Below are 72,089 nucleotides of genomic sequence, written 5' to 3'. Positions count from 1 at the left end.
TTATTTTCCAGGCTAGGGGAGTACATTCAAAAAAACAAAAAGATGATGTATCCATTGATTGCACCTTCACCATGTAATTAAATGAATACAGACCAGGTGTCATTCACCCATGGGAGGTGTTGCTGCCGTAGCCCAGCACACTGAGCAAGAAAGAAGAGTGGGATGAACCAACAGTTGGGGACGTCCCAGGGGAGAAAAGGCTACAAAGGCAGCAAAAGGTACTGCTGTAATCTGAAATCAGTATACAAAAATATATTTATTAAATATACAGATAAAAATATGCTAAGTGAACTGGAAGTTAATCAACATGCACACTGGTTAAACGTTTGTTGAGTTCCACACAACGCAAAGAATTATGTAACTAACACAATGGACTAACAAACAAATGGGGAAAATACAAAACATGTAACAAGGTCCGGACGCCTAAAAATACCCACACACAGAGTCCGCCAGTGGAGAAGACCACATAAGGGATGGTGCAAAAAATGCACTCAGGAAAAATTCCTATTAAGGCGGTATGTATGGCCCCCAGGAGCTGTAGAGGAGCGAAACAATGTGGAAGGACCGCTAATAACTAAATGGAGACTGGCAATTATTGTAAATGGTGGTGGAGGAACTCAGGCAATGGTACAAAGCATGATATTGCAGGAAATGACACAGATAAATTCCTGTAGTTGTTGACATCAGGTGCTTAGGTCCCAAGAGGCTGTAAGTGTACTCTATGCTGATACGGGAATGTGGTTGGTGATGAACATCCTGCTGTGTGACTTAAGCCGACTGAGTTCATGAAAAACATACTGTGGTGTGTCACAGGCGGAGGGTATCTATATATGCATGCTGTATCCAGTAAAGGAATTGTCATGTGGCCACTGCAAGACTGAGGAATACCATACCTATGTGCAGTGACATGCATTCCCCAAGTCCAGACACAATGGGACAAAATCTCAATTAGGCAATGTGTAGCATATCAAATAAATGAAATGAACAGTGCAGTAATTGCAATAACTGCAGTGATCGCAAAGATTTTTACTCCGTGTGTAAAGTCACAAGCAGGGTCCTACATTACCGAGTCCTTTAGGCCGGTGGAGATAGATAAATACTGTTTCCTACAGCTACCGCTCATGGAATCCTCGTTGTAAGTCTCAGGCTGTTCCCGACCCCTAGAAGAGACAATGCTGGTACAGGCTGGGCACTGATGATATAAAGCACGCGGAATATACCGCAATGATCCCGAGTGGATTCCTGGCTGGTCCGTAGATGGAGCCGATCGTGAAGCAGCCCTACGCCCTTCGTATGCCTGGTGGATGGAAGATCACGTGAACGGCGTCACATGACTGAAATGACATCAGTGCATTTCGCAGCGGCAGGTGGCGTAGCTTCATCTTGGATGGGGAGGAAGCTAGTACACATCATATCCTTTTATGTGTTATTGTGTGGTGGACTAGCGCCGCCTCCTCTAATCATTAAATAGGGGGGGGGGGGGGGAGAAAGTTTCTTCAAAACAGTGCATCCATTGTGTATACATTTTTGTTCATTGGGGATATTAGATCACTTTGACAGAATTCATAGGTCATTGTAGGATTAAATCAAACAACGGCCATATATGGACAGATGCATTTTTTATCCACATATATTTGTATAGCAGGGGCGTGCATGCATGGGGTGGTAAATCCCCATGCATGCAGGTCCCTGATACCAAAGGCAGGGAGAGGAATTTACTGAAACAGAGGAGATCACAAACTCACAACATACAATGAACAGAGTGCAAGTGCAGATGTAAGGAAATTAAGAGTGAAAGTAAATAAAAATAAATATAAATATAAAGTAAAGGAAAAAATAATAAATAAATAGATGTGGATATAGAAGAAGGAAACTGGAGGGGAAACAGTGGTGGAGCCTATACAGAACTAGAGGAAAAACTGCAAATTCAATTAGGTAATTAATCCCTGGGGTGTAAGAGATTTTAAAGTGAATATCCACCACTTCTCTTTTTGTAGTGAGATACGACTGAAATCAACCCTTCTAGGTGGCAACTTGAGGATGTAGATCCCCTTCACCTTTAGGCCATTAGTTTTGCCCTCATGGAACTCGGCAAAATATTTTGCGACTGTTTTTTCTTGCCCATTTTCAGAATCTCTCTTTTTCTCCTTCTTAATGTCACGTAGATGTTCTCCTATCCTGATTTTTAAGGATCTCTTGGTTTTGCCAATATAGATCTTAGGGCAGGGACAGGTAATCATTAGGGATGAGCTTTCTGTTGGGGTCCAACATGAGTTCGACTCGAACATTGGCTGTTCGCCCGTTTGTCGAAAACCAAACATTATGGGCCGTTTGCGCCAAATTAGAGTGGCGCGTAACGGCCCATAATGCACTGCGGGAGCGCAGTGCATTGCTGTATGATGATTGGCCAAAGCATGCACCATGACCTGAATGCTTTGGCCAATCCCAGCGCCCTCAGCTTAGAGAGCCATAATTGGCCAAAGGCAGGGTGCTTTTTGCCAATCATGGCTCAGTGGGGCTAAGCCCACGCCCCACACTATATAAGACTGCCTGCACGTCGGCACCGTGTAGTGTGTTGTTGGCGTGGACGGAGAGAGAGCGTAATTTAGATTGAGCAGGCAGGCAGGTTATTCAGTTAGCTGCAGTGTATTTTATATATATATATACCGTGCACCCCTAGTGCAGTTGCTACTACTTTTCTGGTGGTGTACACAATACATACAGTGCACCCATAGTTGCTATTAGACTTCTGGTGGTGTACACAATACCGTTCACTCCTAGTGCAGTTGCTACTAATTTTCTGGTGGTGTACACAATACAGTAAACCCATAGTTGTTATTAGACTCCTGTTGGTATACACAGTATCGTGCACCCCTAGTGTAGTTGCTACTACTTTTCTGGTGGTGTACACTCTACCGTGCACCCCTAGTGCAGTTGCTACTACTTTTCTGTTGGTGTACACAGTACCGTGCACCCCTAGTGCAGTTGCTACTACTTTTCTGGTGGTGTACACAGTACAGTGTAGTGTGGTTTTGCTAAACAAAATTTACAGCATGTCTGGAAGGCCACCAAGGAGAGGCAGATGCTCACAGGCCACTAAAAGAGGGCAAGCAGGCTCTGTGTCTACAGTCGACAGTGCTGGTTGTGGACACGGTGCATCCTCAGCATGTGGCCATGGGGCACGCTTGTCCTTTTTTTCTGCAACAACATGCAGAAGAGTTGGTAGAACGGATAACAAAGCCCTCCTCATCCTTTGTCACCCAGGCTCAGAGTAGTTTGCCTGCCAATGCAGCTGCCAAAGCGGCCTATTCCATCGGCTCCATGTCAACAGTCACTCCTTCCCTAGCCCCACCATCATGCACGGAGGAGTCCCCTGAACTATTCGACCACAGTGTCGTATACATGCTGCAGGAGGATGCACAGCGATTTGAAGGCTCCGATGATGGTACCCAGGTTGAGGAAGGGAGTAACGTGAGCCTAGAGAGAGGGGGTGCCCAAGAAGATAAAAAAACTGGCAGTCATGTTCCCCGAGCTGCAGCATACTGCCAAATTTGCTCCAGTGATGAGGAGGGAGGGAATGATGAGGTCACTGACTACTTGGGAGCCTGATAGAAGAGAGGAGGAGGAGGCACATCTCCAACGAGGCAGGATGCCTCCCAGAGGGCAGCTTAAGGGCAGCCACCCTATTGCATCACACCGCAGAGCTAAAAAGGTGCAGGGCGCTGTTGACTCCCCACATATTTTGAAAAGTTCTTTGGTACGGGCCTTTTTTGAAACGTGTGCAGCAGATTGCACCGTTGCTGTTTGCAACATATGTCTGAAGCATATCAAGCGTGGCCAAAACAGCAGCCGCTTGGGCACTACATCTTGACCAGACATATGATAACCTCCCATACAGTCCGTTGGCAACAGCACTTAAAAGACCCACATTAAAGAACAAGGCAGACCTCTCCTTGTTCCTCATTAGTTGGGATCTCCAACCCCACTATACCTCCAGTCCTCTCAGAAACCTGCACTGAAAGGAATGAAGGTATAGAAATAGGTGTCCCAAGTACTTATGGCCAATCTGCTAGCGTTACACCAACATTGGATTTTAGCAGGCAAATTTCCCTACCCCAGTTGCTAAACTGTCAAAAGAAATTCGGTCCCAGCCATCCACATGCTCAGCATCTGAATGCTAGCTTGGCCAAATTGCTAGCACTGCAACTGCTGCCTTTTCAGCTGATAGACTCTGCCCCCTTTAGTGAATTTGTGGAATGTGCCTATAAGGGACTTCCTCAGCGGTAGTGACTACCGCTGAGGAAGTCCCTTATAGGACGATACGCGTGCGGGAGTACCCCGGGACGTCACTGCAGCCACCTTACATGCCTTATGATTTTTATCACACCATCCATCCCAGCACTAGGGTTATAGTGCTATATTTGTGAGTACCTGTCGTTTTCAATAAAAGTTATTTTTTAGCCACACAGTGTGCACTATATATACCTTTATATTATATGTTACCACTTCTGAAAATGGACAAACTACTGAGTGTGGTCTTATAAAAGGGTGTGATTATCTACCTTATCCATCTGCCTACCTAATCCTCCATCCATGACCACTGAGAGTGGTGAATGCCTGCTTTGACCTACCTGTTGGTTCAGGGGTCTAATAACTGAGACCCTTCTAAAAAGGCTTTGAGGACTCCAATCACCGTTGGCTTCCAAGGCCCCTCCTCCATTGCCGGGGGGAAATATAAGCTGGTTTGAGCCCTTGGAACATATGTTCTTTTGGGGTCAAACTTTCTGGTAAGCCTCCATTTCACTTTGGTGGTGGTACTATTATATTGGCATTTTCATCTTTTCATTTACCATATCGGCCATTCACACGGTGATCAGAACTGTCTTATTCCAAATTGAACTGCGATTAATCACCATACACGATTGATATTTGGAGATTATTAGAGACTTTATTTTCATCACTTTGCTATTTATTTTTCCACTGTATATGTTATATTTTATTTCACCATTTATTATGATTATTTCATTTGTCACCACAGCGCTACACTTTGTTACACTTGTTGTTTTGAGCAAAATTTCTGTTTGTTGTGTTAGCTGCTAAATCACAGAGCAAGCGCAGAGTTTTTGGGTTTATTCTATGCCATTGATAGGCCCTATACACACTATTAGATTTTCTGCAGATTTTTGTCTTCAGATTTACCAAAACCATGTAGTGCAAGGGCCTTCCTGATTGCATACAAATTGAAAATCTTAAGGTTTGACCTCATATTATATGGTTTTAGTAAATCTGAGGACAAAAATTTGCAGAAAATCTAATAGTGTGTATGAGGCTATACGGTCAATAAGCATTGGAATCAATAATATTTACATTTACACTTGAGGTCCTTAGAGACGCTTCTTATCACTTTAAACCAGGGATATGCAATTAGCGGACCTCCAGCTGTTGCAAAACTACAAGTCCCATCATGCCTCTGCCTCTGCGTGTCATGCTTGTGGCTGTGAGAGTCTTGCTATGCCTCATGGGACTTGTAGTTCTGCAACAGCTGGAGGTCCGCTAATTGCATATCCCTGCTTTAAACCCATCATCCAGCCAATCACAGATCGGTTGTATGTCTTACTTTACTTAAATAGACACTAATTACATTTTGCCACCTTGGCCACTAGGTGGCTTTAAGGTTTACTCCCTAGATATCCTTCAATATAGTTCTAATACCTTGTTCTGCCATTTCACCTTTAACCACTAGATGGCTCAAGATCTCTCATCCACATTAACATTGTACTAATTTCATTAACAGTTCTATATAGGTTTATATTTTTTTAAACATTTAATCTTTTAGTTTCTTTTTTAAATAATGTGTCTTGTATAATATTTGTAACATGCCTATGGCTGTTAAAACAACAGATTCTGAGCACCCCAGAGTAAATAGCAGGTAAAAATTACTATTAGACAGATCCGGTCATGTGATCTACGGTAAGGGTACAAATGCCCTTAACCAAGATGTCGAAACTAGAGCTTCCTGATGATGGCTCACTGATTGGCTGAAACACGTTGAGGCTTGATCGCATCATTGCGACACACTTCCGCCCACCATTTGCAATCGGAATTCGAGCCAGAACTGCGGTCCACCATTGTTTATGGCCAATTTCCCAAACAAATCACCTGCTATTCACACCGGGTGCCAGACCATAGGCATCCTAACATGTTTGTTCAATAACTTTTGCTTTTAAGATTTTTAAATAAACCTTTTTAAATGGTATTGGGCAATGAAGTCCCTTCTTTCATATCTACTTGCATGAGGCATATCCACTCCAGGAACCGTCAGCATAAGGAAATCTTCAGGGGTCTCCCCACACGCTTATCTGACCATAGTAGAGATAATTGATCCATATCGAGGGGTGAGTTTACATCCATGTGGGTGAACCTTGTCTGAGCACTAAGAAGAATGGATTCTATTACTTCTGAGCACGAGCACCAATTATCACTGGTTTGGAACTGTTACTAATGTGGCTTTGGAGCCCAGGATGGCCATCACCTCCTCATACTAGGCGACCCAGGGGCTCCTGGGGCTTGAAACGGCGGAGGGAGTGTGTTCTGTCTCTGGCTGAAGACCATCCATGCCGTCAGCTCCTTGCAGGTTGTCTTCGATGGCGGTGACCAGCTCATCTTTGGACAGACCCCTACAGCCAAGGCCTAGTTCCTTGGCCTTTTTTTTGCAAACTCGCCACTGTCCAATTCTTATATTCACTACCCCGGGCTAGTTCTAGCGCTAGGAGGTTATTGCTTTTCATTATCCTCTTCCGCAGTCTGATCCCACCGCTGCCAATCAGTTGTAACGGAGATGTAGGTGTAATAGACACACGCGGAGAGTAGGAGCACCCAGAAAGCTTTTTATTTAACAGTAGCGGGGTTAACACACAGCCAGGTAGCTGCTATCACAGCCAGGCAAAGCTAGAGTCCGGAATACAATATAAATGCACAACGCGGTAGCAGAGTCCATGTTGATAAAGGGTAATACGCGCCAGGCTGGCCAAACAATGGAAGTAACAAAGTTCTGGCAAGTAGGGGCAGTCCGTGCTCAGTCTTGGATACATAAGAATAAAGAGGAGTTCCCCCTCCCTCCACATTGACATCCATCCCATAATATACATTTCTTCCAAGGCAGACACAAACAATGATATACAACCACATCCCAAACGATCCCAGCAGGGGACAGCTCTCTGGGGTGTAAGGGACAAAGAGGTACAGAGACCGTGAAGCAGGTATGCCTGGAGGGAGCCCACCCCTCCTTAAAGGCACAGGGACGCACAAGACGCTTAGCAAAAGCACAATGGCCACGAAGGCATCAAGTGCGTCCCTGCACCCAATTCGACCAACTGTAAAAAGAAATGGCAACCACCTCAACCTATAACTAGCCTTTACAGCATGAACTGAATGTTCTTTAGCTATGTGCCCCTGTCCATCGCCACCTTCCCTATCCATGCGTCCGGCCCCTTTCAGGACAACGACGCATGGATTCCAATGTGGATGGGGCTGTTTTTTTGAAGCACTGATTAGAGCCAGAGGCTCTAATTTTCTTCAATATAGGGTGGGCTCGGGTTGCAGAGAGTGCGCTCCGAGCCCTCCCAGGCAGGGCCGGTGCTACCACTAGGCAAACTAGGCAGCCGCCTAGGGCACACTGGTGTTACAGCATGAACTGAATGTTCTTTAGCTATGTGCCCTGCAATTCGAACATGTGAATGCTGAGAATACGTGACTATATGGCGTTTGGGGGTGGGGAGCATTCTTATTTCCTATTATAGGAACCAGCACCATCTAGTGGCCAATATGCAGTATTTTCTCCATTCAAACATTAGATTTCCAGAGAATATAGCCAGAGAATATTCGATTTTCCTCCCATTCACGCAAAAATGTACCTGCAGTTTTGATGGACAAACAGCTATGCAATTTTTCTATAAAAACATTCCTATGCGTTATTGGGTGTTGCTGAATTCTATTTTTTTTTATTGTAGCATCAGAAATCTATCATTAGTGAAAAATGGGGGCTTCTGATCTGCTTCTCAAAATGTTAGTTACTTGGCTGCAGTGGCGGCCTGTCCATAAGGGGAGCATGGGTTCCGCCCCCCCATCCATGTGTCCTTCCACTAATCTACATGCAGGGCGCCGGACACATGGATTTCAATGGGGGGGGGGTTTAAGCATGTGAGTAGAGCCAGGGGCTCTAATAGGCCTCAAAATAGGGTGGGCTCAGGGTGCAGAGCATTGCACTCCGAGCCCACCCAGTTGTGTGACACTAGCGAATGAATTAACACACTGATCCTCTTCCTGGCCAATCAGGACCCGTTTCCTGATTGGCTGAAAGGAGAAGCTACGCTGGCCGCCGGGAGGAGGAGGGAGGAGATGTGAGGAGAGGAGACACAGGGGAAGCTAGCCGGGAGTAAGTGTTGTGGCCGGGTGAGTGACCAACCTGGCTGGCTGTGCACTGTTTGCCCCCCCCCCCCCACAGTGCAACAGTTCTTCATTATCTTTGATCAAAGCCAAATTTGTATCCAAGTAGCACCTATCTGAAGAAAGAGCGGCCCGTCTATTAAGGGCGCATAGGCGGCACCCCCCGTCCATCGCCACCTTCCCTATCCATACGTCCGGCCCCTTTCAGGACACCGACGCATGGATTCCAGTGCAGATGGGGCTGTTTTTTTGAAGCACTGATTAGAGCCAGAGGCTCTAATTTTCTTCAATATAGGGTGGGCTCGGGTTGCAGAGAGTGCGCTCCGAGCCCACCCAGGCAGGGCCGGTGCTACCACTAGGCAAACTAGGCGGTCGCCTAGGGCGCATGGCCACTGGTGTTCCTACTCTCTTCTCTCTGCAGCAAGCAACTAAGTCTCAGCAGGCAGCCGCCGCTCCGTTCGCACATAGTGTCAGAGGCACAGTGGCGGCGTAGGACTGTGTCTGTGTCCTGACTCCCGAATTAATGGAAGCAAGCAAACATTCATTGATGGGCGCTGGTGAGGCTGCATTTGATGGGTGCAGGTGGGCTGCATTTGATGGGCGCTGGTGGGGCTGCATTTGATGGGAACTGGTGAGGCTGCATTTAATGGGTGCTGGTGAGGCTGCATTTGATGGGCGCTGGTGAAGCTGCATTTGATGGGCGCTGGTGAGGCTGCATTTGATGGGCGCTTCATTAAAAGGGTGGGGTATACATGGGCGGGCAAAGAGGGAGGAGTCAGGGGTGGAGCCAAGGGGGCAGGGAAATGAGGTTTCGCCTAGGGTGTCAAAAATCCTTCCACCAGCCCTGCACCCAGGTGTGTTACAACAGCGAATCAATATTCGCTGTTGTAACACTGATCCTCCTCCCGGCCAATCAGAAAGCGGGCTTTGACACTGGTCACCCAGTTGGTTGAAAGGACAGACTATTCTATTGGATGTTTAGGAGGAGCTGGAAGCCACCATGGAGGAGAGGACTCTGAGCTGAGCCACTGCACCACGATGGGCAGGGCCGGACTTACCATTGGGCTTGACAGGGCTCAAGCCCATGGGCCCTGCCCAATAGGGGGCCCTGCCTGTTTACGTTTTAAATATCTTCATATATCTTCAGCTAGATCGGATGAAACAGCGGTGACACTGGTCCTCACTTGGCTGCAGCGCTGCTCTGCCCAAGTCTCTCTCTCTGTCTCATCAGCCGATCAGCGGCGCAGAGAGAGAGACTCTGATGTGTAATTATGCAGGATGAACCAGGAGGAGCCTGGAGATGGGTGGAGCTGCGCCATTGGCTTGGCAACCCTGCACTCGTTGCTAGCGCCTGGGCTGCACGACGTCTAGCAACGAGAGACGTCATTGAGTCGGTCACGTCGGATTTGGAGTCTCAGACTCAGAGCCGACGTAACCGTGACAGGAGCTGCCCGGAGCAGAGGAGCCTGCCTAAGTGTATCTGTCTTTCCCGAGCTGATAGGCAGTTGTTGCTGCAGTCTGGCACTGTGTGGCAGAGGCCAGCAATCTTCCTCCTCTGTGCCGCCCATGAGTGTATTGGCCCTCCCACCGGCAGCACCTCCTCCATCTTGTCCATACAGTCACTCACACTGACTGCAGGACTCCGCCCCTGGTGAGTGTTGGCTCCACCCACCTCCTCCCTCCATCTTGTCCACCTTGCAGTCTGCAGAGCGGCGTGGATACAAGAAGTAGAAGTCTGCGGACACTGACAGTGAAATTACTGGACCCAACCAACTGAACTCCATTGCTCCTGCATGGGAGCTTCTCCCCCCACCAGAGCACCAAATTAATTGACTAAAAGTGATAAAAAAAAAAAAAAAAAGAATGAATTCATGTGTCAAGTCAAAAAGCAAAATACATGTGTGCCATTATGTATGAAAAAAAAAAATGCCCCTTTAGTCTTGACTTGTTCAATCTTAACCCCTTCGGCTCCAGAACCTTTTACCCCCCTTATGACCAGGCCATTTTTTGCGATACTGCGCTGCGTTGCTTTAACTGACTGAAAATTGCGCGGTCATGCGACGCTGTAACTCAAGTAATATTGACGTCCCTTTTTTCCCACTCACGTACTACACACACACACAGTTTATCTTGCACTGTGTTCAATGAGTTATTTTGCTTTATTCTTGCAATTGATTTGTTATGCTTGCAACCTTACAAGGGATTTGTTTGTTTAATATGTTTTCCAGGTAAATAAATGTTTTATTCTCATTCTGACCAAGACGTGTTCATTGCAATAAACATATGATCACTTTGAACTTTTTTAACCATTATTTATTTATTGGAAAAAAAGTTTTTCAATCAGTGGTTATATAAATAGATTATTATGTTTTTTTAACATGTAACACTGTCTACGGTACCAGTCAACATTTTGTTCTATTTAAAGTAATGTATAGAAGGTAGGGCCCGAAAGTGACTCAAGCCCAGGGGCCCCCACCACATTAAGTCCTGCCCTGACCATGGGGTAAGTGCCAGAGCCGGACTGACCGGTATTTTACCGAGAAAGTTCCTCTCGGCGGAGAAGGACCCCCCTCTACTGCGCAGGTGCAGCGCCTGCGCAGTAGGAGCCGGCGGAAATAGCCAAAGCGAAATAGAGAATAAATCAGCTGTGCACGGCGCCTGTAAGAGGGCCCCGCTCGCCACGCTTCGGGCATGGCCTTGCTGCGCTCGGCACTTTTTTATTCCCCCTCTAGGTCCACTTGGATGGTGGGGCTTGAACCTGGACCTAGGGCGCAGGCGCCGTGTACAGCTGATTGAAGATTTTCATCTTTGGCGGCTCCTAGTAGTTTGTACTGCGCAAGCACTTCGCTTGCGCAGTACAGGGGGGTCCTTATCCACCGGGGGAACTTTCTCTGCAAGACACCAGCAAACAGCGGAGGGGATGGGTGGTTGTTTGATGCCCCGCCCCCCCCCCCCCCCAAAAAAAAACACCAGCCACCACCGATCTGAAGTTGCATCAAAGTTGCACTCCAAAGTCGTGCTACAAGTGTGAGTGTGAATTGAGCCTAAGGAAGAGAACTCGGGAATATTTCTCTCATAATGTGTTTCCTATTTTTCCTAGGAAGTTACATAAAGGCATTTTTAGGTTTCTGTTATTGACATGTCCCCTATTATATCTAAAAGTTGCTCTGAAGTCAGATGCGGCTGGAAATGATCGCTCTCTGCCGCCACCTGCTGGATTTCTGCACACGCGTCGCTCCATCCTCTAGTAGAGCCTGACTAGACCAGGCAGCCGCTTGCAGATCTGTAGAAGGACGGAATAGACAGCAGTATGGCGACGTCCAGTGTGCTTTTTCCGGGGCTGCATCCGATTGTGGTCCGGAGGGGATTACAGTGTTGTGCGACGGTGCTATGCCATGGCTCCCGTGTATTCGGTATCCCCGAACCAGCAACATCTGTCAGTCATTGCAGATACGTCCACTCATCGACCGGACTCTCCGCGAAGAGCTTTCTATACAAGTTCTCTTCTAAAAACAAGTGAGCACAGCGACACCTACAGGCCACTCAGGGGAAATGGCAGTGTGATGGGAAGAGTGCTGTGTGCAGGGCCATCAGCTAATACAGTACAAGTGTAGAGTTCTTGTATGACTTGGGACTCATGTACACAGGATTCGACTGGGTCCTATATATATACACATTCAGGGGCTTCTGAGTTGCTTCAAGATATTTTGATTTGCTTTTGCATTTACAGTGGCTTCTATGGAGTGGAAGATAATATTAGCTATACACAAAAGCCTGTGTACATGACCTTGCATACATGTTTATTCCTAATGTCTCCAGTCTGGCCTGTTTCATGCATTTTGAGTAATAAATGCTCACCTTCTAATACAAGAGCTGCTGCCCAACAAATCAGCAAAGCATCGTACCCTTTAGTTCTTATGTACACCGACACCTGGGGCTGTACAAAGTAAAAGTCTGTGTATTTCCCTACCAGGGATCCACAGGTGCTGCATTCATCCGCCCATAGAAATCAATATTCAGGTATACGCCTGTACTTGCACATACATGTGTACAGACAAACGACCCTGGATGAAGACTGTCTGCATCCAGGGGTGTACGTTTATGGCAAGCCATTGATTTATATGGGTGTCTGTACACCACACCTGTGGGTTCAGGGCAGAGAAATCTCAGACTCCTGCACCATCTTTCCGACACTAAGCTGGAGGGGGTTTGAATGGACTATGAACTTGTTGATCAGCACGCTCCTGGCCCATTCAAACTGCACATCCGTCTACTGCGGTGGAAGATGGGACTTGCCGTTTTCCCATTCACAGTTTCCTGTGAATGAATGATGAAGATGTGTGGGCGGAGCCCTGAACAACCATGCTGTTTTCAAAATATGCAATGGGTGGGGGGAGAGGATCCTCTTTGCTGACCTAACTCATCCAACCCTCCCTACATAACCCATTATGTGGCTGCCAGTGGAGCAACAAGGAATAGTATAGAGTGTCACTTAAGTGACCGCTCTGAGTCAGCTGTCAGCTTTTGTAGACACTATAACTTTTGGCAAGCCAATCAATATAGGCTTATTGCGATTTTATTTATTTTTTACCAACAATATGTAGAAGAATACATATCGGCTTAAACTGAGAAAAGATGTGCTTTTTAAAAAAAAAAAAAAAATGGTGATTTTTTTTTATAGCAAAAAGTACAAAATATTGTGTTTTTTTTTTTTTTTTTTTTTTTTTTTTTTTGTTTTTTTTTTGTTTTTTTCAAAAATGTCGCTCTTGTTTTGTTTATAGTGCAAACAATAAAAACCACAGAGGCGATCTAATACCAACAAATGAAAGCTCTGTTTGTGCGGAAAAAAGGACGTAAATTTTGTATGGGTGCAGCGTTGCACGACCGCGCAATTGTCAGTTAAAGCGACGCAGTGCTGAATCGCAAAAAATGGCCCAGTCATTCAGTAGCCAAATCTTCTGGGGCTGAAGTGGTTAATGCATTAGGGTAAAATACCCTCCATCTTTAAAGCCACTTTAAATCAATGGGGGTGAGGCTTGGGGTATCCAGCTCCTAGCTTTTCAAATTTGCCTGGGCGTGCCATGTGCCAGTAGATAAATCGTTCCAACTTAAGGGTCTTTCCCATCTGCTTCACACATTCAGAATTGGTGGGTGGGTCAGTTGATCTCCAGTGTATTAATATGAGCCTACATGCTTAAAACAGGGCCCCTGTAAAGGCCTTCCTTGTAATGGTTTGCAATTGTTAAAGTACCCAAGATGATTAAAATACATTAACCTCCCTGGCGGTTTTCCCGAGTGTGGCTCGGGGTTAAATTTCAGCACCATTAGTGGTAACCCCGAGCCACACTTGGGATTACATCTCAGGATCCTGGTGCGGTAAACTTACCTTGTCACCAGGATCCTGCGATGTCCCCCCGCTGTGTCTGCGGGCTCTGTCCTCCTCCCGAAGCCTCTCTGTGGGGGGGCTCCGTTCTCTGCGAGCGACGCACGGGGGGCGGAGCCTGGCGGCAAATTCAAAAAAGTGAAAATTCATAACACATACAGTACAATATATATAAACAGATGTATAAATAATCACTCTAAATGAGAAACATTAACACATCAAAGCGGCGCTATTCTCAATCACAAAACTATGACTGGTAAGTGAATGTCTCTGTTAGAAATGCTAAAAGCAGAATCTCAGCTAAGACACATAAAGTGAAACTTGGTGTGGAGTCTCCAGCTGGATATAACGAGTATGTGTAGCAGATCTGATGAGTGCACCATTCACCATCTGTTATGTCACCACGTGCTGCACACACCCCCGCAAGGGGTTCTAACTCACCAAAACCAAAAGGTTAATAAGCCTTGGATAGCATCCTCATTCCATCTCTCTCAAGGTCCACCAGGTAAGTAGTCAAAAGACATCAGCAGTATCCACATGTAGGAAAGAGACTCCACAAAGTCCAATACCGTTTTGATAATTTATTTAAAAGTCAAACAAACCAAATACAATAAAATAAACAAATCTATAGGCGCAGGGCCGTTCCAATATTATTCCTCCAGCTTTCGATCGGTTGGAGATACCTCTGGTAGCTTCTGCCAGGAACACAGGAGCAGGGTACGAGCTGGCCAGATGATACTAGCTAGACACAGCTAAAAGGTACTTCCTCCTTCCGGTTTCGGAAGCTTCGGGCTTGGAGCGCACTGCGTCGTGACGTAGTTCCGGTTGCCGTGGGGTCACGCCCTGACTAGTTTCGTCATCACGACTTTTTCGAAGACAGATTACAGTACTGTACGAAATCATTTCACATCCCTTTTGTCCCCAGTGCTTTGTCCAGTGCCTGCATGCAGTTTTATATGATATATACTATTCTTTCTGCCTGGAAACTGGAGATTGTCCATAGAAACCAAAAAGTGTACCTTTATGTCAAAAGTGGTTTTAGACCAGCTAGAAAACAGCAATAGTAAATTAGAACACTTGAAGAATTGAGCGATAGTGAATCCTGGGGAAATTTATTTTATTATTATATTATTATTTTTTATAATTATTTATATTTAATTATTATATTATAATTTATAATTTTGTGTTTTAAACTTCATCACGCCCAGGATATCTGCTAGACTCTTGGTGGACAGATTTATGTGTTATTGCTAAGAATTACAGGCCTACAATATAAAACGCCAAAATTTCTATGCAAAATAATTGTACCGATTTGAGACGCAAAAATCTGAAATAATCATACCGCCAGGGAGGTTAAGGTCCAATTGTAGTGATACTTGAAACAAGGGTGTTGTTATAATAAATACCTGTCCAGTAGATGTGTAATATTTTTGTTGAAATTATTGGTCTGGTGACAGGGTCTCTATAAAGTGATATTAATCCCCCATATTAAGCACATTCAGCAGCTAATTTAACCACTTCCGGACCGCAAACCATACATATACTGCAGCAGGGCAGCCCGACTGCGCAAGATCACGTACCCGTATGTGATTTTGTGCATGCGGTGTAGGGGGTGTGCGGAACTCCTGCTTTGATTGGACACAGCTGGAGCCAATCAGCTGTCATCGTGACCCGCTGATCTTTCTGTAAAGAGATGGATCAGCAGTGTGTAAACAAGGCAAACTGCTGATCTGTCAGGGAGGAAAGGAGAGATCGTTGTGTTTCAGCTAGGGTTGCCACCTTTTCTTCAAGCCAAACCCAAACACTTTAGCGCTGCACGCCAATTTATTTTAAGAGGGAACGCTGTGGACTCTGGTGTAAAGGAGAACTCTGATGTAAGGGGGTTTCTGCTCATCAAAGCTCCCACTTACTTTAAAGTTCCTAGCATTTCCCCTTAAATCGGGGATCCCAGAGTCCCCCTTATCTTAGTGTACACATTCGCTCAGAGGCAAGAGAGAAGGGAGGAAGGGGGATCAGACATTGGAAGGGAGGAAGGGGGATCAGACATTGGATGGTACGCCCAAGCACTGACACCTTTCATCCACAATATATCTGCCAGCTGCTGAGCTTTAAATCTCCAGCCCACGCATCCCTTTCCTGAGCACAGAATACCGGGGATTGGAGTGTGAGTGGGCAAACAGAGGGGTAAAGGCAGGAGGAGCAGAATGAGATCAAGCCCTCTTTCCTCTCCTGTCCATGTTTGGGGGTGGGCCTGTGCGCACACCTATGTACTTGGCGGTAATGGTACTCTGTTACTTGGGGAACCGCAGTCCATTCTCAAAAATGTGTCTGGGTTTCAGGAGGTCTGAAACCCGGACGGGTGGCAAGCCTAGTTTCAGCTAATATGAAACACAATCTCTCTTTTCCTCCACTCTGTCCCTCCCCCACGCAGTTAGAAAACACCTCCCAGGCACACACTTAACCCCTTGATCGTCCCTGGTGTTAACCCCCTCCCTGCCAGTGTCATTTATATAGTGACGGAGTATTTTTTTTTATCTTTTTTTATTTTATTTTTTTTAGCACTGATCACAGTGAACTAATTATGCTCGCAATCCAAGGAAATACTGTATTATGAAAATGAACTGTTCTCTTATGCTATAGACAGTTTTGCATTTTTTTTGTTCGATCAATTTCATTGATAAGGGGCAGCAACTTGCACAGTGTATGGAGAGACCCATAGACAAAAGGCTGTTTATAGAGGAATGAGATGACGTATGGGACATATTTATAAAGCAGCAATTGTGACTTTCACCAACCATTCTCTGGTGGAGAATCAATCACTGTCATTTAAATCACATGGAGCTGGAAGTTTCATCTGAGAATGTTTGTGGAATGTCAGGTGCTTTGCTTTTATACAGTAAGTATTTGCACAAGTATCGGTACTCGTGCAAATGCACCGATACCTGAAACAGATACTTTCAGGCTCGGTTCTTTAAGCTGTCAGTGGGTCTCCCCAGTGTTAAAGAAGTCCGGTAATTGGAGCTGTCAAAAAAAAAAAAAAGAGGCCAGCAATGTTTATTAACAACATTGCTCAGCCCTGAAACACTAAAATAAAAAGAAACATTGTTTCTTTTTGTATATTTCTGTTTCTTCATCTGCAGATCAAAGGGATGAACAAATGTTCCTCTGTTTAACCCCTTAAAAACCCCTAATTTACTCTAATCAGTCTTAATTAACTCCCTATTCTCCTCCATTTAATTATTATTCTCATGCTTTTTTTTCTTTTGTTCATGTCTATTTTATAAACGATAAACAATTAAAACTTTTTTTTGTTTGCTTTGTTAGTTAATATTTGTATACATATATATTAACATATATTTACAAATTTCACATTGAAAAAGCGCTACATTAAAAAAAAAAAAAAAAACAATTTATTTAATTTGTAAATAACTTTTAATTGCTTTGTACTATTGCTGACAGCTGAAGTTAAAACAAAACAGTTGCGGTAGGTATCGGTAATTGGTATCGGCGAGTACTAAAAAAAAAAAAAAAATATTGGTATTTGTATTTGTACTCATTATAAAAAAAAATGGTATCGGTGCATCCCTACACGAGTCAGACAGCAGCATCTTTTATGTCCTGATTATCTTTTTACACCTCAGGAGGAAATGATCCATGAAAGTACCATCGCATTTCACATTTATTGTAGAGGATGTAAAATTGTGGTCCTTTTGTGTGATTTTTTTTGCCTTTCGTGTGAGAACTAGGCCTGTGTGATGTTTGACAAACCTGAAATATGTGTGCATTTTTATTACGTGTTAAAGCATTTGTCTTTCTTAAACAGAAAAAGACTTTGGCATGAGGACACTTGGCATCTTCCCATGGTATGTACTGTGTTGATGCCTTATTTCAGTTTTATTTTTACAAGCTATTTATACCATTATGCATTTATGGTGTGTTACATGTAAAATAATGTACAGTTGTGTTACTTAGGTTGTATACACAACATATTTCTTATATTATTCATGCCTAATAACTTTGGGGGAATGTTAATGAGAGCTCTGCCTTTAAAAATTAACTCCTTTTGTTGAGAAAGCATCAAACCCTTTTGGGTGATCAATGTACAGTAATGAGTCCCCTACATACAAACGTTCAACTTGCAAACGTGTTTACACATTTTTTTTTTTCTTTTTGTTTAACTCAGCTGGCTGAACGAAAAAAAAAAAAACCTGACAGATCGCTGTACCAACACAAGCAATATTGGGGCAGCGATCTCCCCTGCTGTGCTATTGTGTTCTGACAGGGGGATGCCCCTCGCCAGAACACACTGATCAGCGCTCACAGCCTTTGTCTGCAGGCGCTGATCTTTGTTGGACTTATGAACGAGCTTTGGAACGGAACTTGTTCATAAGTAAGGGACTTTACTGTACATTGCCAGGATTTTAACGGCTTGCCGACCAGCTGCCGTCATACTGCAGCAGGTCGGCACTCCTGCACAAAACCGCCGTAAGTGTATGTCGGTGTTTGCACAGGAGATAGCGGGCGCGTGCCTGCCACAAGCGGCGGGAGCGTCCTGGCGTACTAGATGTCCGCCTGCGATCGCGGTGTACAGAGGCAGAAGGGGGAACTGCCTATGTAAACAAGTTACAATCCCTTCTTTTTCCAGTGATCGGGAACAGCAATCTCTGTCATGTCCCTGGTAGCCCATCCCCTCTACAGTTAGAACACACCCAGGGAACACACTTAACCTCTTGATCGCCCCCTAGTGTTAACCCCTTCCCTACCAGTGTCATTTTTACATTTATCAGTGCATTTTTATAGCACTGATCAATGTAATGTCACTGGTCCCCAAAAAGTGTCATTTGGGGTCAGATTTGTCCGCCGCAATGTTGTAGTCCCGCTTAAAATTGCAGATCGCCGCCATTACCAGTAAAAACAATTAAAAAAAAATAAAAGTCCCTAAAATCTATCCCACAATTTGTAGATGGGATAATTTTGTGCAAGCCAATCAATATACGCCTATTGCGATTATTTACCAGAAATATGTAGAAGAATATATATCTGCCTAAACTGATGAATAAATTTGTTTTTTTATACATTTTTTTGGGATATGTATTATAGCAGAAAGTTAAAAAATTTTTTTTTTCCAAAATTGTCGCTCTTTGTTTATCGCGCAAAAAAAAAAAAAAAAAAAAAAAACGCTAGAGGTGATCAAATACCACCAAAAGAAAGCTCTATTTGTGGGAAAAAATTTGTTTGGTTACAGCGTCGCACGACTGTGCAATTGTCAGTTAAACAATGCAGTGCTGTATTGCAAAAAATGGCCTGGTCTTTAAGGGGCAAATCCTTCCGGGGCTGAAGTTGTTAAAGCCCAACTCAGGGCAGCTAAAAAATTCTCTTGCAGTGGGGCTGTGCCCATACTGCAAAGGGTAATAACTGGTTTAGGTCAAGGTTAACAAAAAAGAAAATTTACTTACCCGATCCTCCATCCTTCCCTGCAGCTAGACTGGTCCCCTCAGCGCCTCCAGCCCCATGCTCTAGCGGTTTAGGATTCTGACATCATCAAGACCAAAGCATGGTCCATAGACCTGCACTGGATATGTTGACGCTGAGGTACAGTACACCGCTAGAGCATAGTGGAACGCCATCTGCCAGGGGAGTGAGGGATTAGGTAAGTTAGAATGTTTCTCCTCTACCCTAGACAAAGCCAACAACTAACCCTTGCAGTGGGGCTGCACCCGATAATTAAATATTTTCTCTGAGTTGGGCTTTAACCACTTCCCCTCTCACACCTGTTCACCCCCCTAAGGACCAGAGCAATTTTTACGATTCTGCTATGGACCGGTTTATTTCACAATACGTTTGTCGATACTTAAAGAGGAGTTCCGGCCTGTACAAAAAAAATACAAATACTGTAGCTGCTGACTTTTAATATAAGGACACGTCTCTGTCTAGGGAACCCACGATATTGGCATCCCAAGCTGATCCGTCCATCTGCTCTGGGTGCAGGCACCAGCATCTTCACTAAGGGAAGCAGGAAGTGAAGCCTTGAGGCTTCGCAGCCTGTTTCCTACTGCTCATGCGTGAGTCGCGCTGCGCTTTCTGAATGGTCCCGCTATTTTCTGGGACCTGTGGGTCTCCTAGAAGGCAGCGGGGGGGGGGGCTGGAAATTTCGTAGATTGCCGCACATCGATTGCGGTGACCTTACCTGGAAGTGGGAGCAGGTACCTGCTTCTGACAGGTATCCGCTCCCCCACTAAAGGTACCAAATGTGGCAGCAGAGGAAGCTAACAAGCGGAGCTTCCCCTTTTAAGATAACAAGGTATTACATATATTATTGTGTGGGTTTTTTTTTTTTTTTTTTTAAGGACAAACAAGACTTTCTTTCTCAGATATTGTTTTGCAAAAACTATTTATTTTTCACAATCCTTAGACAATAAAGCCTAATGAAACTAAACAAAACACACTTTCTTAGGGGTGAACCGAATGGAAATTTTGGTGCCGAAACCGAAAGTGAAGGAGGATGCACTAGGCCGAAAACCGATACCAAAAAAATTACAGTTTTTAAAAAATATTTATATTTTGATAAACAAGTGTATTTAACTTTTTAATTAATATCAATCATTTAAATTAATATAAATTTATTGTTGGCCATTATTGGCACCTTTAGTGCAAGAAAACCTCAAGAAAAATGCAGTCTGCAGTCTCTAACCATCTCTTGTATCATGTCCCCAGTCTCTCTAACCATCTCTTGTATCATGTCCCCAGTCTCTCTAACCATCTCTTGTATCATGTCCCCAGTCTCTCTAGCCATTTCTTGTATCATGTCCCCAGTCTCTCTATCCATTTCTTGTATCATGTTCCCAGTCTCTCTAGCCATCTCTTGTATCATGTCCCCAGTCTCTCTAACCATCTCTTGTATCATGTCCCCAGTCTCTCTAACCATCTCTTGTATCATGTCCCCAGTCTCTCTAACCATCTCTTGCATCATGTCCCCAGTCTCTCTAACCATCTCTTGTATCATGTCTGCTATAACTATAAGCAGCATTTCCATTCGGTGCACCTCCAGCAGATATGATACAGAAGACGGCCAGAGACTGCAGACATGGTACAAGAGATCAATGCAGCCTCATTAGTGTCCATCAAATGCAGCTTCACCAGTGCCTGTCAGATGCAGCAGCCTGCCTGTGCCTGTCAGATGCAGCAGCCTGCCTGTGCCCGTAATGCAGCCTCACCAGTGCCTATGCCCATCAGATGCCGTAGCCTGCCTGTGCCCGTCATGCAGCCTCACCAATGCCTGTGCTCATCGGATGCAGTAGCCTGCCTGTGCCCGTCATGCAGCCTCAACCAGTGCCTGTGCTCATCGGATGCAGTAGCCTGCCTGTGGCCATCATGCAGCCTCACCAGTGCCTGTGTCCATCAGATACAACAGCCTGCCTGTATCTGGAGCAGAGCGGCGATCTCCGTGTGTCACGGAGCTGGATTTGGATTGCCCGGGCCGCCGTAAAAATGTCCCGCCTCCTGTGATCACATCACACTTATTCAATGTCCTGCCATTCGATCAGTGTGCTGTCTATCACAGGAGGTGGGACATTGTTACTACGGCCAGGACAATTCAGCTCCTTAACACAGGGAGATCGCTGCTCTGCAATGAGGGGAGGAGGAAGGACGTGGACATGTGCGATTATCGGCTTTTTTTTTTTCTTTCGGCAACATGCCGAAAACACAATTTTCGACCGCTGAAATTTTGGTGCATCTCTACACCCTTCCTTTTTTTTTTTTTTTGTCCAGTGTTAGTTTAAGTCCTGGTTCACACTGTTTCGGTGCAGCAAACTGCTTGTGAGTCAGACAGGAATCGCACCGCATTCCTGTTCAAATCCCATGCAATTCTTTGCAGTGCGATTTAAGACATTCATTTTGTATAATTCTAATCGCACCACACCCATGCAGGCACTGGGATCTGTTCCGTACTGGGATTGGATCGCATCGGTGTTCACACCCATGCAATTTAACTGTTTTTGGGGTGTCATTACACCCGCAGCGGTTCTCATGAACGGAGTGCGATCGGAATGCAGTGTGGGAAACGCACAGGAATCACTGCGGCTCCCACACTGCATCAGTGAGAACTGGCACACCGATAAATAAAAGTTATTTACAAATGAAATTAAAGTGTGTGTGGTTTGTTTGTTTGTTTTTTTTATGTTTTGTTTTATTTATTTTTTTTTAGTTATTTTGTGCTTTAAAGTGATTTTAAAGGCTGTGTTTTTTTTTTTTTTTTTTTTTAAATAACAAACATGTTATACTTACCTCCTCTGTGCAGTTGGTTTTGCACAGAGCAGCCTGGATCCTCTTCTTCTCGGGTCCCTCTTTGCTGCTCCTGGCCCCTCCCTACTTTTGAGTGCCCCTCAGCCAGCAGTTTGCTACAGGGGGCACCCAAGCCGAGTCAGAGCTCCGTGTATTCATTTTTTACATTCCCATTAAGGTATCTTGTAAATAGCTTAGCATTATATAATATGCATCTTTTTCTCTTCACAGAAGCAGGGTTTACAGCATATTGTAAATATTTCAGTATAGTTTCACATCTCTGAGAGTGGGGAACATGTGCAAAATCACACGCGTTCCCCACTCAGAGAAAAGCGCTGCGCTTTTGCAGATGGGTGGAAGTGTTACAGTACCATGTGATTCAGTGCAGTTCTATTTAAAGAAAAAAGGGCCAGGGACGTCTTTCCCCACATTTCTCTCTTGTAAGGCAGCCCATTGAAATGTTTGGGCTGCTCTACCCACGATCACACCCACGATCACACACACGCATACATGTGAACAGAGTTTTAAGCAAGCAGTAGAATGCAGAATCAACATGTCCTGGCTGAGCTAAAATCTATGCATAACTTATATCCTCTGTTGGGTTTAAATTACTGATGATTTTGTCCTCATGCACACAGGAAGTTTATTTAAAGGAGTTGTAAACCCTCAAGGTTTTTCACCTTAAAACCTCCTGTGCTGCAGCTGCCCCCCCTTTTTCCTACCTGAACCCGATTGTTACAGCGACGAGCACAGCAGCTCCTGCTGCTGCCTTGGGTCCTCATTGGATAGATTGATAGCAGTGGGAGCCATTGGCTGCTGCAGCTGTCAATTAATTCCAGTGACACGGGGACGGGCCGAGTCCTGTCTGTGTCAATAGATGCAGCAGCAGGACTCAGGAGCACGTCCGCACGAGTGCCCCCATGGAAAGCTTCTCTCAATGAAGCAAAGGAGCGCCGCCGGGGGACCCTAGAAAAGGAGGATCAGGGCTGCTTTGTGCAAAACTCTTGCACAGTGCAGGTAAGTTTAACATGTTAGGTTTTTTTTTTTTTTTTTTTTTGTTATTTTAAATAACAAACCTTTACAGTCACTTGAACTCACCTAGAAGCCAGCAGCGTTTTTTTGCAGAATAAATGCCTGACGCCTGTAAAAGTGTCTAAAGCTTTTATGTATTTTATTGGGATTTTATGTGATAGACCAACACAAAATGGCACATAATTGTGAAGTGGAAGGAAAATAATAAATGGTTTTCAAGTTTTCAATTTTTTTTTTACAAATATGTGAAAAGTGTGGGGTACATTTGTATTCAGCCCCCTGAGTCGATACTTTGTAGAACCACCTTTCGCTGCAATTACAGCTGCAAGTCTCTTTGGGGATGTCTCTACCAGCTTTGTTTTCAAATTCCTCTTTATTGAATATTTTTTTTAAAAAAAGGAAAACAAGCACTATAGTTTATATATCATATCATGACATTTTCAGTAAATGCATATATAAATATCGTTTATGTCATAAATAGTCTTCATATCTTCCACTCTGCTTCACTATTTCTTATTATTCCTACCATTCAACTTCCATAATTACCCATACACCCAATCATAAAAAAAACCCTTCTTAGCCCATTTCCCCCCCCTTACACATATTTTATCATTTCTTTTGAGAACCAAAACTCATCCAATTTTTGCCATATTTCTGGCATTTTGCTTATTATGTACCCTTCTTCTCTTATCTGTTTTTCCATATATTGAATTTCGTTCATCTCACATATCCATTCCGCTATTGTTGGACCCTTTTCCTTTCTCCAATGTCATGCTATTAATGTCCTACCTGCAGATGTCATATGATGAAGAATATCTGATCTAATTATCTTTATTGAGTCTGATGTCAGAGAAAATAATGCAATTTCCATACTTGGGTTCATTTCTACACCTGACACTTTCTGATAGATCTCAAATATCCCAAAATTTTCTTACCCCCTGACAGCCGTACCATATATGATCCAATGTCCCTCTTCTCTACCAGCTTTGCACATCTAGAGTGACATTTTTGTGGGGTATTGGAGTAAAGGGGGCCGAATGCAAAAGCACGCCACACGTTTCACATATTTATTTGTAAAAAATTTTGAAAACCATTTATCATTTTTCTTCCACATCACAATTATGTGCCACTTTGTGTTGGTCTGTCACATAAAATCCCAATAAAATACGTTTGTTTTTGGTTGTAACATGATAAAATTTGGAAAATTTCAAGGGGTATGAATACTTTTTCAAGGCACTGTAAGTGCATGGACACGTAGGCTAACATGGAGGGGCGTTTAGAGGCAGGGAAAAAAATGCCTGACGCCCCTACGATCAGCATCCATTGGCCTTTCACTAACTGTAGAAGGCCATTATTTTAAGACTAAACACTCCTATCTTACAAGGGACAGTGAGGTACATTATTTACACTACTTCTTTGGAAGGTGCTTTGTAAGGATAGTCAAAAGTGGTTTTCTTCAAAGGGTTGTGGCATACCTGAAATATGTATGCATTTAGAAAACTAGAGTAAGTCGCATCCACACGATCATAAACCTTTTTTTACATACCTCAGCAACTCCTCAGACCTCTTGTTTGGTTAGGTCATTTCTGTCAACCTCCTCCTGGGGGTCCAGAGAAGAGGAACTGCATCAGCAGTCTGGGGCTCTTTACCATTAAAAAGAAGAACATCTGTCAAGAGTCTTATTACCTGAGAGCCAAGGTCCATTTTATCGAAGTTAGCTGGCTGAGAGTGCCATTATCATTAATTGGGGGCAGCATGGTCAAATATGATACCGCTGTTATCATACTAACCATTCTTCATTTAATTTAAAATGAAAAAATAAACAAGCTTTGGCTGGAGGTTTTATTATTTGGAAGAACTGCATATCATTTTTTATTATACAAACAGAAGAATATAATCTTTATTGACTAGGCATAGCAATTTTTTGATTTTCCATCAGATATATTTTCTTGTGTTCTGCATATATTTAGCTGGCTTCAGTGCCTATTTTGTGTTTGCTTGTAGGAAAACAAGCCACCTGGTTTACTGGCCTTGATGAAACAGCAGAAGGCAGAAAAGAAAGAAAATAATATTCGTATAAAGACTCTTAATGTGATCCTGTATGATGCATTAACCAGCTTGCTGGGTACATCAGAAGTTAGCGATGAGGTTCCTGAATTGTGTATTGAACTATCAAAGGTATTGTAAATGACTCTCATATTCCTGATTAGTGTGTGTCACTTTTCTTTTGATTTCTCACCCATTTGTAATCTTTGAATGACTTTGCTTTTGTATGTTTTATGTTGTAGGTATCTGTATCTGCAGACTTTTCAGTCTGTCGAGCTTACTGGTTAAGCAGTGGCAGCAAAGACACTGATGCTGAAATAGAGAAAGTACTTCAGAAGTATGCTCCACGGTTTAGGTATTTGCAATTTCCTTTAAGTAACCTGTTCACTTGATAAAAAAATCTAGTAATTCTACAATGTAATCTAGCCACACTTTCTATGGTTAGGGTGTAGTTCCTACTAGTAGCATGCTCTATATGTTAAGAAGATGTGTGGAAGAATGCTGAGGTATAGATATCCAAAACATTAAGGGTTTTTTTACTTTTAAAAATAAACTGATAAAGTCCCTTGAGTTTGTGGCTGCACATAAAATCACCTCTGGACCTCAAGGGTTAAGAATGTTTCTTGACCACTTCCATGACACTGAGAATGTTGGTAGAATGCTGAATTCTAGGTATGGGGTTTTTTTTTTTTTTTGTTTTTTTTTTTGCATAGCTACTTTGGTCCAGCTTGAACCATACGAATTTCCAAGCTGGAGAAACCCTGTAGAAGCACAGAACCACTGTAGTAGCCTTGCTGTCTTTCAGGTCCTGCGGAGGTTGTGATATCACCGCTCTGCCTCTCCACCTTGTCCAACCAGAGAATGCTTTGCGTTCATTGAGAAAAATGCAAGTCTTTCCTCTGAATGGCACCTGTGCCGAGCAAGAAACTCCTCTGGTTTCTAAGCTGTGGGGTAGCCGCTTGGCGCAAGATCCAGAAAACAGGGAGGACCATTGTGGTAGTGGCAGCTGCTGCATTGATTGTCCTCTTCCACAGGGATCTGCTAGGTGTGGAATATGTATATTTATGTTGGTCCAATCCGGACTAATGTAACTATACAAAAAAACATACCTGGAATTCAGCTTTAAGTAAGTTGGGAATACTTCCAATGCCCATAATAGGCAGACTGAGCTACAGTAATTAGAAACAGATGTTTTAAAGTATGGATCCCGGCAATGTGGCCATTACATCCATATCTTAAAGTTGAAGTTTAAAATGCTTATATTTTGCCTTCCCTTCTTCCCCCCCCCCCCCCTTTGTCCCTCCTTAACATGCCAATAACATTTTTTTGAATTAAAACCATTTAGTTTGCATTACACGCTTTATTTTAGACCCAGTGATGTCAACACTGGGTCTCTATGCTTCTTTATGCTTTGCAGTCAGGTTATGGCTATGGGAAGGGCAAGCAGTGGGCTGGCACTTAGGGAAGAGTACTGGAAATATCAAAATACCTTGATGGCTGGATGTAAGTCTAGAGGAGTGGGTGTTTTAGCAAGTAATACGAACCTGTGCTGCTGAGCTTCCGTTATTGAAATAACTAGAAACCAGTGAGTGAATGGGGGAGATGTTGCTGGATATCCTCCATCCAGAAAATGAGACCAGTTCTATCTAACATGAAGCTTACAGTGTGCATTGGAATTAGACTAAGCAATTTCAGTACAGTAATGGCGCCTATAGAACTGTGCCGTACTCGCTGGAGTTCAGCATTCATTTTAGTGAAGTTAGTGGATGGATTGATCTTTGTGATGTTCATGTGGACAAAGTGCCTTCCTACTCTCACGATTGTGTTCCTTTCAGACACCCATTTGCTAATGAAATATGATGTTTAATAAAAAAGTGCATCTACTATGCTGTAACAGCAAAAGAGTGTTCATAAAAAAAGGTGGAAGAGTAAGTGTACCAAAGTAACCAGACTAACCCACTCCCAGCACTTATGCTACAATTCTAAGATGTATAAAATTATAGCAGCTACTATACACAAGAAGATATAAAATACAATATGCTAATTAAAAACCAGCATTAGCAGCACTTCAGAATTCCAATAAACAAAGTCCATGAATCCAGTAAATCTGTATAATCAGAAACGATCAACACAGTTCATCAATATGTGGCCTAAACAGCATATATTCGTAATAGTCGACCGTCACCACACCTCGTGCGTTATGCCCCTATGGTAATGGACTCACCAGAAAAAAGATAAATAAATGCCCGTCTTAATCATTCCTGGGGCTCCAAGATCCGTGCTTCAATCTACATGTCACTCATGACAAAAGTTACATATGCATAGCGTAATTCCATAAATAAAGTTTAATAGTTAAATCCGCATGCCCTTTACAAGATTCAAAAGATTAGTTTAAAAGGCATTTAGAACATTTAAACAGTCCTTGTCGTGTTCAGTCAGAACTCTCGCTGCCAGATGAATTTCTCACAAAGTGGTGTACCCGGGTTGAGTTCAGCGCTGATGGACAGACTGGATGGCTGCTTGGTCACACTCTGACGCGTTTCGTCATCACTTCATCAGAGGGCATCAACTCGGGTACGCCGCTCTGTGAGCAATTCATCTGGCGGTGAGAGTTCAGACTGAACACGATAAGGACTGTTTAAATGTTCTAAATGCCTTTTAAACTAATCTTTTTTTGTAAGTGCATCTTGTAAGGGGGATGGGGATTTAACTATTAAACTTTATTTATGGAATTACGCTATGTATATATCTTTTGTCATGAGTGACATGTAGATGGAAGCACGCATCTTGGAGCCCCAGGAATGATTAAGACGGGCAATTATTTATCTTTTTTTCTGGTGAGTCCATTACCATAGGGGGATAACGCACGAGGTGTGGTGACGGTCGACTATTAAGAATATATGCCGTTTAGGTCACATATGGATGAACTGTGTCGATTGTTTCTGATTATACAGTTTTACTGGATTCATGGACTTTATGTTTATTGGAATTCTGAAGCGCTGCTAATGCTGATTTTTAATTAGCATATTGTATTTTATAACAAAAGAGTGTTGATAGTCTATGCTCTGTTCCGCATCATATGACTGCTCAATAGGGGAAGTGTACTCATAAGTCTGCATTACACCTTAAGCCATTCCGCATGCACGAGGCCATTCTCACTCCCCAATATACCAGAAGAAAATCCTGTTATTTTTATACTAGCCTTGCCTATAAAGCTGGTAGAGTTTTGTCCACGTCTAAGTGACCTCGCCCCTCGGTTCGAAGATCTTCCCGATCATGCTACACCAGGAGGAGGAGTCTGCAGAGCTAGAGACATAGACTAAACCTGCAGAACTTGCAGGGAAGTTTTGGGGAGGCAGGTCACTCAGACAGAGCCAGCCAGCTTGGGCAACCACTTTCCTCTACGAGAAATGTTCTTGCTACAACAGTTATCATGCAGTATTTTCGAAATAATTTACAGAACTGGGGACTACTTAAGATGTATAATAAAGTTGGAGCATTTGCTTCTATTTAAAAATCAAAACCTGGACAACATCTTTAAGCAAGCCCCAGCATTAGGGCAGTTCAAGTAGCTATGCCAATCCAGTATAGAGAAAACTGTTTTCCAGCAATATGTCTGCAGTGTACAATAGTGCCGCTGTATACTGTGGATATGCATCCTGAAAACTCACATTGGCTCTTTACTGTCAGCTTATGGAATCCAGGAGGCAATAACAAAACCAGAAATCTATACTCAATACAGTACTGTGTAAAAGTTTTAAGCAGGTGTGAAAACATGCTTTCAGAAATAGAACTTTTAATCATTTTGGAATGGAAAATGGAATGTAAATGAACAGAAATCAAATCAATAATTGGTGTGACCACCCTATTGCCTTCAAGACAGTATCAATTCTAGGTACACTCGCACATAGTTTTTGAAGGAATTCGGCAGCTAAGTTGTTCCGGACATCTTGGAGAACTAAGCATAGATCCTCTGGGGATGTAGGCTGCCTTAAATCCTTCTGTATCTTCATTTAATACCAGACTTGATGTTGAGATCAGGTCTCTGTGGGGGGGCCAAACCATCAATTCTAGGATTCCTTGTCCTTTACACTGACGATAGTTGTTAATGACTTTGGCTGTATGTTTGGGGTAATTTTCCTGCTGCAGAATAAATTTGGGGCCAATCGCATGCCTCCCTGATGGTATGGTATCTGTTTGAATTTCTCAGCATTGAGGACACAATTGATACTGACCAAATCTCCAACTCTTTTTGCAGAAATGCAGCCGCAAACTTGCAAGGTACCTCCACCATGTATCACTGTTGCCTGTAGACACTTATTGTACACAATATTGTACCGCTCTCCAGTCCTTCACTAAAAAAAACTGCCCCTTGCTACAGCCAAATATTTCAAATTTTGACTCATCAGTCCAGAGCACCTGCTGCTATTTCCTGCACCCCAGTTCCTATGTTTGAAGGCATAGGATGTGGAAACAAGGCTAAGTGACTCAATTATGCATTCCTAATTTACAGAGTTTTTTCACACCTGACTAAACCCTTTGCACAGTACTGTATATATTAAAAGAGAGTGTGTTTGTGGATTTACTAATTTGTTATAAACAAGTATATACTGAAATTATAGCCTTCTTTTGTAACTGTTATGACAAAAGGACATACGTATTGGGGTTGTTTTACTAAAACTGGAGAGTGCAGAATTTGGTGCAGCTGTGCATGGTAGCCAATCGGCTTATAAATTCAGCTTTTTTAACTAGGCTGGCCATACACGATGCAAATTTCTTTTCTGCAACTACGGGTTGTAGGAAAGAAATTTGCACGATTCCCCCATTAACACAGGCAGTCTTGACATGGGAATCAGCAATTGTGCTCTCACGGCAGGGAAAGCCGTCCCCCCCGGGAGAAGACAGTGATTATCGCTAGCCGTTATAGCAGCCACTAGCGATAATCCCAAGAGAATCTGGCAAGCTGGTTGTACCCAATTTGATCAATCGATAAACTTGGTACATTCAACCTGCCCAATAACAGTTCTAATCTCCGCCAGTTCCTGCTGAACTGGACGAGATTTAAATCATGCATGGCGGGCCTCAAACTTTTTATAAAAGAACCTGCAAGCTGATTGGTTTCTATGCAGAGCTGAACTAGATTTTGCACTCTCCAGTTTTAGTAAATCAGCCCCATTGTCTTTGGAGTTGTACTGTTCACTGTGGCTTTAAGTTTAGTTGTTTTGGTTTTTAATCCATTCTAATTACATATGTTTTTTTTTTTCAAGGCATCTTATGATAAGCCATCATGTTCTTGGCAATGTTCCACCAGTTGTGTTTGTGAGGGACAAGGAAGATGCCAAGAGGCAAGAGGTATGTGAAATAAACTGCATCAGTTAGAGCAGAACTATACTCAACTGCACTCCAGCCGAGATTATGTCACACCTGCAGATTCCGAAGTTCTACATTGAACTGTGCATACATGGCTCAGTGTACAGTGAAAACAGGCAGGTATGAATACTTTAACCCCTTCACGCCGGGGGTACACATATATGTGGCCTCTCGGTGGGTGGGCCCTACTACCGAGTGGCCTCATATGTGTACCAGAATGTAAACAAAGCTGCAAAGAGCACGCGCCCTGAACGCTCCTGGTACATTCACTGGCGACTAACGGAAAGATCCTGATCTCTACTTGCGATCGGGAGCTTTCTGATCATGTGACGGTCACATGATCAAAAACACCACTCCACTTCCTGGCATCAGAAACCTCTTAAAGGGCTGGGAGGCACCAGCATTAAGGGGTTAATGAAGAAGAGACATTGTATTTCTCTTCTGTATTAAAAAAAAACCTGCTCAATCACAAAATGTTAAGTACCACGCTAAGGCTGGCCATATAGTTATACAATTTTCTTGTGCAATTTTCCTTTTGATTTACCAAAACCATTTAATATGAGGTCAAACCTAAACACTTTTAATTTGTATGCAATCAGGCAGGCTACATAGTTGAAATTAAATCTAAACTAAATTGAATAAGAAAATTTGTATAATGTATGGCCAGTTTTAAGATGACTTCTAGGCAGATATAAGTTATAAATTAATGCAGCTGTATTAATACTTCAATAAATGATTTTAATGATGTCTACCTTTTTTAGTTTTGGTGTTTAGATGCTCTTGTTTTGCTGCAATATTGGATGTGGGAAATTCTGCTCTCTGAAAAACAATACTGAATTTTTTCTTTTTAATACAAGAGGTGAGGGTAAATCATCCAATAAGGACAAATGTTCTGGTGACTGCTAACATGTGAATTTCTTTCTTGTGTGATTTTTCTCTCATTTCCTGGTGTGTCTCAACGATAGGAAGTGAAGGTAAATCTCCCCACTGGGACAGAGACCACAAAAAAATAGCCTGATGGGTTCCAAACCTTATCGAAGACTAGATGAAAAACATATTTGGCTATGCATACACTATACAGTAAAAATTTCAAAAAAAAAATATTTTCACATGCTTGTCTACGGCCTGTGCTACTGTACAATGTGGTGTTAATGGACATTTAACTAATATATATACTTTTTGTAGGTTGAGGATCTATTCACACTTTTACAATCTGAAGAGGATAAAGTCTCATCAGTCAAAACGGATGTATCCAGGTACCTATTGCATAAGTTACTGTGATTTTGTCTTTTAGACCATTGGTTTGTTGAAAGATTTTCTTTTTTCCCCTACCTTACATGATAGCAGATGAAAGGGAGAGAGGATGTTAAATAAACTTAATTTGGTTCACGGCCAAAATGCTCTTTTGAAGTGGGGACCAGATTAAAATCATACAGCTCCTCTCTAAACTGACTGCTCAGAAACGTTTGGGCGGCCATGGCTGTGGCAGTGCAGTAGCATGTAGGTGAGCGGAGGGACCCCGAGGAGCTTCCTGAAAGTAGGTGATCCCTGCTATATGCATGTCTTTTCTCGGATTCAGCTATTTAGGGGAGGCTAGGAAATTGAGATGCTTGTCCTTGGGTAAAGTGCCTTGAAAAAGTATTCACACCCCTTAAAATTTTCCACATTTTGTCATGTTACAACCAAAAACGTAAATGTATTTTATGTGATAGACCAGCACAAAGTGGCACATAATTGTGAAGTGGAAGGAAAATGGTAAATGGTTTTCAATGTTTTTTACAAATAAATATCTGAAAAGTGTGGTGTGCATTTGTATTCGGCCCTCTTTACTCTGATACCCCTAACTGAAATCTAGTGGAACCAATTGCCTTCAGAAGTCACCTAATTAGTAAATAGACTCCACCTGTGTGCAGTTTCATCTCAATATAAATACAGCTGTTCTGTGAAGCCCTCAGAGGGTTGTTAGAGAACCTTAGTCAACAAACCAAATCATGAAGTCCAAGGAACACACCAGACAGGTCAGGCATAAAGTTGTGGAGAAGTCTAAAACAGGGTTAGGTTATAAAAAAAAATATCCCAAGCTTTGAACATCTCACAGAGCACTGCTCAATCCACCATCCGAAAATCGAAAGAGTATGGCACAACTGCAAACCTACCAAAACATGGCCGCCCACATAAACTGACAGGCAGGGCAAGGAGAGCATTAATCCGAGAAGCAGCCAAGAGGCCCATGGAGAGATCCACAGCACAGGTGGGAGAGTCCGTCCACAGGACAACTATTAGTCGTGCTATTCACAAATCTGGCATTTATGAAAGAGTGGCAAGAAGAAAGCCATTAGGAAGAAAAGAACGGCTGCACACCACAGGAACGTCCCAACGATTTTATTCCAAAAAATAGCAATAAACAGCCAACAAAGACAGAGTGTCCAAACCCAGGAGGTGACGTGTGCGTTTCACACTGACCTCCGTGCTTCTTCAAACCACTGAGGTTAGTGTGAAATGCACGCGTCACCTCCTGGGTTCGAACACTCTGTCTTTGTTGGCTGTTTATTGCTATTTTTTGGAATAAAATCGTTGGGACGTTCCTGTGGTGTGCAGCCGTTCTTTCCTTCCTATTGCTCATCGGTGGCAGGCCTTGGCTTGCACCCAGCGCATTCGGACTATAGTGACTGCTCGCCTGGAGCGGTGTCTTCCTTGTTTGAATAAGAAGAAAGCCATAAGAAGTCTCGTTTTCAGTTTGTGAGAAGCCGTGTGGGGGACACAGCAAACATGTGGAATTAAGGTGCTCTGGTCAGGTGAGACCAAAATTTAACTTTTTGGCCTAAAAGAAAAACTCTGTCTGCAGCAGAAAGCTAACCCTGCACATCACCCTGAACATACCATCCCCACCGTGAAACATGGTGGTGGCAGCATCATGTTGTGGGGATGCTTTTCTTCAGCAGGAATAGGGAAGCTGGTCAGAGTTGATGGGAAGATGGATAGAGCCAAATACAGGGCAATTTTAGAAGAAATCCTGTTATGCCCTGTACACACGACCGGTTTTGGCGTCGGAATAAACTCTGAAGGTTTTTCCGACAGAATTCCGCTCAAGCTGTCTTGCATACACACGGTCACACCGAATTCCGACCGTCAAGAACGCGGTGACGTACGATGGGACAACACGTACGACTCTCGTACTTGCTTCAGAGCATGCGTCATTTTTGGTACGTCGGAACAGCATACAGACGAGCAGTTTTCCCGATAGGAATTTGTTCCATCTGAAAAATATAGAACATGTTGCCTATCTAAGTCCGTCTGAATTTTTGACGTAAAAAGTCTGATGGGGCATACACACGGTTGGAATATACGATGAAAAGCTCCCATCTAACTTTTTCTGTCGGAAATTCCGACCACGTGTATGGGGCATTAGAGTCTGCAGAAGACTTGAGACTGGGGCAGAGTTTCACCTTCCAGTAGGACAACTACCCTAAACATACAGCCAGAGCTACAATGGAATGGTTAAGGTCAAAGCATATTCATGTGTTAGACTGGCCCAGTCAAAGTCCAGACCTAAATCCAATTGAGAAACTATGGCAAGACTTGAAAATTGCTATTCACAGACGCTCTTCATCCAATCTGACAGAGCTTGAGCTATTTTGCAAAAAAGAATGGGCAAAAATTTCACTCTCCAAGATGTGCAAAGCTGGTAGAGTCATACCCAAAAGCTGTAATTGCAGCGAAAGGTGGTGGTTGTACAAAGTATTGACTCAGGGGGGCTGAATACAAATGCACACCACACTTTTCAGATATTTATTTGTAAAAAACATTAAAAAACATTTATCATTTTCCTTCCACTTCACAATTATGTGCCACTTTGTGCTGCTTTATCACATAAAATACCAATAAAATACATTTACGTTTTTGGTTGCAACTTGACAAAATGTGGAAAATTTCAAGGAGTATGAATACTTTGAGAACACATCAAATCTCAATATGGAAAAATATCATGCTGGATATCTATACGAATATGGACTGGGTAATGTGTTGGGAATGAAAGGATGCCACATAGCTTGATGGAAATGAAAATTATCAACCTACAGAGGGCTGAATTCAAGGACAGCCTCGAAAGTCAAAGTGAAAAAATCATGCAACAGGCTAATACATTTTGCTGAAATTTCATTGCAGCAACTCAAAATGGTACTTGGAAGTTTGTATGGCCCCCACGTGCTTGTATGCATGCCTGACAATGTCGGGGCATGCTCCTAATATGACGGTTGGTGTCCTGGGGTATCTCCCCCCCCCCCCCCCCAGATCTTGACCAGGGCATCACTGTGCTCCTGAACAGACTGAGGTGCAACCTGGCAGCGTAGCATGGACAGAAACATAATGTTCCAGAGGTGTTCATTGAATGGTGTGGGGCCATTCAATGGTATCAATTCCTTCATCCTCCAGGAACTGGTTGCATGCTCTCACCACATGAGGCCGGGCATTGCCGTGCACAAGGAAGAACCCAGGACCCACTGCACCAACGTGGGGTCTGACATTGGGTCTAAGGATTTTATTGCGATACCTAATGGCAGTCGGGGTGCCATTGTCTACCCTGTAGAGGTTTGTGTGCCCCTCCATGGATATGCATCCCCAGACCATCACTGACCCACTACTAAACCAGTCATGCTGAACGATGTTACAGGCAGTATAACATTCTCCACAGCTTCTCCAGACCCTTTCACATCTGTCACATGTGCTCAGGGTGAACCTGATCTCATCTGTGAAAAGCGCAGGGCGCCAATGGCAAACCTGTTCAATGGCAAATGCCAATCAAGCTCCACGGTGCCGGGCAGTGAGTATAGGGCCCACTAGAGGACTATTTCTGATTCTTTGATGAGAGACATTCACACCAGTGGCCTGCTGCAGGTCATTTTGTAGGGCTCTGGCAGTGCTCATCCTGTTCCTCCTTGCACAAAGGAGCAGATACCGGTCCTGCTGATGGGTTAAGGACCTTCTATGGCCCTGTCCAGCTCTCCTAGAGTAACTGCTTGTCTCCTGGAATCTCCTCCATGCTCTTCAGACTGTGCTGGGAGACACAGCAAACCTTCTGGCAATGGCACTATTGATGTGCCATCTTCGAGGAGTTGGACTGCCTGTGCAACCTCCTATAGCAGTGGTTCTCAACCTCAGTCCTCAAGTACCCCCAACAGGCCATGATTTGGGAATTTCTCTTAGATAAAATAGCTGTCCAAAATACCAAGCCATTGACTCTGATTTAAAGCACCTGTGCAAGATAAAGAAAAACCTGCAAACTTGGCCTGTTGGGGGTACTTGAGGACTGAGGTTGAGAACCACTGCTCTGTATAGGGTCCAGGGTATCGCCTCATGCTACCAGTAGTGACACTGAGCCTAGCCAAATGCAAAACTAGTGAAAAACACTTAAAAGATAAGTAGGGAAAAAAATGTCTGTGGCCTCCACCTGTAAAACCATTCCTATTTTGGAGGTTGTCTCGTTGCCTAGTGCACCTGTTGTTAATTTCATTAACACCAAAGCAGCTGAAACTGATTAACAACCACCTCTGCTACTTAACTTACCAGATCAATATCCCAGGATTTTGACAATGCTATACTCTGATTAAACATGTGGATGTGAGTGCTAAAAACAGCACAATTAGAAAAACAATTTTGACCTCCCAGAATCTAGTTTCTTTTGATGGAGAAGAAATGGGGTGGTTGGGGAGGTTAATTCACAACTAATAACATTAATTAACCATCTGGAACTATAATAATAAATGGATAATCAGAACAACAGACTCTGAACTGCTAAAGTCCAAAAGAACTACATTATAGTCCAATATAAGCAATTGTAGAAGGCAGCCCTGTTGATAAAGAAGAAGCAATCCTCTGGATACTGTAGGAGAAGAACGACAAGGGCGCCACTCTAAGTGCAATATTTAAAACCAGTATTTAATATATCTTAAAAGCAGGTACTCACAAGGGTACATGTAAACAGGCATGTGAATAATGTGCAGGTGGTGCCAGGTGTCCCAGGGACCATCTTGTGGTATCGTTCCGCTTCATAAGACAGGCTGCGCTGATGGATTGTCGGCAGGTCCGGCCGCTGGAACGCACTGTGTGTGATCCGAGGGAGCAAAAGCACTTCCGGGTCCGTGCAGGGATGGCAAATAGGCCTATTTAGGTTTAGGTATCATCTTGGTATCATTCTTTTCAGCCAGCGGTCGGCTTTCATGTAAAAGCAATCCTAGCAGCTAATTAGCCTCTACACTGCTTTTACAAGCAGTGGGAGGGAATGCCCCCCCCCCCCCCCCACCGTCTTCCGTGTTTTTCTCTGGCTCTCCTGTCTCAACAGGGAACCTGAGAATGCAGCCGGTGATTCAGCCAGCTGACCATAGAGCTGATCAGAGACCAGAGTGGCTCCAAACATCTCTATGGCCTAAGAAACCGGAAGCTACGAGCATTTTATGACTTAGATTTCGCCGGATGTAAACAGCGCCATTGGGAAATTGGGGAAGCATTTTATCACACCGATCTTGGTGTGGTCTGATGCTTTGAGGGCAGAGGAGAAATCTAGGGTCTAATAGACCCCAATTTTTTCAAAAAAGAGTACCTGTGACTACCTATTGCTATCATAGGGGATATTTACATTCCCTGAGATAACAATAAAAATGATTTAAAAAAAAAAATGAAAGGAACAGTTTAAAAATAAGATAAAAAAGCAAAAAAAAATAAAGAAAAAAAAAAAAAAAAAAAAAAAGCACCCCTGTCCCCCCTGCTCTCGCGCTAAGGCGAACGCAAGCGTCGGTCTGGCGTCAAATGTAAACAGCAATTGCACCATGCATGTGAGGTATCACCGCGAAGGTCAGATCGAGGGCATTAGACCTCCTCTGTAAATCTAAAGTGGTAACCTGTAAAGGCTTTTAAAGGCTTTTAAAAATGTATTAATTTTGTTGCCACTGCACGTTTGTGCACAATTTTAAAGCATGTCATGTTTGGTATCCATGTACTCGGCCTAAGATCATCTTTTTTATTTCATCAAACATTTGGGCAATATAGTGTGTATTAGTGCATTAAAATTTTAAAAAGTGTGTTTTTTCCCCAAAAAATGCGTTTGAAAAATCGCTGCGCAAATACTGTGTGAAAAAAAAATGAAACACCCACCATTTTAATGTGTAGGGCATTTGCTTTAAAAAAAATATATAATGTTTGGGGGTTCAAAGTAATTTTCTTGCAAAAAAAAAATAATTTTTTCATGTAATCAAAAAGTGTCAAAAAGGGCTTTGTCTTCAAGTGGTTAGAAGAGTGGGTGATGTGTGACATAAGCTTTTAAATGTTGTACATAAAATGCCAGGACAGTTCAACCCCCCCCCAAATGACCCCATTTTGGAAAGTAGACACCCCAAGCTATTTGCTGAGAGGCATGTCGAGTCCATGGAATATTTTATATTGTGACACAAGTTGCGGGAAAGAGACAAATTTTTTTTTTTTTTTTTTTTGCACAAAGTTGTCACTAAATGATATATTGCTCAAACATGCCATGGGAATATGTGAAATTACACCCCAAAATACATTCTGTTGCTTCTCCTGAGTACGGGGATACCACATGTGTGAGACTTTTTGGGAGCCTAGCCGCGTACGGGACCCCGAAAACCAAGCACTGCCTTCTAAGGGCGTAAATTTTTGATTTCACTCTTCACTGCCTATCACAGTTTCGGAGGCCATGGAATGCCCAGGTGGCAACCCCCCCCCAAATGACCCCATTTTGGAAAGTAGACACCCCAAGCTATTTGCTGAGAGGTATAGTGAGTATTTTGCAGACCTCACTTTTTGTCACAAAGTTTTGAAAATTGAAAAAAGAAAAAAAAAATGTTTTTTCTTGTCTTTCTTCATTTTCAAAAACAAATGAGAGCTTCAAAAATACTCACCATGCCTCTCAGAAAATAGCTTGGGGAGTCTACTTTCCAAAATGGGGTCATTTGGGGGGGTTTTGTGCCACCTGGGCATTCCATGGCCTCCGAAACTGTGATAGACAGTGAAGAGTGAAATCAAAAATGTACACCCTTAGAAATCTTGAAGGCGGTGATTGGTTTTCGGGTCCCCGTACGTGGATAGGCTCCTAAAAAGTCCCACACATGTGGTATCCCCATACTCAGGAGAAGCAGCTAAATGTATTTTGGGGTGCAATTCCACATATGCCCATGGCCTGTGTGAGCAATATATAATTTAGTGACAACTTTTTGTAATTTTTTTTTTTGTCATTATTCAATCACTTGGGACAAAAAAAATGAATATTCAATGGGCTCAACATGCCTCTCAGCAATTTCCTTGGGGTGTCTACTTTCCAAAATGGGGTCATTTGTGGGGGTTTTGTACTGCCCTGCCATTTTAGCACCTCAAGAAATGACATAGGCAGTCATAAATTAAAGGCTGTGTAAATTCCAGAAGATGTACCCTAGTTTGTAGGCGCTATAACTTTTGCGCAAACCAATAAATATACACTTATTGACATTTTTTTTTACCAAAGACATGTGGCCGAATACATTTTGGCCTAAGTGTATGACTAAAATTGAGTTTATTGGATTTTTTTTATAGCAAAAAGTAGAAAATATCATTTTTTTTCAAAATTTTCCGTCTTTTTCCATGTATAGCGCAAAAAATAAAAACGGCAGAGGTGATCAAATACCATCAAAAGAAAGCTCTATTTGTGGAAAGAAAAGGACGCAAATTTCGTTTGGGTACAGCATTGCATGACTGCGCAATTGGCAGTTAAAGCGACGCAGTGCCAAATTGTAAAAAGTGCTCTGGTCAGGAAGGGGGTAAATCCTTCCGGGGCTGAAGTGGTTAAATATTGCACTTAGAGTGGCGCCCTTGTCGTTCTTCTCCTATACTCTGATTAAAAATGTTCCTTTAATTTTTTTAAGCAGTGTATGTATATATACAGTTAAGTCCATAAATATTTGGACATGGGCACAATTTTAATTTTTTCAGGTATTTACCCAAACATATTCAAGCTATAGTTATATAATGGATATGGGCTGAAAGTGCACATGCTCAGGTTTAATGAGGGTATGCACATCCAAATCAGAGGAAGGGTTTAGGAACTACAGCTCTTAAAAAAAAATAAATAAATAAATAAATAAAATAAAATAATTTTTTTTTTTTTTTTTCACAAAATTGTCATATTAGCAGGTTATTTCTCACACACAGCATATTACACCCCAAAACACATTCTGCTATTACTCCAGAGTATGGCGATAACAAATGTGTTGGACTTTTACACAGCGTAGCCACATACAGAGGCCCAACATGAACGGAGCACCTTCAGGCGTTCTGGAGTGCCCAGGCCAATTCTGACATTTCTCTCCTACATGTAAAAATCATGATTTATTTGCTAGAAAATTACATGGAACCCCAAAACATTATATATGTTTTTTTAGCAAAGACCCTAGAGAATACAATGGCGGTCGTTGCAACTTTTTATCTCGCACGGTATTTGCGCAGCAATTTTTCGAACGTTTTTTTTTGGGAAAAAAAGCTCACATGTGTAGTTTGCACACCATTTTCATATGTGGGCGGGACTTACATATGCGTTCGCTTCTGCATGCGAGGACACGGGGGGAAAATTTTTTTTTTTTTTTTTTATATTGTTCATTTTACTTTATTTATATTAGTTTGATACTTTTGTCCAAAAAATAAACTTTTTGATCACTTTTATTCCTATTACAAGGAATGTAAACATCCTTGTAATAGGAATGTGGCATGACAGGTCCTCTTTACAGTGAGATATGGGGTCAATAAGACCCCACATCTCACCTCTAGACTGGGAAGCCTGAAATAAAAAAAAAACAAAGAAAACAATCCTGGCTTCGATCGTAGCGGTGAGTCGGTAGAAGCACCTGAGGGCGGCGGGAGGGGGGGACGTCCCCTCTCGCCTCCAGTAAGAACAATCAAGCAGTGGAACAGCCGCTATGATCGTTCTTATGGTGTAGGGAATCGCCGGCTGATATCTGAATTATGCCTGTAGCTGCGAGCATCGTTCAGATATCCCCACACAAAGTCAAGGATGTCGTATGATGGCCGGCGGGCGGGAAATGGTTAAAAAACTTTTTTTTTTTTTTTTAACCACTTGCCGACCGCCTCACGCATATATACGTGAGCAGAGCGGCACGGGCAGGCAAAATCACGTACCTGGTACGTGATTGCCTTCCCGCGGGCGGGGGGTCCGATCGGCGGTCGGCGTTTGGTTGGAAGCGATCAGAGATGAGGGGGAGACCATCCGATCGTGGCCCCCCCCCTCGCGATCGCTCCCAGCCAATGAGAAACATCCCCTGCCTGTGTATAGTACACAGAGGCAGAGGATGTGATGTCATCTCTCCTCGGCTGGCCAGTTTCCGTTGCAGCGCCGAGGAGAGAAGACATGTAAGTGCACCAACACTCACACACAACACAGTAGAACATGCCAGGCACACTAAACACCCCCGATTCCCCCCCCGATCGTTTTTCCCCTCCGCCCGGCCCAGCCCACCCAAGTGCAGTATCGATCGATCACTGTCACTTTTTTTTTGTAGCGTTTTGGTGAACTGGCAAGCGCCAGCGGCCTAGTACACCCCGGTCGTAGTCAAACCAGCACTGCAGTAACACTTGGTGACGTGGCGAGTCCCATAAGTGCAGTTCAAGCTGGTGAGGTGGCAAGCACAAGTAGTGTCCCGCTGCCACCAAAAAGACAAACATAGGCCCGTCGTGCCCATAGTGCCCTTCCTGCTGCATTCGCCAATCCTAATTTGTGAACCCACCGCTTCTGCAGCGCCCGTACTTCCCCCATTCACATCCCCAACCAAATGCAGTCGGCTGCATGAGAGGCATTTATATGTCCTCCCGAGTACCCCTACCCAACGAACCCCCCCAAAAAAGATGTGTCTGCAGCAAGCGCGGATATAGGCGTGACACCCGCTATTATTGTCCCTCCTGTCCTGACAATCCTGGTCTTTGCATTGGTGAATGTTTTGAACGCTACCATTCACTAGTTGAATATTAGCGTAGGGTACAGCATTGCACAGACTAGGCACACTTTCACAGGGTCTCCCAAGATGCCATCGCATTTTGAGAGACCCGAACCTGGAACCGGTTACAGTTATAAAAGTTACAGTTACAAAAAAAAAGTGTAAAAAAAAAAACACAAACAAAAATAAAAAAAAATAGTTGTCGTTTTATTGTTCTCTCTCTCTCTATTCTCTCTCTATTGTTCTGCTCTTTTTTACTGTATTCTATTCTGCAATGTTTTATTGTTATTATGTTTTATCATGTTTGCTTTTCAGGTATGCAATTTTTTATACTTTACCGTTTACTGTGCTTTATTGTTAACCATTTTTTTGTCTTCAGGTACGCCATTCACGACTTTGAGTGGTTATACCAGAATGATGCCTGCAGGTTTAGGTATCATCTTGGTATCATTCTTTTTAGCCAGCGGTCGGCTTTCATGTAAAAGCAATCCTAGCGGCTAATTAGCCTCTAGACTGCTTTTACAAGCAGTGGGAGGGAATGCCCCCCCCCCCCCCCCCCCCCACCGTCTTCTGTGTTTTTCTCTGGCTCTCCTGTCTCAACAGGGAACCTGAGAATGCAGCCGGTGATTCAGCCAGCTGACCATAGAGCTGATCAGAGACCAGAGTGGCTCCAAACATCTCTATGGCCTAAGAAACCGGAAGCTACAAGCATTTTATGACTTAGATTTCGCCGGATGTAAACAGCGCCATTGGGAAATTGGGGGAGCATTTTATCACACCGATCTTGGTGTGGTCAGATGCTTTGAGGGCAGAGGAGAGATCTAGGGTCTAATAGACCCCAATTTTTTCAAAAAAGAGTACCTGTCACTACCTATTGCTATCATAGGGGATATTTACATTCCCTGAGATAACAATAAAAATGATTTAAAAAAAAAAAAATGAAAGGAACAGTTTAAAAATAAGATAAAAAAGCAAAAAAATAATAAAGAAAAAAAAAAAAAAAAAAAAAAGCACCCCTGTCCCCCCTGCTCTCGCGCTAAGGTGAACGCAAGCGTCGGTCTGGCGTCAAATGTAAACAGCAATTGCACTATGCATGTGAGGTATCACCGCGAAGGTCAGATCGAGGGCAGTAATTTTAGCAGTAGACCTCCTCTGTAAATCTAAAGTGGTAACCTGTAAAGGCTTTTAAAGGCTTTTAAAAATGTATTAATTTTGTTGCCACTGCACGTTTGTGCGCAATTTTAAAGCATGTCATGTTTGGTATCCATGTACTCGGCCTAAGATCATCTTTTTTATTTCATCAAACATTTGGGCAATATAGTGTGTTTTAGTGCATTAAAATTTAAAAAAGTGTGTTTTTTCCACAAAAAATGCGTTTGAAAAATCGCTGCGCAATTACTGTGTGAAAAAAAAAAATGAAACGCCCACCATTTTAATCTGTAGGGCATTTGCTTTAAAATAATATATAATGTTTGGGGGTTCAAAGTAGGGCTGGGAAAAAAATCGATTTGAATCTTGAATCGAGTTGAGAGGTCAAATCGATTCAAATCTTCTTCAAATCGATTTTTTTAGATTTTTTTTTTTTTTTTTTTTTTTTTTTTTAACAGCACCGCGCCGGGCCTGAGGAGCTGCGGGCACGATTTTTCAGGCGAGGCCGCGGCTTCGGCCTAGTCCGCGAGGCCCGACGCTGTGCATGGGTGGGTGGGTGTGTAGGCGGGGTAGTGGGCGAGGCTGTTGGTGGAACGCCGCTGTGTATTGGAGGGCTGTGATATCAGGAGGAGGAGGGGGTGGGGGGATCACAGGGACATTCCCGGGCTGCAGAGAGAGAGAGAAGGGAGGGTGAGTCAGAGCTGCCTGTATGGTGTATTTTATGAGATAGTGATACTGATAGCCATGTGATGATCACTGCCAGAAAGAATAATACCTCAGAGGAGAGAAGTCACATCCCATCACATCCCATTTCCATATATTCACCCTTCTTAAATATCATTACATAGCACTGTGCTCAATATATGAAAATACCCCCATATGGCATCACACAGCAATGTGCTCATCACTGTATACTGACACACTACATCACTGAATACTGACACACTACATCACTGAGTAATGTAGTGTGTCAGTATACGGTAATGTAGTGTGTCAGTATACGGTAATGTAGTGTGTGTCAGTATACGGTAATGTAGTGTGTGTCAGTATACGGTAATGTAGTGTGTCAGTATACGGTAATGTAGTGTGTCAGTATACGGTAATGTGTGTGTCAGTATACGGTAATGTAGTGTGTGTCAGTATACGGTAATGTAGTGTGTGTCAGTATACGGTAATGTAGTGTGTGTCAGTATACGGTAATGTAGTGTGTGTCAGTATACGGTAATGTAGTGTGTGTCAGTATACGGTAATGTAGTGTGTGTCAGTATACGGTAATGTAGTGTGTGTCAGTATACGGTAATGTAGTGTGTCAGTATACGGTAATGTAGTGTGTGTCAGTATACGGTAATGTAGTGTGTGTCAGTATACGGTAATGTAGTGTGTCAGTATACGGTAATGTAGTGTGTGTCAGTATACGGTAATGTAGTGTGTGTCAGTATACGGTAATGTAGTGTGTGTCAGTATACGGTAATGTAGTGTGTGTCAGTATACGGTAATGTAGTGTGTGTCAGTATACGGTAATGTAGTGTGTCAGTATATACGGTGATGTAGTGTGTCAGTATATACGGTGATGTAGTGTGTCAGTATATACGGTGATGTAGTGTGTCAGTATACGGTGATGTAGTGTGTCAGTATATACAGTGATGTAGTGTGTCAGTATACAGTGATGTAGTGTGTCAGTATATACAGTGATGTAGTGTGTCAGTATATACAGTGATGTAGTGTGTCAGTATATACAGTGATGTAGACTTGATGCACTTTAATATAATAAAAAAAAAAAAAAAAAAAAAATCGGATTCGAATCGTGAATCGAGTTTTTTATAAAATTCACTGCCTATCACAGTTTCGGAGGCCATGGAATGCCCAGGTGGCACAAACCCCCCCCAAATGACCCAATTTTGGAAAGTAGACACCCCAAGCTATTTGCTGAGAGGTATAGTGAGTATTTTGCAGACCTCACTTTTTGTCACAAGGTTTTGAAATTTGTAAAAAGAAAAAAAAAAAAATTTTTTTCTGGTCTTTCTTCATTTTCAAAAACAAATGAGAGCTGCAAAATACTCACCATGCCTCTCAGCAAATAGCTTAGGGTGTCTACTTTCCAAAATGGGGTCATTTGGGGGGGGGGGTTGTGCCATCTTGGCATTTTATGGCCTTCAAAACTGTGATAGGTAGTGAGGAGTGAAATCAAAAATGTACACCCTTAGAAATCCTGAAGGTGGTGCTGGGTTTTCGGGGCCCCGTACGCGGCTAGGCTCCCAAAAAGTGCCACACATGTGGTATCCCCGTACTCAGGAGAAGCAGCTGAATGTATTTTGGGGTGCAATTCCACATATGCCCATGGCCTATGTGAGCAATATTTCATTTAGTGACAACTTTTTGTAAATTTTTTTTTTTTTTTTTTTGTCATTATTCAATAACTTGGGACAAAAAAAATAAATATTCAATGGGCTCAACATGCCTCTCAGCAATTTCCTTGGGGTGTCTACTTTCCAAAATGGGGTCATTTGGGGGGGGGTTTGTACTGCCCTGCCATTTTAGCACCTCAAGAAATGACATAGGCAGTCATAAACTAAAAGCTGTGTAAATTCCAGAAAATGTACCCTAGTTTGTAGACGCTATAACTTTTGCGCAAACCAATAAATATACGTTTATTGACATTTTTTTTACCAAAGACATGTGGCCGAATACATTTTGGCCTAAATGTATGACTAAAATTTAGTTTATTGGATTTTTTTTATAACAAAAAGTAGAAAATATCATTTTTTTTCAAAATTTTCAGTCTTTTTCCGTTTATAGCGCAAAAAATAAAAACGACAGAGGTGACCAAATACCATCAAAAGAAAGCTCTATTTGTGGGAAGAAAAGGACGCAAATTTCGTTTGGGTAGAGCATTGCATGACCGCGCAATTAGCAGTTAAAGCGACGCAGTGCCGAATTGTAAAAAGTGCTCTGGTCAGGAAGGGGGTAAATCCTTCTGGGGCTGAAGTGGTTAACACAAAGTTGTCCATTTTATACAATATTTCTAACACATGGCATGTACATACCAAAAATGACACCCCAAAATAGATTCTCCTACTCCTCCTGAGTACAGCCTGGCCACATACAGTGGCAGAGTATGGCGGGGCATGGCGGGGTATTGCGGGGTATTGCACAGGGAATCGCAGAGTATTGCACAGGGAATCGCAGAGTAGTGCAGGGATGGCTGAGCATGGATGAATGGATTTATGGCTGTGACTGCACATGTCACTGAGCAGCGCTGTGGGCACTACACATCCAGCCCACAGCGCTGCTACCATCCGATCCCTCCCCCTCTGTGTACCGATCGGTACAGAGAGGGGAGGGAGGAACCGGCGTCATGACGCCGGTTTGTTTACATGTGATCGCTCCGTCATTTGACGGAGCGATCACATTTTAAACGGACTTGATTAGCGGCCGTTTACCGTTATCTGTGATGTGCCAGGTCCACGGATGTTCCCGTGTGCGCGCCCCAGGGGGCGCGCGGGAGCGTTTTTCTGGGATCACGTCATATGACGTGCTCCCAGAGTTATCCAACCGCCCTGCAGCCGTCATTTGGCTATGGGCCGGTTGGTAACTGGTTAAAAATTAAAATTTTATGATCATATTCATTTGTCATATTACATTTGAGCCCCTGAAAATGGGGGGAGGGGGCTGTGTATAAAAATGGTTGCAGTTCCTAAAACTTGTACTTGATATTTATGTTCAAACCCTTGAATTAAAGCTGAAAGTCTGCACTTCAAATTAATTTTGATTGTTTTGTTTTAACTTTATTCTGGTGGTGTGCAGAGCCAAATGTATGAAAATTGTGCCTGTGTCCAAATATATATGGACCGAAGTGTGTGTGTGTGTGTGTGTGTGTGTATATATATAATATAGTCAGGTCCATAAATATTGACACAATTCTAATCTTTTTGGCTCTATATACCACCACATTAGATTTGAAATGAAACAAACAAGATGCACTTTAACTGCAGACTTTCAGCTTTAATTTGAGGGTAATTACATCCAAATCGGGTGAACTGTGTAGGAATTACAACAGTTTGTATATGTGCCTCCCACTTTTTAAGGGACCAAAAGTTATGGGACAGATTAATGGGACAGATTAACAATCATCCATCAAACTTTCACTTTTAAATACTTGGTTGCAAATCCTTTGCAGTCAATTACAGCCTGAAGTCTGGAACACATAGACATCACCAGACGCTGGGTTTCATCCCTTCATACCAGTTCCATTGGCAGCCATAAATGCCCACGCCATGACACTACCACCACCATGCTTCACTGATGAGGTGGTATGCTTTGGATCATGAGCAGTTCATTTCCTTCTCCATACTCTTCTCTTCCCATCACTCTGGTACAAGTTGATCTTGGTCTCATCTGTCCATAGGATGTTGTTCCAGAACTGTGAAGGCTTTTTTAGATGTTTGGCAAACTCTAATCTGGCCTTCCTGTTTTTGAGGCTCACCAATGGTTTACATCTTGTGGTTAACCCTCTGTATTCACTCTGGTGAAGTTTTCTCTTGATTGTTGACTTTGACACACATACACCTACCTCCTGGAGAGTGTTCTTGATCTGGCCAACTGTTGGGAAGGGTGTTTTCTTCACCAGGGAAAGAATTCTTCGGTCATCCACCACATTTGTTTTCCGTGGTCTTCTGGGTCTTTTGGTGTTGTTGAGCTCACCGGTGTGTTTTTTCTTTTTAAGGATGTTCCAAACAGTTGATTTGGCCACACCTAATGTTTTTGCTATCTCTCTGATGGCTTTGTTTTGTTTTTTTTCAGCCTAATGACAGCTCTTTGGATATCATATTGAGAGTTGACAGCAACAGATTCCAAATGCGAATAGCACACTTGAAATGAACTCTGGACCTTTTATCTGCTCCTTGTAAATGGGATAATGAGGGAATAACACACACCTGGCCATGGAACAGCTGAGCAGCCAATTGTCCCATTACTTTTGGTCCCTTAAAAAGTGGGAGGCACATATACAAACTTGTAATTCCTACACCGTTCACCTGATTTGGATGTAAATATCCTAAAATTTAAAGCTGAAAGTCTGCAGTTAAAGCAAATCTTGTTTGTTTCATTTTAAATCCATTGTGGTGGTGTATAGAGCGAAAAAGATTTGAATTGTGTTGATGTCCCAATATTTATGGACCTGACTGTATATATATTAGAGAGAGAGATAGTTATAGATATGTATGTATATATATATATATATATATATATATATATATATATATATATATATATAATATATTTTCACAAAAGTGAGTACACCCCTCACATTTTTGTAAATATTTTATTATATCTTTTCATGTGACAACACCGAAGAAATGACACTTTGCTACAATGTAAAGTAGCGAGTGTACAGCTTGTATAACAGTGTAAATTTGCTGTCCCCTCAAAATAACTCAACACACAGCCATTCATGTCTAAAGTGCTGGCAACTAAAATGAGTACACCCCTATGTTAAAATGTCCAAATTGGGCCCATTTAGCCATTTTTCCTCCCTGGTGTCATGTGACTCATTAGTGTTAGGGAACAAGTGTGTTAAATTTGGTGTTATCGCTTTCACTCTCTCATACTGGTCACTGAAATTTCAACATGGCACCTCATGGCAAAGAATTTCTGAGGATCTGAAAAAAAAGGAATTGTTACTCTACATACCGATGGCCTAGGCTATAAGAAGATTGCCATGATCCTGAAACTGAGCTGCAGCATGGTGGCCAAGACCATACAGCGGTTTATCAGGAATGGTTCCACTCAGAACAGACCTCGCCATGTTGCGTGCTCATGCTCAGCGTCATACCAGAGGTTGTCTTTGGGAAATAGACGTATGAGTGCTGCCAGCATTGCTTGCAGAGCTTGAAGGGGTGGGAGGGTCAGCCTGTCAGTGCTCAGACCATATGCCGCGCGCTGCATCAAATTGGTCTGCATGGCTGTCGTCCCCAGAAGGAAGCCTCTTCTAAAGATGATGCACAAGAAAGCCCGCAAACAGTTTGAAGACAAGCAGACTAAGGACATGGATTACTGGAACCATGTCCTGTGGTCTGATGAGACCAAGATAAATGTATTTGGTTCAGATGGTGTCAAGCGTGTGTGGCGGCAACCAGGTGAGGAATACAAAGACAAGTGTGTCTTGCCTACAGTCAAGCATGGTGGTATCAGGGTCTGGGGCTGCATGAGTGCTGCCGGCACTGGGAAGCTACCGTTCATTGAGGGAACCATGAATGCCAACATGTACTGTGACATACTGAAGCAGAACATGATCCCCTCCCTTCAGAGACTGGGCCGCAGGGCAGTATTCCAACATAACGACCCAAAACCCACCTCCAAGACAACCACTGCCTTGCTAAAGAAGCTGAGGGTAAAGGTGATGGACTGGCCAAGCATGTCTCTAGACCTAAACCCTATTGAGCATCTGTGAGGCATCCTCAAACGGATGTTGAAGGAGCACAAGGTCTCTAACATCCACCAGCTCCGTAATGTCATCATGGAGGAGTGGAAGAGGACTCCAGTGGCAACCTGCGAAGCTCTGGTGAACTCCATGCCCAAGAGGGTTAAGGCCGTGCTGGAAAAAAATGGTGGGCACACACAATATTGACACTTTGGGCCCAATTTGGACATTTTCACTTAGGGGTGTACTCACTTTTGTTGCCAGCGGTTTAGACATTAATGGTTGTGTGTTATTTTGCAGGGACAGCAAATTTACACTGTTATACAAGCTGTACACTCACTACTTTACATTGTAGCAGTGTTATTTCTTCAGTGTTGTCACATGAAAAGATATAATAAAATATTTACAAAAATGTGAGGGGTGTACTCACTTTTTAGAGATACTGTGTGTGTGTGTGTGTGTGTGTGTGTGTGTATGTATGTATGTGTATATATATATATATATATATATATATATATATATATATATATATACATACAGTTAGGTCCATATATTTGGACACAGGCACAAATCCTCATCTTCTGGGGTCCCCCACCGGCGAGCCTGGCTTCTCCTCTTATCGGAAGCCTCTTGCTATTGTGGAATTCCTGTGGGCTTAATCCCGAGACATGCAATCTGACTCAGCCCTCTACCCCTTTACCACCACATCATAACGTTCACACACACACACACAAAAACTGTAGCTGTTGACTTTCACCTGTCCCAGGATCCAGCGGCGTGCTCACCCCACCCTCACCTCATGTTCTCCCTGTGTCCTCCCTCGCTGGATTCACAATGCGCATGCGCGAGTGGCGCTGCCATCTGTGACTGGCCCCGAAGTCTTCTGAGACCTATCATGAAGACCTCAGAAAGGAAAGGGGAAGGAGAACTTCTGCTTCCGATCACCTACACTGAAGAGTGCATGAGCATTATGGGAAATGTAGTTCCAAAACATCTGGAGTGCCAAGGTTCGCCATCACTGACCTAAGTCAATTGGTGCATTAGTAGGAGAAGGTACCTGTCAAAATCGGTGTATGGATGTACATGTTGCATTGTGCCACTGCTCAGAAACAACGTATAAACATGAACAACGTGAAAGGCATTGATTACACATGTCGGTCCCTCTGACAGCTTTGGCAGGAGCTGTTTACGTCTATGTAGAATTTGATTGGGCAAGCCAATCAAATTATACACAGGCAGAAACTGCTGCTCCCACTGGCCGTCAGAACAGACCTCATGGGGGAGCTTGCTGCCTGTGTATTATTGTTGGTGGCAAGATTGGCGTCCTTGGTTGCTAGAATATAGGTGACAGAAACTGCTAACTGTGGTGGCCAACAAAATGTTTACACTATGGGGGTTATTTACTAAAGGAAAATCCACTTTGCACTGCAAGTGCACTTGAAAGTGCACTTGGAAGTAAAGTCACTGTAGATCCGAGGGGGACATGCAAGGAAAATAAAAAATAGCATTTTAGCTTGCACATGATTGGATGATGAAATCAGCAGAGCTTCCCCTCATTTCAGATCTACCCCTTAGATTTAGAGCGACTGCACTTCCAAGTGCACTTGCAGTGCAAAGTGGATTTGCCTTTCGTAAATAACCCCCTATGATTGTACACATGTAAACGTTCAAACATTACATGTGTGCAAATCACATATACACAGGATCTTGCTGGCAGCATAGAAATCTGTTGTAAAATGGGCACACAGCCCCATAGAGTGTAAAGAGCTGTTGTCATTTTGTTCTGTGTGTAGACAACTTATTAAAAAGAATGAATGTCCGCCGAGTTTTATAGGTACGAACAGACAAGTGCACAAACGCAAAACCTGTGCGTCTGTACCTGTCAAAGTTGGCTGTCTGGGTGGGTTCTAACAGCCAATGCGTACCTATTCAATTTAAATGGGCTGCCGAAATGTCTCTTCACTCTCTGTGGGGCGAGCATCCATGTGAATGATCCCTTAAACGTAACCACAAAATTATTTACAGTAAGTTCATCTCTTTCACAAAACTCTAATTTTCTTTTAAATCAAACCTGTTTGTGTTAAAGGTGAGCTCAATCTAAAATGATTTTGTTTTATTCATTTTTATGTGGGAGTAACAGTGGGTTGAATCACCTTTTGTATATTTGTGTAAATACTGAAGATTCTGCTTTTTAATGGTCACAGCAGCTGGGTGTAACTGGACATGTATGTGGAAAGACAGAGGACAGCATGTTAACCAGTTTGCTAGTAACTATGCAAAATTTAAATATCACTTTCAGGCCCCTTTCACACGGGACGGATCCGTGTTGATCCGCCCCGTGTTTATCCGCTGCTCAGCGGGGATCGCTCCGCTTTCCCCAGCTGAGCAGGCAGATGACAGGGTGGGACCCGCACACTGTGCAGGGACCGCCCTGTCAGATCTCCGCTCTCTCCTATGGGGGATCGGAGGAACACGGACCGTCTGTCCGTGTTCCTCCGATCCGCTCTGCAGACGGATAGAAAAATAGGATTTTCTTCCGTCCGCAGAATCGGACGAGAGCGGAGGCGGACGACATCGGGTGTTAGCGGATGTACATCCGCTGACACCCGCTATCCCATAGGGATGCATGTATGTCCGTATTTCATCCGAAAACGGATGGATGAAATACGGACATACTGTCCGCATGTGTGAAAGGGGCCTTAGGTAGAGCTGACTTTCAAATTGTATGTGCTATATTATGTTTAACAAATATCTGTTTTGTTTAAGGAAACTGGATACAGAAGCCCTTAAAGAAGTGTCTGCATTTCAGCTACCTTTCTTTGGTATTGATCATGCAGAACTTAACCAACAAATTTTTGCTTACAAGAAAAAAATGAAAGCCAAAGTAATTGAAGCTGACAGCAATGAACATTCTCAGCGACAGCAAGAACAACTTGAGGCAATTAGGAAACAGAATTTCCAAAGGAAAAAAATGAAAAAGCAGAAGGGGTCTGCTTATGACCTCAGCCCACAGGATTATCAGTTGCTCAGTGCCATGGACTCTGAGGAACAAGAGGAGATGGACTTTGAGCTACATGCTGACCAAGTGACCTTACTTGAAGAAGAAGAATCAAATGGCGACATCTCTCAAAAATAAGCATTTAATAGTGGCTATATCTGCCAAGAGCAAACCTATTTTTTTTTATTTTTAGACACTGCTGCATTGGAATTCTTTGTCCTGGATTATTTGTACCTTTCAATACGTTGTGAAAAGTCTGTACATTTTAATGTTAGGACTGCTAAATAAATGTTATAATATCAATGGTTTATATGATAGGGATTTTTTCTTTGAAGATTTGTGATATCTGTAAACTTTGATAAAGGTAATTTAAGCCACTTCAATACAGGGCACTTATACACCTTCCTGCCAGACTAATTTTCAGCTTTCAGCGCTATCACATTTTGAATGACAATTGCGCGGTCATGCAATGTACTCTAATGAAATTTTTATAATTTTTTTTCCCCACAAATAGAGCTTTCTTTTGGTGGTATTTGATCGCCACTGGGGTTTTTATTTTTTGCGTTACAAATAAAAAAACAAAGACTGAAAATTTAGAAATAAAGAAAAAATGTCTCCTTTCTTTTACAAAACTTTGTAAAGAAGTAAGTTTTCTCCACTGATGGGCACTGATGAGGCAGTACTGATTGCCACTGATGATGAGGCACTTATATGCAGCACTGATAGGCGGCACTGATATACACTGAGGGGCACTCATAGGTGGCACTGATGGGAACTCATAGGTGGCACTGATGGGCACTCATAGGTGGCACTGATAGATGCCACTGGAGGGCACTTATAGGTGGAACTGATAGGCAGCACTGATCAGGAGGCACTGGTAGGCATCACTAATGGGCACTGATTGGCATCCCTGTTGGTCATGGATGGGCCTCCCTTTGTGGCCATGGGTTGGCATCCTTGGGGGGGGGGGGGGGGGGGACTGCACTGATAATCAGCGCACACACGTCAGGGCTTCCAGATTCCGATAAGCCCCCCCGCCCGCAGACCCCGACAACCAACAGCCAGGGTTGTCAGGAAGAGGCCCTTGTCCCCATCAACATGTCCCCATCAACATGGGGACAAGGTTCTTTGAGGTGGGGGCACCCCAAAGAACCTTGTGTCCAATCACAGCTGATCGCAGTTTACACCGTGATCAGCTGTGATTGGACTCAGCTGATCACGTGGTAAAGAGCCTATGTTATAGGCTCTTTACCTTGATCAGAGATACCGTGTGTCAGACTGACCCACCACACCACTGATCACCGAGATGCGTGCCCCCTTGGCTTGTCCTTCTGAACGTAATATGACGCTCAGTCAGGATAACAGAACCACTTTCCAGGGGTACTTTTGCTATATGGCGGGCGGGAAGTGCTTAAAGTGATTGTAAAGTCAGGTTTTTTATCTTGAGGCCTCATGCACCCAGGGCGTTAGAAAAAACGAGCTGCAAAGCCACTACCTATGCCAGAAAAAAACAGCTGTAAAAATGTACTTTTAGTAGCTTTTTGCATTGGCGTTAATACATGTTTAGCCACGCTAGCTTTTAGCAGTGTTTCTCTGCCTTTATTCAAAATCAATGGTTCCCTTTTAGAGCCTATTGATTTGAATAGAAGTCGCACCACAAATCGGATCATGATGATCCGACTTGCGATGCGTCTTCTGCGCTAAGAATCTTGAAGGGGAACCCTCGCCAATATAGAAAAAAAATTGGCGTGGGGTTCCCCCCAAAGTCCATACCAGACCCTTATCCAAGCATGCAGGCCAGGAACCAGCGAGCAGCCCCCCCTCCTGGACCATACCAGATCACATGCCCTCAACGTGGGGGGGAGGGCCTTGTGCCCCCCCCCACCCCAAAGAACCTTGTCCCCATGTTGATGGGGACAAGGGTCTCTTCCTGACAACCCTAGCCGTTGGTTGTCGGGGTCTGCGGGCGGGGGGCTTATCGGAATCTGGAAGCCCTCAGATCCCAGCCCCACACCCTATGTGAATGAGTATGGGGTACATTGTACCCCTACCCATTCACCCAAAAAAGTGTCAAAAATAAAAACAGTACACAGGCTTTTGATAAAGCAGCTCCGGCATCTCTTCTCCTTCTGCTCTGTTCTCCCTCTGGCGATGTCTTCATCCTCCGGTTCTTCTCCCTGCGCTGATGTCTTTTTCCGCCGCCGGTTCTCCTCTCTCTGCTGTCTTCGCCCGCTGGCGGGTCTCCTCTCTCCCCTGTCTTCTCCCTCTGTTCGTCCTCTGATGTTCTCCCAACACTTTCTCCCTCTGTAATGCTGGGTCTGCCGTGTGCCATTACTTATATAGCCATGGGGCAGGGCTACCCGGTGACATCACCTGGAGGCCCCGCTCCTTGTGACGTCACCACCCATCATGCCCCGGGTGGTGATTTTACGTGAGTCCTCCGGATGACGTCACTGGGTGGCCCAGCCCCATGGCTATATAAGTAATGGCACACGGCGGACCCAGCAGTACAGCGTGAGAGAGCATCAGAAGAAAATCGAAGGAAGAACAGAGGGAGGAGACAGCAGAAAGAGGAGACCTGACAGCGGGAGAAGAGAGCGGAGAACCAGAGGATGAAGACATCCCCAGAGGGAGAAGAAATCGTAAGGAGAAGAGACGCAAGAGCTACTTTAATAAATTACTTTATCAAAAACCTGTGTGCTGTTTTTATTTTTGACACTTTTTCTTTGGCTGAATGGGTAGGGGTACAATGTACCCCATACTCATTCACATAGGGTGTGGGGCCGGGGTCTGGGGTCCCCCTTGTTAAAGGGGGCTTCCAGATTCCAATAAGCCCCCCTGCCCGCAGACCCCGACACCCACCGGCCAGGGTTGTCGGGAAGAGGTCCTTGTCCCCATCAACATGCCCCCCCCCACCCCAAAGTACCAAACCCCCCCATGTTGAGGGAATGTGACTTGGCATGGTCCGGGGGGGGGGGGGGGCGCTCGCTCGTTCTCTCCCCCCCTTTCTTGGCCTGCATGCTTGGCTAAGGGTCTGGCATGTATTTTGGGGGGGGAATCCCACGCCAATTTTTTTTTTCCATTTTGGCAAGCGTTCCCCTTAAAGATCCTCAGCGCAGAAGCCGCACTGCATCATCGCCTGACTTGTGGTGCAACTTCTATTCAAATCAATGGGCTCTCATAGGAGACTATTGATTTTGACATGTAAAAAAAAAAATGCTTAACGCGGCTGATTTACAGCTGCGTTAAGCCACGTTTAGCAGCTTTTAACCAGCGTCAGACTTTTTACAGCTCTAACGCCGGTGTAGTGTCGATTATTGCCTCCCGTCGAAAAATGCATCCTACATCCTATGCATCCTGCATGCGCAGTACGTCACGCCACTCCAGCTGATTTCCCGATCAGTTGGCATGATGTATCGCCTGCACATGCGCAGTTCGTCGGATGCATTTTCCGACAGGAGGCAAGCCACGGGTAGCGTGCGCAGGGAGAGAAAAGAAAGTGTCAGCGTGTAGGAGCAAGGCTCTGGAAAAGCGAGTGAAGCAATAGAAAAGTGAAACATGAACAAGGCAGAGACGAGAGCAAAAGAGGAGATAATTAGAGCACATAAAATAGATGAAAAAATTACAAGAAAGAACAGCAATAGAAAGGAGAGAACTGGAAAAAGGCAGAAATGACAGAAACAGAGGAAATAATGAAAAAAGGGGAGAAAAAGAAAAGGAAAAAGAAGAAAAAATAAATAAAAAGGAAATAAAGAAAAATGAGATAAAATAAAAAATGAAAAAATGGAATACAAAAAATAATAAAAAAATAAACAAAATTACAAATAAAAAAATATATATAAATGTAACTAAAATAAAAATTATAATAAAAAATAATAAATAAAAATAAATATAATTTAAAAAATAAAATAAAAAAATAATAAAAATAGAAAAAAAAATATAAGAATTCATGTCAATGAAAATAAATAATCAAATATCAGAAAAGGAGATTCCCAAGCGACTCGCTCCTATGTGGAGCACCCTATGCTAATTCCACAGTGAAAGCTTAGGGTTATATCGAAAGCTAAATGGTTTATTGTGTAAGCCAATGGGAGTAAAAAATTGTCACATTAGCTTCCCTAAGCGAATATCACAGGTGAGCATAGGGTGTACAAAAAAGAAGAAAGTACAGCCCAGAAAAGAACAAAGAATAGTTATATACATGGTATGTATCACACCCGATAGGGCGCTGCCCAGGCTAGACATCAATAGACATTATACAGGTTTAACATCATCATATGGTAAAATAAGCAGTAGAAGACAAAAAAATTGCGAATGGAGAAGAGATTATTATCTGTCGTCAATTAAACGTGAGAAATAGATTAGTATTGAGACCATCGGGCTGTACCGTGCCTAATGTATGTATCCCAGTATGCCTCACGACAGAGGAGTAACCAGTCTCGATCACCCCCCTATTGGATAACTTAACGTGTTCTATCACCATTCCACGTAGCTCATGGATTTGGTGTTTAGCTGTCACAAAGTGCATTTGATACGGGTTTGTTAGGGTCAGCCTGTTCACCCTTTTACAATTCTGGCTAGGGCTACCCTAATGTCACTTCTGTGCTTCTGAAAACGCTTTTTGAACGGGCCAACAGTTTTTCCTACGTATGTCAATGTGCAGGGGCATTTCAGTATGTGCACACAGAAATCAGTGTTGCAATTGAAATACTCTCGTATCAAATGTTGGTTACCCATGTGTAGATATGAAAAATGCTTGCCACAAATGAGTGAATTTCACACGTTACAGTTATAACATTTATAACAACCAGTCTTCTGTGATATCTTAGGTGGAATTTTGGTATATTTGTGTCTAGGATCTGCCTGTACCAAATGGCCATGCAGCGTCCTCCCATGTTTATAAGCTATCATGGGTTTGGTCCTGATCAACTAATCTCCTACCACCTCCATCAGCTCATTCCCCACAGTTACAACCTTTTGTACCACCTGCCCCACCCTATTAGATTGTAAGCTCTTCTGAGCAGGGCCCTCTTAATCCTCTTGTATTTTATTGTATTGTAACTGTATTGTCTCCTTTTATATTGTAAAGCGCTGTGTAAACTGTTGGCGCTATATAAATCCTGTATAATAATAATAGTAGGTCCTAAGGATCTGTCCGACTGTAAAATGTTTAAGTTGCATTCTGTTGCGTGTTTAATCACACCTGATTCCTGATTGTATGTGTGAACGAGCAATGGACGAGTGACGGGGCTTGGGGTCCTGATGCGCTCAGATAAGGCTTTGTCGAGGGTCTGATCAAGTACCGAAGTGGGGTACCCATGTTCTAAAAACTTGTGATATCTCAAGTTGTTTCTTTTTATCATCTTCATCTGAACAGATACGTAATACCCTTACAAATTGTGAAATGGGCAAGTTATTGCGTAGATGTGCAGGATGTGCACTATGGAAATGAAGCAATGTGTTTCTGTCAGTGGGTTTGGTGTATAGGGATGTAGTAATGGTCCCGCCAGTATTGGTGATGAGCATGTCAAGAAATGAAATCCGATGTACGAAAACTCCAGGATTGAACACTATTCCTGGAAAAATACTATTCAGGAAGTCAACAAACACAGTGAAGTCATCCTCACTGCCTGACCAAATAAGAAAAATATCATCAATATATCTTATCCATCTCTTTACATGCATGGTAAATATAGGGGATGGGTAGACATGCTGCTCTTCAAGATAAGCAACAAATAAGTTGGCAAATTAAGGTGTTGCTGAGCTCCCCATGGCTGTACCCCGAATCTGTGTGTATGCCTTCCCCTCAAACGTAAAATGATTGTTAGTGAGAATAAACTCAAGGCATTTGAGTATATAGCCACTTGGTAACCCGGGAGAATCTTGTTTGGCAAGAAAGTGTTCAACAGGCCTGTAAGCCGGTGGCATTTGGTATACAAGTGTATAGAGATGAAATGTCCATTGTGGTGAGTTTCCACTCATCCTGAAATACTGAATACTGAAATAATTTATTATGTTTTTATTTTATTTTTTAAATTTTATTTTATTTTTTGAATTGTATTTATATTTATTATTATTTTTTATTATTATTTTTATTTTATTTACATTTATATATTTTTTTTATTTTATTTTTGTTTGTTTTTATTTGTATTTATTTTTTATTTATTTTTTGTATTCCATTTTTTCATGTTTCATTTTTTATTTCCTCTCATTTTATTTTATTTCCTTTTTATTTATTTTTTCTTCTTTTTTCTTTTCCTTTTTCTCCCCTTCTTTTTTTTTTTTCCTTTTTTGTTTTTTTTTCCCTTTTTTCATTTTTTCCTCTGTTTCTGCCATTTCTGCCTTTTTCCAATTCTCTCCTTTCTATTGCTGTTCTTTCTTGTAATTCTTTTTCATCTATTTTATGTGCTCTAATTATCTCCTCTTTTGCTCTCTTGTCTCTGCGCTAGCCCTGGGGATTTTTTTTTTACAGCTTAAAAACGCCTATGCCACTTACAGCTCCTAAAAGCCTGTGTGCATGGACACATAGAACATGGAGAGGCATTTTTAACTGCTTCAGCCCTGGAAGATTTTACCCCCTTCCTGACCAGAGCACTTTTTGTGATTCGGCACTGCGTTGCTTTAACTGACAATTGCGCGGTCGTGCAACGTTGCACCCAAACAAAATTGACATCCTTTTTTTCCCCACACTCTGTATGAACAGACGATCTGTCTCTTCTCCCCTCAGAGAACCGGAAAGTGTGTGTTTACACACACAGATCCCGGTTCTCTGTGTGTCAGCAGCGATCGCAGGAGCCCGGCGGTCGCACTTGCATCGGCTCCGGGGGAGAGCAGCGGGCGAGCGCCCCTAGTTGCCACAGGGCGAAGCGACTTAACCACTTAAGGACCGCCTCACGCCGATTTACGTCGGCAGAATGGCACGGACAGGCAGAATCACGTACATATACGTGATCTGCCTTCCGCGGGTAGGGGGTCCGATCGGACCCCCCCGGTGCCCAAGGCGGTCCGCTTCTGACCAGCGGCGATCAGAGATGAGGGGGAGACCATCCGTTCGTGACCCCCCCCCCCCCGCGATCGCCGCTGGCCAATCAAATCATTCCTTTGCTGCTGTAAACTAAACAGCAGCAAAGGAAATGATGTCATCTCTCCTCGGCTCAGTATTTTCCGTTCCGGCGCTGAGAAGAGAAGACTGCAATGTGAGTGTAAAACACACACACACTCAGTAGAACATGCCAGGCACACAAAACACCCCCCCCCCCCGGTCACACTGACGCCAAGCAGTTTTTTTTATTTTATTTTATTTTTTTTCTGATTACTGCATGGTGTCAGTTTGTGACAGTTACTGTGTTAGGGCAGTTAGTATTAGCCCCCTTTAAGTCTAGGGTACCCCCCTAACCCCCCCTAATAAAGTTTTAACCCCTTGATCACCCCGTCGCCAGTGTCACTAAGCGATCATTTTTCTGATCGCTGTATTAGTGTCGCTGGTGACGCTAGTTAGGGAGGTAAATATTTAGGTTCGCCGTCAGCGTTTTATAGCTACAGGGACCCCCATATACTACCTAATAAATGTTTTAACCCCTTGATTGCCCCCTAGTTAACCCTTTCACCACTGATCACCGTGTAACTGTTACGGGTGACGCTGGTTAGTTCGTTTATTTTTTATAGTGCCAGGGCACCCGCCGTTTATTACTGAATAAAGGTTTAGCCCCCTGATCGCCAGGCGGTGATATGCGTCGCCCCAGGCAGCGTCAGATAGTGGCCTAGTACACCCCGGTCGTAGTCAAACCAGCACTGCAGTAACACTTGATGACGTGGCGAATCCCATAAGTGCAGTTCAAGCTGGTGAGGTGGCAAGCAGAAGTAGTGTCCCGCTGCCACCAACAAGAAGAAGACAAACACAGGCCCGTCGTGCCCATAATGCCCTTCCTGCTGCATTCGCCAATCCTAATTGGGAACCCACTATTTCTGCAGCGCCCGTACTTCCCCCATTCACATCCCCAACCAAATGCAGTCGGCTGCATGAGAGGCATTTTTATGTCCTCCCGAGTACCCCTACCTAGCGAACCCCCCCCAAAAAAGATGTCGTGTCTGCAGCAAGCGCGGATATAGGCGTGACACCCACTATTATTGTCCCTCCTGTCCTGACAATCCTGGTCTTTGCATTGGTGAATGTTTTGAACGCTACCATTCACTAGTTGAGTATTAACGTAGGGTACAGCATTGCACAGACTAGGCACACTTTCACAGGGTCTCCCAAGATGTCATCGCATTTTGAGAGACCTGAACCTGGAACCGGTTACAGTTATAAAAGTTAGTTACAAAAAAAAAGTGTAAAAAAAAAAAAAATATATATATATATATATATATATATTAAAAAAAATAGTTGTCATTTTATTGTTCTCTCTCTCTCTCTATTCTCTCTCTATTGTTCTGCTCTTTTTTACTGTATTCTATTCTGCAATGTTTTATTGTTATTATGTTTTATCATGCTTGCTTTTCAGGTATGCAATTTTTTATACTTTACCGTTTACTGTGTTTTATTGTTAACCATTTTTTTGTCTTCAGGTATGCCATTCATGACTTTGAGTGGTTATACCAGAATGATGCCTGCAGGTTTAGGTATCATCTTGGTATCATTCTTTTCAGCCAGCGGTCAGCTTTCATGTAAAAGCAATCCTAGCGGCTAATTAGCCTCTAGACTGCTTTTACAAGCAGTGGGAGGGAATGCCCCCCCCCCTTCCGTGTTTTTCTCTGGCTCTCCTGTCTCAACAGGGAACCCGAGAATGCAGCCGGTGATTCAGCCAGCTGACCATAGAGCTGATCAGAGACCAGAGTGGCTCCAAACATCTCTATGGCCTAAGAAACCGGAAGCTACGAGCATTTTATGACTTAGATTTCGCCGGATGTAAACAGCGCCATTGGGAAATTGGGAAAGCATTTTATCACACCGATCTTGGTGTGGTAAGATGCTTTGAGGGCAGAGGAGAGGTCTAGGGTCCAATAGACCCCAATTTTTTCAAAAAAGAGTACCTGTCACTACCTATTGCTATCATAGGGGATATTTACATTCCCTGAGATAACAATAAAAATGATTAAAAAAAAAATGAAAGGAACAGTTTAAAAATAAGATAAAAAAGCAAAAAAATAGTAAAGAAAAAAAAAAAAAAAAAGCACCCCTGTCCCCCCCTGCTCTCGCGCAAAGGCGAACGCAAGCGTCAGTCTGGCGTCAAATGTAAACAGCAATTGCTCCATGCATGTGAGGTGTCACCGCGAACGTCAGATCGAGGGCAGTAATTTTAGCAGTAGATCTCCTCTGTAAATCTAAAGTGGTAACCTGTAAAGGCTTTTAAAGGCTTTTAAAAATGTATTTAGTTTGTCGCCACTGCACGTTTGTGCGCAATTTTAAAGCATGTCATGTTTGGTATCCATGTACTCGGCCTAAGATCATCTTTTTTATTTCATCAAAGGTTTGGGCAATATAGTGTGTTTTATTGCATTAAAACTTAAAAAAGTGTGTTTTTTCCCCAAAAAATGCGTTTGAAAAATCGCTGCACAAATACTGTGTGAAAAAAAAAATGAAACACCCACTATTTTAATCTGTAGGGCATTTGCTTTAAAAAAATATATAATGTTTGGTGGTTCAAAGTAATTTTCTTGCAAAAAAAAATAATTTTTTCATGTAAACAAAAAGTGTCAGAAAGGGCTTTGTCTTCAAGTGGTTAGAAGAGTGGGTGATGTGTGACATAAGCTTCTAAATGTTGTGCATAAAATGGCAGGACAGTTCAAAACCCCCCCAAATGACCCCATTTTGGAAAGTAGACACCCCAAGCTATTTGCTGAGAGTCATGTCGAGTCCATGGAATATTTTATATTGTGACACAAGTTGCGGGAAAGAGACAAATTTTTTTTTTTTTTTTTTGCACAAAGTTGTCACTAAATGATATATTGCTCAAACATGCCATGGGAATATGTGAAATTACACCCCGAAATACATTCTGTTGCTTCTCCTGAGTACGGGGATACCTCTCAGAAAATAGCTTGGGATGTCTACTTTCCAAAATGGGGTCATTTGGGGGGGGGGGTTTGTGCCACCTGGGCATCCCATGGCCTCCGAAACTGTGATAGGCAGTGAAGAGTGAAATCAAAAATTTACACCCTTAGAAATCCTGAAGGTGGTGATTGGTTTTCGGGGCCCCGTACGCGGCTAGGCTCCCAAAAAGTCCCACACATGTGGTATTCCCATACTCAGGAGAAGCAGCTAAATGTATTTTGGGGTGCAATTCCACATATGCCCATGGCCTGTGTGAGCAATATATCATTTAGTGACAACTTTGTGCAAAAAAAAAAAAAAATTTGTCACTTTCCCGCAACTTGTGTCAAAATATAAAATATTCCATGGACTCAACATGCCTCTCAGCAAATAGCTTGGGGTGTCTACTTTCCAAAATGGGGTCATTTGGGGGGGGGGTTGTGCCATCTGGGCATTTTATGGCCTTCAAAACTGTGATAGGTAGTGAGGAGTGAAATCAAAAATTTACGCCCTTAGAAATCCTGAAGGCGGTGATTGGTTTTCGGGGCCCCGTACGCGGCTAAGCTCCCAAAAAGTCCCACACATGTGGTATCCCCGTACTCAGGAGAAGCAGCTGAATATATTTTGGGGTGCAATTCCACATAGGCCCATGGCCTGTGTGAGCAATATATCATTTAGTGACAACTTTTTGTAAATATTTTTTTTTTTGTCATTATTCAATCACTTGGGACAAAAAAAATAAATATTCAAGGGGTTCAACATGCCTCTCAGCAATTTCCTTGGGGTGTCTACTTTCCAAAATGGGGTCATTTGGGGGGGTTTTGTACTGCCCTGCCATTTTAGCACCTCAAGAAATGACATAGGCAGTCATAAACTAAAAGCTGTGTAAATTCCAGAAAATGTACCCTAGTTTGTAGACGCTATAACTTTTGCGCAAACCAATAAATATACGCTTATTGACATTTTTTTTACCAAAGACATGTGGCCAAATACATTTTGGCCTAGATGTTGAGTTTATTGGATTTTTTTTATAACAAAAAGTAGAAAATATAATTTTTTTTCAAAATTTTCTGTCTTTTTCCATTTATAGCGCAAAAAAATAAAAACGGTAGAGGTGATCAAATACCATCAAAAGAAAGCTCTATTTGTGGGAAGAAAAGGACGCAAATTTCGTTTGGGTATGGCATTGCATGACCGCGCAATTAGCAGTTAAAGCGACGCAGTGCCAAATTGGAAAAAGTCCTCTGGTCCTTAGGCAGCATAATGGTCCGGGGCTAAAGTGGTTAACATAACATCGTTTCACCCAGCCGTGCCATTCTGCAAAAAAATAAAACGTCTGACGCTGCTAAAAGCAGCTGTAAAAACGCCCTGTCTGCATGAGGCCTTGTGCATGCTATGCATTAAGATAAAAAGCTTTCTGTGTGTAGCAGCCCTTCTCAGCCCCCTATACCTACCTGAGCCCCTCCTCTATCCAGCGATGTCCACGAGAACCTCTGCCATCCCGGGACTCTCCCTCTTGATTGGCTGAGACACAGCAGCGGCGCCACTGGCTCCCGCTGCTGTCAGAGAAAGAGTGGGTGGAGCCGGGTCGCGGCCCTGTGTTTTAATGGAGCAAGCTGCTTGCTGTGGGGACGCTCACCAGGAGGAAGGGGCCAGAAGCACCAAAGAGGGACCCTAGAAGAGGAGGATCAGGAGGGCTCTGTGCAAAACCAACTACACCGAGCAGGTAAGTATAACATGTTTGTTATATTTATAAAAAAAAAAAAAAAAAAACGAGACTTTACAATCACTTTAAGATGACCTGATACCACATGAAGAATAAAACATGCTGTCTTTTTTTTTTTTTTTCTTTTTTTTACCACTTGGTTTAATGTAAACTTGCTCATCTTATCTTTTGCTGCCATGGGGGTTATTCACTAAAGGAAAATCCACTTTGCACTGCAAGTGCACTTGGAAGTAAAGTCGCCGTAGATCCGAGGGGGACATGCAAGGAAAATAAAAAACAGTATTTTAGCTTGCACATGATTGGATGATAAAATCAGCAGAGCTTCCACTCATTTCAGATCTACCCCTTAGATTTAGAGCAACTGCACTTCCAAGTGCACTTTCAGTGCAAAGTGGATTTGCCTTTCGTAAATAACCCCCCATGGCACTAATAGGTAGCTAGGTCTTAGCATTGGAATTGACTGTTTGGGATTGTGGCCTAAAGCAATAAGTTGAGGGGAAAAATTAAGAGAAAGACAGCAAAGCTAAAAAAAAGACAAAAATTTCATATTCATCTCATTCAGTACAGGTTCCTTTTGGTTGTCAGCCTCAGACATAAAATATGAACAAAGCTCATCCTTCTGTACAGTCTCCTCTCTCCAAAGCTCTAAGTGCCACTTCTATCGGCTGCCTTGTTCCTCTCTTATCAGCATGAGTCACCTCTGACAGATTTTCCCCAAGACCAGGAGAAAAAAGGTGAAGTGGAAGAGAGCTTTAGCACACTGCCTGTGACTGATATTCACAGCTGTGTGTTTTCTCAGTATAGAGTGAGGAGCGAGGTGTGACCTTTGCCTCCAATAAGGTTCGGAGTTCTTCTCCCTGAGCTAGGCAGTGTGTGAATTCAGATCCCTGCCCCCTTCTTTCTGCTGCTGAGAGATGCTGCCAGATTTATATATATTTTGTGTTGTAGGAGGCTGTACAGGACAAATGGCTGCTGATTATCAGGTATAACTTATGTAGTATGACTTGTTTCATCTGTGTATCATCTGAGGATAGTCACTTCACTGGGTATATGTAAGGGTTTACAACCACTTCAAGCTTTGACCACGGGTTTTACGCTGACACCTTCAGGTGAAGACACTGGCAAGATGATGGCTGACTCCCTTCTATGGAGAGCAGGCTTCTGGCCTGTAATTCCAATTATACTGCAAGATTTGTATTGTTTCCTTAAACACTGAACTCTTTGTTTGGCACTCACCCTTGGTACATCAGTGCAACATGGTACAGTTAACGGAAGAGTGCTCTACAGGTCCTTTGCAGTGGCAATCCAAATCTTAGTAGTTCCAGTCGCTGAAAACCCTCACTATGGAGGAGAGTGTATGCTCTGCTGAAACAGGTGAAGCAGGGAGTCCCCACCTGGTATGTTCTCCTCTAGGGAAGCAGCCAGTACCCTGTTGTGATGAGTCTGTGGCTTTGCCCCTTTGCAGGTGGGGTCCCTCTCCAACCCCTCACACCCCAGCCCCCCTAACCCAGCCTGGGTGGTGGGAGTACCTTGGGCCAGAAGCAATGTGTGCACTGATTAAGGTTATGAGAACCCCTTAAGGGACCCCCTCACTTATATGAAGAATGTCAGACAAAAAGGAAATGAGACCAGCGGGCAGGCCAGTAAACATGGCACAGGGCCATGATGAGGTTATTCAGGTTTCTTCTCAAAACTTGGCACCTGGGTCATTGGACCCCAGTCTCCATATCTAAGAATCTCCCCTTATCTCCACAGGTATTTCTCATTCCTCATTTTTACCTAGCGAGAAATTTTCAGCCTCTATGGCCTAAAGGGGAAAGTCTCTGCTCTGATAGAAACCAAGGGACGCACAAGGTATAAGTACCACCAGTCGGTGTCCCTTACTAAATCTTTTCTGTCCAATTCGGCAGCGTTACTATCCAATGAAGAGGGCCAAAAGATGAGGAAGTTGGATGGCAGTTGCCTTCAAACTCTCTAAGCTGAAAGAAACCAATAAGGTTCTGGTGAACAAAGTGCACTCCAGTTTTCAACTAGAACTGCCCCCCACCTACTATACCTAAGGATACCAGTATGTGATCTCTTCTAAGAAACCTACTAGGTCTCTCTCAGATCACCCACTTGAATAGGATGTTTTCTATGAGAATTGGCCACAGCCAAAGTGTATACACCTCCCAGGAGGTTTGTACGGCAGTACACAGTGGAGGCAGCCTACCACAAAAAGTGGAAGGTGCCAGTGCCTTATGGTTCGTATTGAGGTTATACCATTCTTCAAAGACCCAGTGGACAAAACGTTTGCTCTGTCAAGCTCATCCACGCAGTTGGTGATGGTGGTGTCTATGGCCGTTTTCCAAACTCTGGCAGTCTGGGCCAAGCACATGGTGAGCAACCCTGGATAGATTCTGACTGATCTCTCAATGCCTCAAAAACTGGAGCTCTTTCCAGTATCTTTGCGCAGCTGCGTTGACAGTTTGGACACCCTGCATCAAAATTCTTGTCTGTTGCTCATGTCTGTACAAATGCACAGGATCCTCTGGCTGTGGAAACCTTCCTTGGAGAAGGTTTTTGTAAGAAATGTGTAGAAAGGATTCCTTTTGAAAGTCCCCTTTATTAAGGAAGTCACGGGCGGAATGAGCACTATTATCTAGTAAGAAGAAACCTATGGTGCCCACCGTAAAGTTTGCCACTTCTGTGTTTCAAACGTTTCTTTTTCTCCCTCCAAGACCTCCGCTTCAAAAGCCAAGTCCCCCGCTCAGTTCCATTTCAGGTCTTAGACATGCAAGGCAGCCAAGTCTGCTGCCAAGTCCTCCTCACAATGAAGGTACACCTCTAGTTTTGCAAGTGGGGGGTGATGTCTATTGGCCATTTCGGCTGCCTAGACTCAGGGTATTCAGATCTATTGATCTGGGATGTGGTGTGCAAAAGGGGTACAGGCTGGAGTTCTGCTCTCTACTGCCTCTCACTTTATGCCCTCAGTTTTGCCAGCCTCTTTGATGAGATTGCAGGCCCTTCAGACTGCCTTGCAGCAAATTTACTCTTCAGGAGTAATTGTTCCAGTTTCCTCCTGAGGAATGATTTTGGGGCTTTTATTCAAACTTGGTTCCAAAGCCAGATGGTGTTTACCCGATCCTAGACTTGAAAGTCCCCAACACCTTCTTACTGGTTAGAAAGTTACAGATTGGATTGGACTGGTCTGTCAACTGCATTGCTGCAACAAGGGGAATTTCTAGTATTGATAGACATTAAGGATGCATTGTTTACATATTCCTATTTTTTTCCCCACAGCAGCAGTTCCTGAGACTTGCGGTAGGCAAGTAGCATGTCCAGTTTGCAGGTCTTCCCTTTGTTCTGTCCATGGCCCCTCAGGTCTTGACCAAAGTGCTTGCCCCAATATTGGCACTGTTGCGACCTCAATGAGTCCATATTTTCGAATATCAGAATGACCTTCTCTTGAAGGATCCCTCCACCCTGGTGAAGAATTAGCAGCGGACAATACAGACAGGTCAGAGCTTCAGGAGAATTCTCCACCTGCAAAAGACTGTGTTGGATTCAAAACAAAAATAGACAAAATTCCCAGCTTAATTCACCAACCAGTCTGCTTACCAAACAAATTAACCTAGCAGTATGCATTAAAAACAGGAGTTTAGTTAGCACACATTTGCAAACACATTTGTAATATTGGTGAGGGGACACACTGGACACCTTTGCTGCCATTGTGCTATATGCTGGGTGTCCAGTGTGCCCCTGTGCCTTTAAGGAGGGATGAGCTACCTCCAGGCTCCCCTGGCCTCTATCTATTAATTAGAATGCATGTGCTTCCACAGTAAAGACTCTCATAAAATGACAAAAGTTAGGACTGCAGATAATACTGGGGCTGCCGTGAAGTGGCTCTGCAGCTTATGCATGTGTTTGCAAATGTGTACTAACTAAACCCCTGTTTTTAATGCATACTGTTAATTCGGCTGGTATGCAGACTGATTGGTGAATTGAGCTGGGAATTTTCTCTGGTTTTGTTTTGCATGTGTTGCCCTTCCATTTGCTCCTTGCTGTAAAAGCCAGTTAGGCAGGGGCAGAGATCATTTGTTTGTTACTGTGTTGGATTTAACCCAGCACTTGGAGTACCTGGGCCTAGGTTTGGGCACGGGCCAATCCTTGAGCATTTTTTCCCTGGGATCGAGTGTCAACCCTTCAAGCTCATGTCTGGACCCTGTTATCCAAAAGGTTTCCAGCAGAGAGTACTGGCGCCTCATGTTTTCCTCCTTCAAGGCGATGATTGCCTAGTTTCACTTCAGGCCTCTGCAGCTCATTGTGCTGACTTTGGGACAAAATGATTCAGTCTCTGGATAGACCCTTACATTTATATCCCAAAGCCAGGATACCTCTGACCTGGACTGACCAGCCCTGCACTGGAATTGGGTAAGTCTTTTCTTCTGTTTAACTTTGCCAGTTCTCAAAACCGATGCCAGCCTGTTGCTGGGGAGGTGTCCTAGGGACCAAAATAGTCCAAGGAATATGATCCTCAAAGGAGTCTAGACTTGGACAAACCAGCTTCAGTGTGACCGACAAGGTTTCAGTCAGAAAACACCAACAGCTTACATCAATGACCAGGGTCGCACCAGAAGCCACATGGCCCATCAAGTTGTGGACCTAATTTTGGCTTAGAGTAGATTTGTATACATTAAAACACCAAAGCATTAGATGAACATAAATGCAAACATATGTAAAATCAGATGCCTCATAGCCATGCTCCTGTCATTGCTTATACCAATGACAGGCATTCAAGTGTTCACTACATGAGATATACTTCATAACACCTTGTGAATTTGTGCACAAAAAAAGTCTTTCAAAAGAGTCTTTCTGATATGATGTTAGACGCACCAATCACCAGGGGTCACCACCTTGTGAGTCCCACTCCCTTAGGGGTTCAAACTCACCGGATGAACTGTTATTGTAAACCTCTAATAATCAGACCGACATTTCGTCCGTCACACCGAGCTTGTTTGGGGTCTGCTCGTTCCAGGGATTGGTCACTTAGTACAAAAGTGAGGCTCCACATAGTGTAATGCTGTTTAAAGCATTTATTTCACCAAACCCGCATAAAAATCACACTTACAAACATAATTAAAAGCCATGCATTGTAAATAAAAACATTCAGCTGTTTTCACCGGTCAGGAAGGTACCATCCACTACGCTACTCGGCTGGTCAGGCTAGCTGCTCCTCTGCCAGTGGAACGTACACGTCGCTTCCGGTCCCTGTATACGCTCTGACGCCTTTTGTCATTACGACTTCGTCTGACGCCCTGGAACACCTGTGCCGGCAGAACACGTTCCTGCGCGGCTCATGGAGGTAATGAGCTGTGAGTGAGCCCTAATAGTGAATATGTATGTAATTTTATATTTATGTACAATTCTTTGAGTCCAATAAACAGTTTTTTTTTTTTAAAGACCTTTATTTAATGTAGCCTTTCTGTTACAGTAGGCCAAACCAGTCTAGCCAGGCTTCAGCCCCTCCCTTTCCAAAATTATATAACCTGTTTATACTATTTTTTTTATGTGCTTTTGAATTTTTTTGTGCTGCAGTGCAGTACTTCCTCCTTTCTAACCTAGTTGAGAATGATGTTTCGCTTAATTCCATGCATGCAAAGATGTGCTGAACTTGGGAATGACGGACATTTCAGGGAGATGGTGACCTACAGCATGCTATGCACGCCGCGGCAAAGAGTGGATGCGACCAAACTGTTAACAGTGGTAGGGACTAAAGAGGCACGGTTAAACAAAACCTGGGCTTCCTTGTACCTATAAAATATGCTTTGATTGCTGTTGCTTAAGCAAGAGTCTCACAAATACATACACCCTGTACTCCTACATAACTACATAACACCAGCCCCCCCATATACCCCCTATACTCCTAGATAACACCAGACCCCCCCCCCCCCCCATACCCCTATACTCCTAGATAACACCAGACCCCCCTATACTCCTAGATAACACCAGCCCCCCCCCCCCTTTACCTCCTATACAACTGGATAACACCAGACCCCCCTATACTCCTAGATAACACCAGACCCCCCCCCCCTTTACCTCCTATACAACTAGATAACACCAGACCCCCCCTATACTCCTAGATAACACCAGGACCCCCCCATACTCCTAGATAACACCAGACACCCCCCCATACCCCCCTATATTCCCCCTATACTCCTAGATAACACCAGACCCCCCCAATACCCCCTATACTCCTAGATAACACCAGACCCCCCTTTACCTCCTATACAACTAGATAACACCAGACCCCCCTATACTCCTAGATAACACCAGACCTCCCCTATACTCCTATATAACAACAGACCCCCTCCTCATACCCCTGTACTCCTAGATAACACCAGGCCCCCCCTACACCCCCTATACTCCTAGATAACACCAGACCCCCCCATACTCCTAGATAACACCAGACCCCCCATACTCCTAGATAACACCAGACCCCCCCCCCCCCATACTCCTAGATAACACCAGACCCCCCCCCCCTATACTCCTAGATAACACCAGAACCCCCCCCATCCTATACTCCTAGAAAACACCAGACCCCCCCTATACCCTCTGTATTCCTAGATATGCATAGAATGCTGGGACTTGTAGTTCCGTGTATCGAAGGTGATACATAGAATGCTGCAACTTGTAGTTCCGTGTATAGAAGGTGATACATAGAATGCTGGGACTTGTAGTTCCGTGTATACAAGGTGATACATAGAATGCTGGGACTTGTAGTTCTGTGTATACAAGGCAGATACATAGAATGCTGGGAATTGTAGTTCCGTGTATACAAGACAGATGCATGGAATGCTGGGGCTTGTAGTTCCGTGTATACAAGACAGATACATAGAATGCTGGGACTTGTAGTTCCGTGTATACAAGTTGATACATAGAATGCTGGGACTTGTAGTTTTATGTATACAAGATAGATACACTAGAATGCTGGGTCTTGCAGTTCCTGTATAAAAAGACAGATACACAGAATGCTGGGACTTGTAGTTCCATTTTAACCAATTTTGAGAAAAAGAATTTAAGCACATTTGTCACTGAGATTAGGGGGCTGGGGAGGACTGGCTCTGTGTTCCTCTGCTCTGCTGGGGGCTGCGGAGGACTGACTCTGTGTTCTTCTGCTGTGAGTGGAGTCTCCGGAACTCTAGCCCGGCTCTGCGGGACCCCAGGACTTACATGAAATCGCGGGACGGTCCCGCATAATCCGGGACGGTTGGGAGGTATGCTGAATGGTTTGGCATTGCCTTCGAGCCAGGCAGCAACCTTTGGCACATCTGCACATATGCCTGCTTCAGTACACATGCGTGAAGTCGCGCAGTGCTACGAATGTCCCGAATAGCTGTTTGCGTATTGTCACGGAACGTCCCACACTCCGCTTGAGTGCTTCCGTCATATACCACTTCCTCCCAGTCTGTATACAGATATCAGATATTCCAACCTCTCTGAGCAGAAAACAAGGCGACACTTGCTTCACTGCTAACATGGACTGTTTATCATGAATCAAAGTTACAAGACTTTATATGCCGTTGGAACCTCCTCTAACAATACAACTGTAACTTAATTAACATGAGCTAATTATCTAATCCTTTATGCAGCCTAGGTGACTGAGACATGACCTTTCGCCCAGACTTGTGGTCACCGAGCTTCACACAGTTAATTAACACAAACAACAATGGGTGAAAAGACTCTTAGAGCCACACTAGACTTATTTACAATAAACCCATTATAGCAGAATTGATGACATTAGCATTTAACAGTACGAGTCCCAACGGTATAAATCAGTCACCATTCTAATATGGCATATAAAGGGTTCCCAGAGTCTGTGTGTTTTTGGGGGGACATGGAGCTGAATCCAAAGTAACACCAACCCCAGGGTCCCCAGGCATACAGCTCATAGAGAGCACCATTCCCCCAAATGCTAGGGCCCATAATCAAAAGGCAACAGGCCCGCACCCAGTCCTCTCCAACAGCCTCTGTCCCGGCCAGGTCCGTCACATTTCTCCCCTTTCGGCAGGAGACTAACACAGGAGGAGACCCCAGACGGGTTGACTCCGAAGTTAGTCAGTAGTTCCAGTCCTCTAATGCCTGTACCCACACAGTACCCCAAATAAATTATTCCAAACAGAGTATTACTCACCCAGCCAACCTCTGCCTCTCTCAGAGAACATATCTGCCGCTGGGGAGAGGC

General features: G+C 43.4%; 1 protein-coding gene across 1 annotated transcript; it reads left to right on the top strand.

Annotated features, from left to right (window-relative positions):
- Positions 1–11,675: 11,675 nt before the first annotated feature.
- RBFA (ribosome binding factor A) lies at positions 11,676–52,412 on the top strand. Its single transcript, XM_073631184.1, has 7 exons — positions 11,676–11,961; positions 17,652–17,691; positions 25,148–25,321; positions 25,432–25,544; positions 30,457–30,541; positions 31,745–31,815; positions 51,878–52,412. Exons 1-7 carry the CDS (start codon positions 11,756–11,758, stop codon positions 52,245–52,247), a joined length of 1,059 nt encoding a protein of 352 aa, XP_073487285.1. The 5' UTR covers positions 11,676–11,755; the 3' UTR covers positions 52,248–52,412.
- Positions 52,413–72,089: the final 19,677 nt, after the last annotated feature.

This window comes from Aquarana catesbeiana, linkage group LG05 (assembly GCF_042186555.1).
Source record: "Aquarana catesbeiana isolate 2022-GZ linkage group LG05, ASM4218655v1, whole genome shotgun sequence".
Lineage (NCBI taxonomy): Eukaryota > Metazoa > Chordata > Amphibia > Anura > Ranidae > Aquarana > Aquarana catesbeiana.
The sequence above is the reverse complement of the archived record's forward strand: the minus strand, read 5'-3'. Positions and strand labels throughout refer to the sequence as shown.

Bases quoted from the DNA above. Each gene is read 5' to 3' on its own strand.
- RBFA (XM_073631184.1), top strand. From the start codon at position 11,756: ATGGCGACGTCCAGTGTGCTTTTTCCGGGGCTGCATCCGATTGTGGTC. The intron at 30,542-31,744 runs GTATGTGAAATA...TACTTTTTGTAG, and splicing joins AAGATGCCAAGAGGCAAGAG to GTTGAGGATCTATTCACACT. The intron at 31,816-51,877 runs GTACCTATTGCA...GTTTTGTTTAAG, and splicing joins GTCAAAACGGATGTATCCAG to GAAACTGGATACAGAAGCCC.